This window comes from Oncorhynchus tshawytscha, linkage group LG09 (assembly GCF_018296145.1).
Source record: "Oncorhynchus tshawytscha isolate Ot180627B linkage group LG09, Otsh_v2.0, whole genome shotgun sequence".
Lineage (NCBI taxonomy): Eukaryota > Metazoa > Chordata > Actinopteri > Salmoniformes > Salmonidae > Oncorhynchus > Oncorhynchus tshawytscha.
Window position 1 is genome coordinate 31,151,631 of NC_056437.1, and position 56,557 is coordinate 31,208,187.

Below are 56,557 nucleotides of genomic sequence, written 5' to 3' on the forward strand. Positions count from 1 at the left end.
GACGTAGGCTGAGGCCAATTCACCACCGCTCTCACCTTATTGGGATCCCTGGACACTCTCAGCAGAGATGATGTAGCCCAAAAAGGGAATGGTGGAGCGATGGAACTCACACTTTTCCACCTTAACAAACAACTGCTTCTCCAAAAGGCACTGGAGAACCTGTCGGACATGGAGCACGTGTTCTTATGGGGAGCAGGAAAAGACGAGGATGTCATCAATGTAGACGAAGAGGAACCAGTTCAGCATGTCGCGGAGAACATCATTAACCAGAGCATGGAACACGGCAGGGGCATTGGTGAGGCCAAAGGGCATGACCAGATATTCGTAGTGGCCACTGGCCATGTTGGAGGCGGTCTTCCACTCGTCCCCCTCTCATATCCGCACCAGGTGGTAGGCATTTCGTAGATCCAGCTTGGAGAAAACAGTGGCACCCTGAAGTGGCTTGAAGGTCGAGGAAATGAGTGGTAGTGGATAACGGCTCTTCCCAGTATTGTCATTGAGTCCCCAGTAGTCAATGAATGGGCGCAGGGTCTTGTCCTTTTTCTCCATGAAGAAGAAACCTGTGCAAGCAGAAGAGGAAGAGGGACAGATAAATCCTGTAGCTAGGGAGTCCCCAATGTAGGTCTCCATAGCCTTGGTCTCTGGTCCCAACAGAGAGTACAGACGTCCCCGGGTCGGCGTGGTGCTCGGGAGAAGGTCAATCCTGTAGTAATAGGGGCAGTGCGGCGTAAGGGAAGTGGCCGGGACTTGCTGAACACCTCCTGGAGGTCCTGGTACTCAGAGGGAATGGCGGAGAGGCCCAGAATAACTTCCGAGCCCCCAGGAAGACGTCTTGGGGCAGGTTGTGCCGACTTCAGACAATGGGAGTGGCAGAACGGACTGCAGCCCATGATAGCACCCGTAGACCAGTTGATGAGGGAATTGTGTCGCTGGAGCCAAGAGAATCCCAACACCACCGAAATCTGGGGGGACTTGATGAGCACGAATTGAATAGTCTCTCTGTGATTCCCTGAAACATGTAGGTTGATGGGAGTGGTGTTATGGGAGACCCGATCTATAGAGCGCCCGTCCAGCGCTCTAACATCCATGGGAATGGACAGGGGCTGAGTAGCGATGTTCAGCTCGGAAGCCAGTGTGGCGTCCAAAAAGCTCTCATCGGCCCTAGAGTCAATGAGGACCAGGAGAGATTTGGACTGGTTTTCCCACAACATAATGACATGAAAAGGGGTGCGGGTAAGGAAAGGAGAAAAGTTCTCTATATGGCCCACCAGAGTACTCTCTCCTACCAGTGAGCCTGATCTTTTACTGGGCAAGTTTCATAGGCTCGTGTTACGCACGCCTCTTGGAGGAGGGAACGAGACACCCTGCTACATTTAACTCCCCATGGAGTGAAAGAGGTATGTGATTACAGGTGCGGGTAAGGATGACAAAGGCAGAGAATATTACCGTTTACAGGGAATTTATTCGTCCTTCACACAGTAATTTGAGGAAAAGGGGCTGGACGGAACCAAAGCAAAGAAAGTTAAAGTTAAAGATCCCCCCTCTCCTACCTTACCTGCCTTCCCACTTCTAACCTAACCTTTAGCACCACCTGGTGCGCTAACCAAAATACAGGGGGTGGTCCGCCCAGGTCTTACATAGTGTGCATAGACAGATTAAATACTACAGTTTTTATATGCCCTCAGGCCTCTTGCCTAAACACTCCCAAGGTGCGTTCCCCTTCCCACCCTGGGAACAAATGAAACACAGAATAATTTACCAATACTCTAAGTATGAAATTTCAATAACCACAAACACTAAGTCCTATTGTCATACACATACCTCTGAAGGAGCGGCTACAAAATAATATTTAAAAAACTTTCACTGACCACAACAATCCACATAGGACATAAAATGAAGCTCTCCTCTCTGACGAAGGAACACTGGCTTTTATCAAGCTGGAGAAGGAGTTGGTAATTGAAGAAACAACTGTATCCCCTGACGAGAGGGAGGGGTCAGAGCTCCAATCAGCGATGGGGCCGACCAATCAGCTGCTTTAGGAATCCAGGAAGCCATTTCCTGAAATAGACACACATACAAACCCACAACAACACAGAAACTGGGGAAAGTGACAGAGCAAAAATCGAATTTCCTCTCCATCCGTCATTCCCGCAGATGGTCAAAGCGATGAGGGAGTCAAGATCCGTGGGTAACTCCCGAGCAGCACGCTCATCCTTAACCACCTCCGAGACGCTGTGCAGGAACATGTCAAACAGTGCTTCCTGGTTCCACGCACTCAAATCCAACGCATAGTCGACCATTCTGTGGGTATCCTGCCGGAACTGGATTAGCTTCCAGGCAGCTTCATTCCCGGAGAATGAGGCATCAAAAACCTTCCTCACCTCTCCCAACAAACACCTCCAGATTCACACACATGGCCGACTGTAGTTCCCATACGGCGGTAGCCCAGGTGAGAGTCCTCCCAGACATCAGCGTGATGAGGTAGGCTATCTTGGAGTGATCCGAGGGGAAGGAGGAGGGCTGAAGTTCGAAAATGAGTGCACACTGAGCTAAAAATGCCTGACGGGTGCTCTGCTCTCCATTAAAGCGTTCCGGGGGAGGTAAACAGGGCCCCCGGGAAGGTGGAGTGGCCTGTGGGGCAGCGCTGCTAACCGCCAAGTTACTGAGGGGTGGTGGGGTTACCACCATGGTAGGCTGCCCCCCAGACAACCCACAGAATTGCTCCAGCAGCATGTCCAACGCCCATTCATGGCACTCAGCCAACATTCTGACCCCCTCCATAAGACCACGAAGCAATTCCTCGTGCCTACAGATGGAGGCTCCTTTGGAGGAGATGGCGTTGCATCATGGCCAGTTTGTACTATCAGGTTTGAAGGTAAGACCCAGATGCAGACAACGTCGATTTAACAATGATTTAATAATCCAACAGGGGCAGGCAATAGACAGGTCAAGGCAGGCAGGGGTCAGTAAACCAGATGTGGAGCAACTGTACCAGACGGCAGGCAGGTTCAGGGTAGGCAGAGGTCAATAATCCAGAGGTGGGGCAATGGTACAGGCCGGCAGGCAGGCTCAGGGTCAGGGGCAGGCAGGCAGGGTCAGGGTCAGGGGCAGGCAGAGAGGTCAGGCAAGCGGGCTCAGAGTCAGGACAGGCAGAGTCAAAACCAGGAGGGTGAGAAAAAGAGAGACTGGGAAAAGCAGGAGCTGAGATACAAAAACAGTGGTTGACTTGACAAACTGGCAACAGACAGAGACACAGGTATAAATACACAGGGGATAATGGGAAAGATGGGCGACACCTGGAGGGGGTGGAGACACTCACAAAGACAGGTGAAACATATCAGGGTGTGACAAGTGGTCTGTAATAACGCCTCTAAAAGTCTACAGATGGGTTCTACTAAGCTAACATATGGAATTGTTTTAAGATGGCCATACCATGGATCGTTTAGCTATTTGATTTTGAATTTTAGGTATAAAAAAAAAGAGTTGAATTTGGCATTTACTGCTACAGCCTGTAAAAACTTGTTGAATAACACATTAGTAAATGGCAAAAAAAAAGAGAGTCAAAAAATAAATCATATGGAATAAGATTTTGAAGTGTCTGTCCTATATCTAGTAGCTATAAGAAAGCCCATGATTTTTTCTTGTTTTTTTGGCCACATAAAGTATTCATATCCCTTGACTTATTCCACATTTTGTTATGTTACAGCCTGAATTCAACATTTATTAAATATAGACACAACACCCCATAATGACAAATTGAAAACATGTTTTTTTTGCAAATGTATTGAAAATGAAATACAGAGATCTCCTTTACATAAGTATTCACACCCGTGAGTCAATACATGTTAGAATTTGATTCAAGCTCTGTCAAATTGCTTGTTGATCATTGCTTGACAACCATTTTCAATTCTTGCCATAGATTTTCAATCAGATTTAAGTCAAAACTGTAACTCAGTCACTCAGGAAAATTCACTGTCTTCTTGGTAAGCAACTACAGTGTAGATTTAGCCATGTGTTTTAGGATATTGTCCTTCTGAAAGGTGAATTCATCACCAAGTATCTGGTGGAAAGCAGACTGAACCAGGTGTTCCTCTAGGATTTTACCCGTGCTTAGCTCCATTCCGTTGCTTCTTTATCCTGAAAAACTCCCCAGTCCTTAATGATTACAAGCATATCCATAACATGAAGCAGCCATCACTATGCTTAAAAATATGGAGAATGGTACTCAGTAATGTGTTGTATTGGATTTGCACCGAACACACTTTGTATTCAGGACAAAAAGTTAATTGCTTTGCCAAATTCTTTTGCAGAATTACTTTAGTGCCTTGTTGCAAACAGGATGCATGTTTTGGAATTGTTTGTATTCGTTACAGGCTTCCTTCTTTTCACTCTGTCAATTAGGTTAGTATTTTGGAGTGACTACAATGTTGAGTGGGTTCCTTCTTCTCCAGCAAGTGAGTTAGGAAGGATGCCTGTATCTTTTTAGTGACTAGGTGAATTAATACACCATACAAAGTGTAATTAATAACTTCCCCATACTCAAAGGGATATTCAATGTCTGCTTTTTTATTTTTACGCATATACCAATAGGTGCCCTTTGCGAGACATTGGAAAACCTCCCTGGTATTTTGTTTGTGTGGGGTATAAAGATGAGGTAGTCATTCAAAAATCATGTTAAACACTATTATTGCACAGTGAGTACATGCAACTTATTGTGTGTCTTGTTTAGAAATGTTTTACTTCTTAACTTATTAAGGCTTGCCATGACAAAGGGGTTGAATACTTATTGACTCAAGACATTTCAGCTTTTCATTTTGAATGAATTTGTAAACATTTCAAAAATCATGATTCCACTTTGACATTATGGGTATTGTGTGTAGGCCAGTGACAAAAGAAATCTAAATGTAATCCATTTTAAATTCAGGCTGTAACACAACAAAATGTGGAAAAAGTCAAAGGGTGTCAATACTTTCTGAAGCTACTGTATTTAACCCCTTATTTTTGTTGGTACAAATCTACCTCCATACTTCCATTCATTTATATGGGTTACCTTCAGACACTTGTGGGGGTCATAGAGCAAAACAGAGAACACCATCGTGTTCTTTCCATTGAGGGGTCATATTAATTAGTAGGCCACTGTTCGGACACTACAGACATTTTGTGAGAAGATCCATTTTCATCTCCTGGTCTGACAAACAGCGCTGTAGATCTGCAACTGTTGCCCTGATACAGAAGGGCAACAAATCAAATCAAAGTTTATTTGTCACGTGCGCCAAATACAACAGGTGTAAATCTTACAGTGAAATGCTTACTTACAGGCTCTAACCAATGGTGCGGGAAAAAAGAAGGTATGTGTGTGTGTGTGTAGGTAAGTAAAGAAATAAAACACTAAAAAGACATTTGAAAAAGGAGTAGCAAGGCTATATACAGACACCTGTTAGTCAGGCTTATTGAGGTATTATGTTCATGTAGGTATCGTTAAAGTGACTATGCATATATGATGAACAGAGAGTAGCAGAAGCGTAAAAAGAGGGGTTGGCGGGTGGTGGGACACAATGCAGATAGCCTGGTTAGCCAATGTGCGGGAGCACTGGTTGGTCGGGCCAATTGAGGTAGTATGTACATGAATGTATAGTTAAAGTGACTATGCATAAAAGATAAAAAGAGAGTAGCAGCAACGTAAAAGAGGGGTTGGGGGGTACACAATGCAAATAGTCCAGGTAACCATTTGGTTACCTGTTCAGGAGTCTTATTGCTTGGGGGTAAAAACTGTTGAGAAGCTTTTTTGTCCTAGACTTGGCACTCCGGTACCGCTTGCCATGCGGTAGTAGAGAGAACAGTCTATTACTGGGGTCTTTGACAATTTTTAGGGCCTTCCTCTGACACCGCGTGGTGTAGAGGTCCTGGATGGCAGGCAGCTTTGCCCCAGTGATATACTGGGCCGTACACACTACTCTCTGAAGTGCCTTGCGGTCGGAGGCCGAGCAATTGCCGTACCAGGCAGTGATGCAACCGGTCAGGATGCTCTCGGTGTTACAGCTGTAGAACCTTTTGAGGATCTCAGGACCCATGCCAAATCTTTTTAGGTTTCTGAGGGGGAATTGGCTTTGTCGTGCCCTCTTCACGACTGTCTTAGTGTGTTTGGACCAATCTAGTTTGTTGTTGATGTGGACACCAAGGAATGAAGTTCTCAACCTGCTCCACTACAGCCCCGTTGATGAGAATGGGGACGTGCTCGGTGCTCCTTTTCCTGTAGTCCACAATAATATCCTTAGTCTTGGTTACGTTGAGGGATAGATTGTTATTCTGGCACCACCCGGCCAGGTCTCTGACCTCCTCCCTAAAGGCTGTCTCGTCGTTGTCGGTGATCAGGCCTACCACTGTTGTGTCGTCAGCAAACTTAATGATGGTGTTGGAGTCGTGCCTGGCCATGCAGTCGTGGGTGAACAGGGAGTACAGGAAGGGACTGAGCACGCACCCCTGGGGAGCTCCAGTGTTGAGGATCAGTGTGGCAGATGTGTTGCTACCTACCCTCACCACCTGGGGGCAGCCTGTCAGGAAGTCCAGGATACAGTTGCAGAGGGAGGTGTTTAGTCCCAGGATCCTTACCTTGGTGATGAGCTTTGAGGGTACTATGGTGTTGAACGCTGAGCTGTAGTCAATGAACAGCATTCTCACATAGGTGTTCCTTTTGTCCAGGTGGGACAGGGCAGTGTGGAGTGCAATAGAGATTGCATCATCTGTGGATCTGTTTGGGCATTATGCAAATTGGAGTGGGTCTAGGGTTTCTGGGATAATGGTGTTGATGTGAGCCATGACCAGCCTTTCAAAGCACTTCATGGCTACGGACGTGAGTGCTACGGGTTTAAAGGTCTTACTCACGTCGGCTATGGAGAACGTGATCACACAGTCGTCCGGAACAGCTGATGCTCTTATGCATGCCTCAGTGTTGCTTGCCTCGAAGCGAGCATAGAAGTGATTTAGCTCGTCTGGTAGTCTCGTGTCACTGGGCAGCTCGTGGCTGTGCTTCCCTCTGTAGTCTGTAATAGTTTGCAAGCCCTGACACATCCGACGAGCGTCGGAGCCGGTGTAGTATGATTTAATCTTAGCCCTGTATTGACGCTTTGCCTGTTTGATGGTTCGTCGCAGGGCATAGCGGGATTTCTTGGAAGCTTCCGGGTTAGAGTCTCGCACCTTGAAAGCGGCAGCTCTCAAGGTTACCTGTTTGCTTATTTCCTTATACAGCTGACTGAGTGCGATCTAGTGCCAGCATCTGTCTGTGGTGGTAAATAAACAGCCACGAAAAGTATAGCTGAGAACTCTCTAGGCAAGTAGTGTGGCCTGCAGTTTATCACAATATACTCAACTTCCGGCGAGCAAAATCTAGAGACTTCCTTAGATTTTGTGCACCAGCTGTTGTTTACAAATATGCATAGACCACACCCCCCTCGTCTTACAGAGTGTGCTGTTCTATCCTGCCGGTGCAGCGTGTATCCCGCTAGCTGAATATCCATGTCGTCATTCAGCCACGATTCCGTGAAGCATAGAATATTACAGTTTTTGATGTCCCGTTGGTAGGATATTCGTGATCTTACCTCGTCTAGTTTATTGTCCAATGATTGCACGTTGGCGAGTAATATTGACGGTAACGGAAGCTTTCCTAGTTGTCTTCTGCGGGTCGGACGAGGCATCCGGCTCTTCGTCCTCTGCGTCGCTTCCTTTTGTTAATAATTGGGATGTCTGCCCTGTGGGGTGTTTGGAGAATATCGTGTGAGTCCTGCTTGCTGCTGTTGTTGAAGAAATCTTTGTCTAATCCGAGGTGAGTGATCGCTGTCCTGATATCCAGAAGCTCTTTTCTTCCGTAAAATACGGTTGCAGAAACATTATGTACAAAACAATTTACAAATATCGAGAGGAAAAAAACACATGATAGTACAATTGGTTAGGAGACCGTAAAACGGCGGCCATCTCGTCCGGCGCCATTTTGCTGCCAAGGCAGATGTGGTGGGTTGAGAAGCATCCCATTCAAAAAACTGATATCCCTATCTTAAATTGACAGATCTGATGGGGATTTTTGTATTATTTTCATTAGATTGATGCACAGGTGCATCAATAGACTAGTATTTTAAGCGGTCCGGTTCAGAGTCGCCATCTGAATTCAGCCTATGAAAACCCTGTTTTCAACCGTGTGTGTAGTTTGGGAGTGTTTGTGAACGGTTGTCATCGTAGGCAGGATTAGTGTCTAAAGGAGATTACCCAGGACTCTCTGAATGGTTTTAAAGTTGAGATTACATTTATTTTTCCAATTAATTCACAAAGCTCTAATGATGTTAAAGGGTTATTGGATTACACTACTACATGTCCTAATTTAGCTTCACGCTGGTTCTCTTTCATGTATCCTGTCCTATTCCTCACAACTGGAATGGATGAGTGTATAACAGTATTCCTTTCCCATTCATGGCTCACTGAAATGTTTATCTGGGCTTACAAAGTGGAAAAAGTCAGAGGTCTTTGAAAAGTATGAAATATATTTAATGGCGTGGTTGCACATATGCTGCTATGCATTTTGGATACTTCTATATGGTACAAGACAAGTGATAAACATCAGATACATTATTCTTAAACATGGCCCATACCTATTATTTTAGCATTGTCATACTATACTGTATTTACACATGAAGTCTTCAAAAGTGTCAAGTGAGCACTCAGAGAAAGTGTGCACTTATAAAGTGCTGTGATTCCCATGCAGTGACTGGCAGGCCTGAGAAGTACACTTAACACACAATTGTCCAATGACACAGTCCATATGGAGTGTACTGGATTTTTCACATATAGTAAAAGGACAGAGAGCGGTTATATTATATTAATACAAAAATAAGAGCGTGTGTGTGTGTGTGTGTGTGTGTGAACGTGTTTAACTATTCTTGTTAAAGAAGAATAGTAAACTAACCAAAATTTGACCAATTAGGGACATTTTGTTGGTCCCCACGAGGTCAAATGCTATTTCTAGGGGGTTTAGGGTTAAGGTTAGAATTAGTGTTAAGGTTAGGAGCTAGGGTTAGTTTTAGGGTTAGTGTAAAGGTTAGGATTTTGGGTTTAGGTTAAGGTTTAGGGAAAATAGGATTTAGAATGGGACTGAATTGTGTGTCGCTACAAGGTTAGCTGTACAAGACTGTGTGTGAAGAAGAGGAATGTACCCCTCTCGGTTTCTTCCTAGGTTCTTGCCTTTCTAGGTAGTTTTACCTAGACACCGTGCTTCTACATCTGCATTGCTTGCCCTTTGGGGTCTCAGGCTGGGTTTCTGTATGACCACTTTGTGACAAATGCTGATGTAAACAGGGCTTTATATATACATTTAATTGATTGATTGTTTGTATGTGTGTGTGTTGATAACAGTCTCAGGGTGGCAGAAGATTTGCTTTGGCTCCATTCCACAGATTAAGTGCGTTCCTGTCTCCTCTACAAATACTTTAGATCCACGTAGAAAACATATGTATGGTGGCGATACAGAGAAACTGCCAAGTTCCCCACCACTGTATCAAGAGATTATCCTCCAATTAATCCTCTTCATCACAGCCTTGGAACATAAAGAGCTAGTATACTAGGTACAAAAACACATTTCCACATACACTGTATCTCCTGTGGTAAACTTGTGAATGGTTTAGTTGGCCGCTACTGCCTCTCGGAGTAGGATAAAGTTGCCATTAGAAACTGAGCTAAGGTCTTTTTGGGATCCCCCTTAATGGTTAAGGTCAGTATTTGGGAAGGGTAGGATCTGATCCTAGATCTGTGCCTAAGGGTAACTTGTACCCGGAGCCTTCTCCCTTTTCTCTCTGCACGTGCTCAGACAGCCTTGCCCATGATGAGGAGGCTCATGAGGAAGACCATGATGAAGAAGAGCCACATGAAGAGTCGGTCCATAACCTTGGCCACTTTCCTCCACTCACCCGTACGTCTCTGGGTAGAGCGCTGGTCGTGGTAGCAGCTGGCGATGTACTCGATGTTCCTGCATAGCGCTTGGTGCTGACACACACACTGGGCCCTCACCACCACCTCTCTCCTAACCCTAGCCTCTGCGCCTCCTAATGATCCTTTCCTTCTTTCTACACCTCCTCCCACACAGCCTCTATCTCCTCCTCCACCTTTGCCTCTTTCTGCCGCCACTGCTCCTCCCATGTACCCACTTTCTACTCTGAAACCCTTCTCTCTTTCTGCCTCTCCTCCTCCTTCTTTCTCACCTCCTGCTGCTCCCTCCTCCTCCTCTCCAGCATCTATACTCACAAACAGGTCGTCTTTCCACCAACTGGGCTCAAACGTTTGGTATGAGCCTCTTTTCACATTCAGTCTATCCCCCTCCTCTTTCTCTTTCTGTGTTTTTACGCCCACCCCAACCCCTTCCTCTCCACCCCTCCCTCCCAAGGACTCCCCATTCACATCCCAGTTGGTACTTCTGGTTTGGGGGTTGATATTGTGGTCAGGTGGGAGCTCGGACGGGGCCCGTTTCTTGGGGATGCCGGTGAAGCAGTTCTCTCCCACCTCATAGACAAAGCAGATCCGTGCCAGGTAGTGCAGGATGAAGCGGCGGGCCCACTCAGGGACGGGACGCGCCTCCGGACCACAGTGATGGATGTTCATGATGAAGATGGTCAGGGCGGTCGACGCAGTGATCATCGTCATGGTAGCAATGTAGTACTTGCCTGTGGGGAAATAGTGATCAGCAATACAGTCAATTCCATGTATAACAACTCTCACACATTCAAACATAATCATCATTATTCAATGTAATGGTGTACATTGACTTACATAATATCAGTGCCTTCAGGATTCTAGACAGTGTTAAATAGACAGACAAGCATAATTGCTCCACAGAGGAAAGACAGAGTATAGGTTATCGAGTTGTGATTGCGGCACATTAAATTAGCTGGACAGCCACTATCGACTGGCCTCTGTACCATTACATTGACACAAACACCAACACAATTTATCACTTTGCTGATACCTTCTTTATTGAAAATGTAAAAAACAAATGTATTGAAATCCTATTGCAAAAGTTCCTACTTCACTTTTGTTTTACTCTGCCTGCATCTCACTGTTGATTCAAAATGCATAAGCACTTTTTGCTTGTCCCTATACTATTTCACAATAAGATATGGAATAATATACTGAATAAACATACAAAATATGCTTGTTCTGTATTCAAAAGGTCTCCCTGCTCTGTATCACATCTCATCTATACATTAGCTAGGCAATTCAATTTAGCAGCAGAGAGAGGCTGTATGAGGGTGTTGTGCTGAGTAAGACCCATTAAATATTTACTAAGCATCTCTGCCTGTGAGTTTATGGGAGAAGACCTACAAAAGTCTCTGAGGAGAGCTAGTCAGTCTCAGTTAGTGTTGGAGAAGGAGATAAAATGGCCTCAAAAGCCCAGAGGAGAGTATATATTCTCTGATTGCTATACTCATGGCACTCTTTCTCTGCCCATCTCTCGCCCCTTCTCTCACCTATGAGTGGTACGTTCTCCGAGGGTGGCATGCTCTCTGCCACTAGCAGCTGGAACACGGTCAGTGCCAGCAGCACGGTGACCCCCAGGGACACTTTCTCCCCAGAGTCAGCTGGCAGGTAGAAGCCCAGCGGGGCCAGGAAGGAGATCATCATACAGGGGATGAGCAGGTTAAAGATGTAGAAGGAGGCCCTGCGTTTCAGGTGCAGGGTGTAGGTGATGTCTGGGTAGGGGTCCGAGCAGCAGCCGTACAGGATCACGTTCTTCTTGGCTGGCATGCCCAGAACCTATAGTTAGGATAGCATGGAATAGAATATAAATGAATGGCCTGCGGTGATCTAGCGGTTTAAGAACACTGATACTTTGAACCTCTGCCAGCATGGGTTCAAATCCAATCCAATGCTCTTTCAGCACACTCCGCCTATCTCTCTCTATCCTATGCAATAAACAAATAAAATGCATGTATTGTGCATCGTTGAATAGAAACTATGGAAACAACTAGATAAGACAGTCTTATAAATGCAAAAGTGTTTTCAATCAATAAAGTGCAAATAGGGAATACATATCAGGCTTTGCCCATACAAATATCAGCAAAAGCACTGCTATAAATAAAGGATAAATATTTTTCTAAATAAACAAATAAATCTGACCTCCCACTCTACATTGGCCACGAAGTCAGCCAGGTCAGCACTGTCCAGAGCATTGACCAGGTCCATCTGGTTGCCGTTGTGTGTCCAGGAGCCAAAGGTTAGGCGACACTGCTGGGCATCGAACGGGAAGAAGGACACATCCACTGAACACGAGCTCTTAGTGATGGCCGGCTGGTCCCACATGATCTGTCCATCGTTACGGATCACCACATTGGTCTCCATGGAGCTGGCGAACTGGTCATCAGCACTGAGAGGAGGAGAGCAAGGCGAGAGGAAGGGAAAGTGTGTGAGTGAGAGAGAGGAGAGATTGAAGGGAAAAGGAGGAGTATGGAGGGAGGGAGGATAGAGAGGGGGAGAAGGAGGACAGGGATGTTGGGAGAAGGAGAGACGGAGGGAGGAAGGAAGAGAGGGAGAAGAGGCAGAGTGTGTGAGGAATTCATTGGTGAACAAAGAAGGCAATTAAAAGCATAGAAAATGTGTTCTTATCTACAATAGATACCGTCAAGTCACTAAAGACTCTTTACAGGAGTGACTGGGAAAGGACAGAAATGGAGGGAAGGAAGATGGGCATGGAGTGTCTCACAGAGAGACAAAGGATGTGATGATGGTCAGGCAGGATGATTGAAAGATGATTGCCGGGGCGCAAGGAGAGTGGGGAGAGCAGGGGTGGAGCCCACCTCTCAGAGCCCACTTCTACACTCAGAAATATCACTACACTTCTGACCTTCATCACAGGGACTGGACTGAACTTAGAACTTTAATAGTCATTACCCTAAAAGTTTGATTCTTCTCAGAAATCAAAGCTTAGGAACTGAATCTGCATTGCGTGGCATCCCCCTACTATCAATCGTCCTCCAACAGGGGTTTGGTAATTAAACATGTAAAGTGTTAGTTTAGGTATGGGATTATTGTGAGTCTCATGTAACACACAACATTCAGACTTGTCCAGATATTTCCAGGACAAATGATGTAGAAAGTCTAGCCTGTTGTAAAAGGATTACTGATTCAGTTGTAATAACAACAAAGGGAGATTAAAACATAACAAGACTGTGAAAGAATGAAGAGCTGGATTATTCCGCTAATAGTGTTTCCCGGTATATATATGAGAAAACCCTGTGCATCTAGGTCCGGGTGCTGGTTTAGGTAGGAACAACTAGTGTCCAAAAACAAGTTTAAAAACCGCATACTAGAAAAGACAGGCAACCAACCTTGTCTTTAGTTATATTTATTTTCCATTTAAGGTTAAAAAAATGAAAAAATAAACAGAAGTCAAGGTCAGTTGTCAGTATTTTCTAGTGTGCAGTTTCACAGTTGTTTTGGGAGAGTTTCCCAACTGTAGGCCAGGGTCCATTGGTGGGACAGGGCTGGTGTCTACTGCGTTATTGATTAAGACTTGATTCTGGCTAGAAACACTGTCAATGTTGAATTGGCACGTTGCAGCAATGAAAAACTTGAAAGGCTGTAGGTGGCCATAAATCATAACAAGTGCCAAGAGATTTTCCTGACCAGGTGGCCTAACCAAGACAAACCCTGGCACTAGTCATGGTGCAACAACAAGAAAGTCCTGCTCCAATACACTGTGATGAGCATCAGAAGTAGACTGGTTGCCTGGACACCCCGTGAGTAACGGGTTTTAGGGTGTCCAGCTTGTGTCCATGGCAACACAACAGAAATTTGACGATGAGGGTGAAGAAGAGGAGTATGAGGAAGAGGACAACAAACCCGTGCAGGGAGAACCGATATGTCTCAATACCAGCCAGACCTACTTGTTATATAGGACAATATCAGGCCTCCATACATAACTACTAGGTATACGGATGGTATCAAGACCATCGTAGTCCTCCTTCTTCCAAGTGAGGTAGGCGTCCGTCCACACCTGCCGGATCCACAGGTACGTGGTCAGGATCTGGTTACGCTCATCCTGCAGAACAAAACACACAGGTAAAGAGACAACAGGTACTGAAACACACAGGTCCAATGACTACAGGTACTGAAAGCATTCAGAAATGGTAGTATCAGAGGAGGCTGAGGTGTGCATGTGATGTGGGGTCATCATGGTGACCTTGTGCATGTGTTTGTGTGTTTACCATGTCGATTATCTGTGAGAGGGTGATCTGCAGTGTGACATTGATGATGTGGTCCGTGTCCTCCACTGGTCTCAGAGCGTTGGTGTAGTTAGCGAACAAATCAGTCAGCAACTTTTGAGCATACCTCCCATGAGCACCAAGACTCACTGCAACACAGAGAGAAAGACAGAGGGGGGGGTGATATTATTCAATATTTAAATCAAAGTCTCAGTTTCTCAAAGGAATGGGAAAAATTGGCTCTGCAGTATCCTAGCTCGATTAACCTTAGAGCGACCTTGGAATCCACTTAATGATGTCCAGTCATTTGATAAGCTGATCACAAAGCTAGCTCTACATGTCTGCCTGGTCCCCCATGCATGACTCACGACAGTCATTACATTTGATGTTACAGTGTCTTTTGGTTAGGCTTCTTTCTATATGTAGGCACATTTAAGGTATTGCCCTTTTGTGCGGTTGCCCTTTAACTGCAGGGTCACTGGCAGAAGCCCTGCTCCAGATGTTCTCCCTTAATCACTGCATTGATGGAACTGGTGGGATAGTCCTGCAGTCTCTCAAGCCTTTCTTGAAAGAGTTCCTGTAGGGGTTTGGGCCAGCTTCTTGAGGTCCCTTAATATTTGGATTTTGGTTTGGCAAGAAACACACAAACAATGGCAACACTCATGTTTCTAAACCTTATGTTAATTTTTTATTATTTAGAAATTCAATTTGACAGACCGAGGGTGAGAGAGAAAGTGACAAGGGAGATGGAGACAGAGAAAGGGGAAATGTTAGAGAGTTTAACAGGGAGAAGTAAACAGAGGTGAAAAGGACAAAACGATTAGGGGTGACTTTAGCGTGAGGGTAGGAAAGAGAGAACGGGTTGGAGGAATGGAGGGAAGGAGTTAATTACTCAACGCATGGAAGAGAAACGCTGGATATATGAGAGAGAAGGAAAGAGAGGGGGAACGGAGAAGGAGAGGGGGACAGAGGCAGATAAGCAGAAAGTTAATTACAAGCAGTAAATGAGATAGTGTGTCCATCTAGAACGGCTAAATCCCTGTCCATTCACTTCCTACTGTAGACAGCACAGCGCAGCACAGGCACAGGCACGCCCTGTGTGCCACTACAGCCACCACTGCAGAAAGTTAGACACAATCAGTGCCTCTACACTTACTACTGCCAAACATTATTGTCACTCAATCTCAAACAATGCATGTGTGTGTGTGTCTGTACATGTAACAAATCAGTGTATGTATGTGTGTGTGTGTGTGTGTGTGTGTGTGTGTGTGTGTGTGTGTGTGTGTGTGTGTGTGTGTGTGTGTGTGTCTGTGTGTGTGTGTGATAGAGAGAGAGATGGGGCAAACACCAAATTGAGACTCTGCAAGCAGAATTCTGCAAGAAAATCCTCCATGTAGAACATAAAACACCAAATAATGCAGAGCAGATCATGCAGAGCAGATCATGCAGAGCAGATCATGCAGAGCAGAATTAGGCCGATACCCGCTAATGATAAAAATCCATTAAAATCCACTAAATTCAACAACCACCTAAAAGGAAGTGATTTCCAAACTTTCCATAACAAAGCCATCCCCTACAGAGAGATTAACCTGGAGAAGAATTATCTAAGCAAGCTGGTCCTGGGGCTCTGTTCACAAGCACAGAGTCCCAGGACAGTAACACAATTAGACTCAACCAAATCATGAGAAAACAAAGATATAATTACTTGACACATTGGAAAGACTTAACAAAAATACAGAGCAAACTAGAATTGGGTGAAATACCACAGTGTGCCAGCACAGCAGCAATATTTGTGACCTGTTGCCACAAGAAAAGGGCAAACAGTGTAGAACATATGTTTATTTTCCCTTTTGTACTTCAACTATTTGCAGATTGTTACTACACTGTATATAGCCATAATATGACATTTTACATGTCTCTATCCCTTTGGAACTTTTGTGAGTGTAATGTTTACTGTTCATTTTTATTGTTCATTTCACTTTTGTTTATTATCTATTTCATTTGCTCTGGCAATGTAAACATATGTTTCCCATGCCAATAAAGCCCGTTGAATAGGAGGGAGGGAGGGAGGGAGGGAGGGAGGGAGGGAGGGAGAGATAATAGAGAAAGAGAATGTAGTTAGAATAAGACTTGGTGGCCTGATTACCCATCTGCAGTACTGTACATGTGTGAATGTCATAGAGCCTCTGTAATATCCTGTACATACACCATGGATTGCATGTCAACCAACAAGAGGACTTGGTTACAGCACCAACCACATCTGTGAACCAGGCCATCACTGTAAACCTACCCCCTCATCACATAGCATTCATCCCATAACCTCAACCCCTATCCCCGAGCCCATAATGACTAGGTTCCACAGTTTTCCCTGGTCACGTCACACAGTAAATAAGCAGCAGTGTTAAGGATTGGAGGTTGGCTCTGGGTAGAGCTACGTTGCATGTAAAGCTGACCAGATGCGTCTGTTTGCCTTAAATGAAAGAGACAGTTCACCACTAAATCAATGTTTGTCAGGTGTTGTCATACTTCAAAAGTGATCTAAAGTCCACTCATTATTCCATACCATCTTCTGTGTAAATCACACATTCAGAAAAATCTCTATACCTCAAATCCAAATTAATGGGAACGATGAGACCAATCTAATTGCAGCGATATTGGGGTTGAACTACAACCTTTTGTCTGTACAGTTGGTGCAGCGTTATACAGGGAACTTGCTGTCCTTGATCAAGTTCCTGAACGTTACCCCAACTGATGCATCATCAGTGACACAGAGGGGGAATTCTTTTTTTGGTACCATGGGGTGCCTATACATGTACTCTAAAAGAGTACAGGAGGGGCATTATGGCTCCTTCGCAGTGCTCTTAAGGACTTGAGTAGCTACTCCATCATTTTCTAATCCATATAGTGTGGTGTGTGTTGCCACAAGTCATCATACATCTGTGAGTAGCTTCTTCAGTCTGCTGATTCATGGCATTTTATTTATATTCATAGATAGTATTTACTTGTCCTGCCTTGGGAGCCTGTAAACTCAGCATAAGAATGTGAAAGTTACCTTGACTGTGTCACCTATAAAAGTGAAACATTGTTCTAGCCTCTCATACAGAAAACTCTGTATCTGTCTCAGTGTGACTGAGTGCACGTGTTCGTGCTTAATGGTTGGATGCTCTTCATCATCTCACACATTGTGCAAAATGGCTTGCTGCTCTAATACTGTGTGTGTGTGTGTGTGTGTGTGTGTGTGTGTGTGTAATAATGTACTAGTAAAACTTACTTTGAGATTCTATAATTATGTCCACCTGTGTGTGGCCTGTATTGTTGCCGTGACATTGATTGCCATTGCCTCCTACGCACACTGAAGAAGGTCTTATACCCTAAATGTTTGGCGACAATACAAATAAGTTCTGTCCTATTTTTGTTCTGTGTAATAATGTGTATGGCACACAGTGGTCCATTAACATGTTTATCTGCTTCTGAGATCAGTCAGCACCCCATCAGCAGCTCACTGGCTGTCATAGCCCCATTCTTTCTCAGTCCAGCTCAGCATCCATCTCTGTGCCAGTATAAAGTGCTGCAGCCACACTGCAGAGGGCTGCTGTCCCACTACTACATTCACTGGGCCACAGCACGCTCTCTCTCTCAGCTCCTAATGGAACAGCAGGTTTACTCATCTGTTCTTTAGTTCCTCGTTCTCCTCATTGTTTCTTTCCCTTTTGTGTTCTCTCTCTCAGCTCCTAATGGAACAGCAGGTTTACTCATTTGTTCTTTAGTTCCTCGCTCTCCTCATTGTTTCTTTCCCTTTTGTGTTCTCTCTCTCAGCTCCTAATGGAACAGCAGGTTTACTCATCTGTTCTTTAGTTCCTCGTTCTCCTCATTGTTTCTTTCCTCTTTTGTGTTCTCTCTCAGCTCCTAATGGAACAGCAGGTTTAGTCATCTGTTCTTTAGTTCCTCGTTCTCCTCATTGTTTCTTTCCCTTTTGTGTTCTCTCTCTCAGCTCCTAATGGAACAGCAGGTTTACTCATCTGTTCTTTAGTTCCTCGTTCTCCTCATTGTTTCTTTCCCTTTTGTGTTCTCTCTCTCAGCTCCTAATGGAACAGCAGGTTTACTCATCTGTTCTTTAGTTCCTCGTTCTCCTCATTGTTTCTTTCCCTTTTGTGTTCTCTCTCTCAGCTCCTAATGGAACAGCAGGTTTAGTCATCTGTTCTTTAGTTCCTCGTTCTCCTCATTGTTTCTTTCCCTTTTGTGTTCTCTCTCTCAGCTCCTAATGGAACAGCAGGTTTACTCATCTGTTCTTTAGTTCCTCGTTCTCCTCATTGTTTCTTTCCCTTTTGTGTTCTCTCTCTCAGCTCCTAATGGAACAGCAGGTTTACTCATCTGTTCTTTAGTTCCTCGTTCTCCTCATTGTTTCTTTCCCTCTTATGTGTTCTCTCTCTCTGCCACTGTACTCACCTTTCCTTCTCATTCTCTCCTTCGCTCTTTCTCTCTCTTTATCTCAGTTACACACTCTCCACCTCTCTCTATTTCTCCCTCCTCTCTCTCTCCCTCCCTCCCTCCCTCTCTCCACCTCTCTCTATTTCTCCCTCCCCTCTCTCTCTCCACCTCTCCATTTCTCCCTCCCTCTCTCCATTTCACCTCCTCCTCTCTCTCCCTCCCACTCTCCACCTCTCTCTATTTCTCCCTCCTCTCTCTCTCCACCTCTCTCTATTTCTTCCTCTCTCTCTCTCTCTCTCTCTCTCTCCCTCTCCACCTCTCTCTATTTCTTCTTCCTCCTCTCTCTCTCTCTCTCTCTCTCCCTCTCCACCTCTCTCTATTTCTCCCTCCTCTCTCTCTCTCTAGAAAAGCAGGTTCAGTTGTTTGGTGGGTTCATGAGGTGTGAGTTTAGTCAGCGTTTTTCTCCAGCATTAATCTAAGGGCCCTGGTGCTAACGGACCATCACATGCCAGCTGGCAGACACTTGTCTAACTACCTACTGTATTGCCCAAAGTGCACACAACACACGGACATGAGAGGGAACATACACATGGAGAAACCCAGATGCATGTACCAACTAGCACACACATGCACAAACACATGTAGGCCTACTGTAGAGCCTAACAAAACATACATAAGAGTAGACATTACACTGTATTGGCTGGTTTCCCAGATATAGATTAAGACTAGTCCTGGAATAAGAAGAACTGTCTGAGTGTGTATTGTCAGACTGACAGGGCCGGGTTGTATTATCTGTCCCATCATGCCATGAGGCAGTGAAGCGTCAAAGCCTGTACTCCTACCCTGCCAGAGGCATTGTGGGATTATTTGCTATAATCCCGCTCATGCCCTTCACTGTACCCTCTCTCCTCTAGCATCTGGACACACACACACACACCAGCCACTCCTTGAAGGCAGGGAGCACTCTGGCATCAACTCAAACGGTAGTTTCAGAAGTCCGGACCTCATCTACACTAACTCTGGGTCATCACCATCTGGTCATAGAATTTAAACGATTTCTAACCACAATTTTTTTTTCTTCATTTTTTAAATCACTAACCCTAATTTTAAACCTAACCTTAATCCTAGGTCACATACATCTTATCATTAAAGTGATACTGCCAATTTTTACATTTTATTTTGTTTAACTTTTTACTGAATTTGACCCCGACCCTAATATCTCTATTCTATCCTCTGACTGTGTGAAGTGATTGAAAATGCACAACATAATCAGAACAAGATGCCAACTATTTAGGATCCATACTGTGGGTGTGTCAGTGCGCGCGTGAGCCCAGGGACGTCCTGATGATTCATTATTAATGAACAAGGGTGTCCCTGTAGCCTCTCTCTGGGTGTACGCTGTAGGGAATAGTAAACACTCATTATTTACACACAAGAAGGTCAGAGGAAAGGTCTCTCACGTAAACACAACATTATTTTTCTCTCTCTCTCTCCTCTCCCCCTCTACATCTACCTCATCCTCTTCGACTCGCTCCCTCTCCTTTCCCTTTACCACTCCTTGTCCCCTCCCTCCCTTTACCACTCCTTGTCCCCTCTCTCCCTCCCTTTACCACTCCTTGTCCCCTCCCTCTCTCCCTCTCCTCTCCATTTACCACTCCTTGTCCCCTCCCTCTCCTCCTTTACATCTACCTCGTCCTATTCGACTCGCTCCCTCTCCTTTCCCTTTACCACTCCTTGTCCCCTCCCTCCCTCTCTCCCTCCCTCCTTTCCCTCTCCTCCTCTACCTTTCCCCTCCCTCGCTCCCTCTCCTTTCCCTTTACCACTCCTTGTCCCCTCCCTCTCTCCCTCTCCTTTCCCTTTACCACTCCTTTTCCCCTCCCTCTCTCCCTCTCCTCTCCCTTTACCACTCCTTGTCCCCTCCCTCTCTCCCTCTCCTCTCCCTTTACTCTCCTTGTCCCCTCCCTCTCTCCCTCTCCTCTCCCCTCCTTGTCCCCTCCCTCTCTCCCTCTACCCTCATTGTCCCCTCCTTGTCCCCTCCCTCGTCCTATTCTTCCTCTCCTTTCCCTTTACCACTCCTTGTCCCCTCCCTCTCTCCCTCTCCTTTCCCTTTACCACTCCTTTTCCCCTCCCTCTCTCCCTCTCCTCTCCCTTTACCACTCCTTGTCCCCTCCCTCTCTCCCTCTCCTCTCCCTTTACCACTCCTTGTCCCCTCCCTCTCCTCCTCTACATCTACCTCGTCCTATTCGACTCGCTCCCTCTCCTTTCCCTTTACCACTCCTTGTCCCCTCCCTCCCTCTCCTCTCCTCTCCCTTTACCACTCCTTGTCCCCTCCCTCTCCTCCTCTACCTCGTCCCCTCCCTCTCTCCTCTCCCTTTACCACTCCTTGTCCCCTCCCTCTCCTCCTCTACATCTACCTCATCCTATTTGACTCGCTCCCTCTCCTTTCCCTTTACCACTCCTTGTCCCCTTCCTCTCTCCCTCTCCTCTCCCACTCCTTGTCCCCTCTCCTTCCCTCTCCTCTCCCTTTACCACTCCTTATCCCCTCAATCTCTCCTCTCCTTTTACCACTCCTTGTCCCCTCAATCTCTCCTCTCCCTTTACCACTCCTTGTCCCCTCCCTCTCTCCCTCCCTCTCCTCTCCTCGCCTCTCACTACTCCTTGTCCCCTCAATCACTCCTCTCCTTTTACCACTCCTTGTCCCCTCCCTCTCCTCTCCTCTCCTCTCACCACTCCTTGTCCCCTCCCTCTCCTCTCCTCTCACCACTCCTTGTCCCCTCAATCTCTCCTCTCCTTTTACCACTCCTTGTCCCCTCAATCTCTCCTTTCCTTTTACCACTCCTTGTCCCCTCAATCTCTCCTCTCCTTTTACCACTCCTTGTCCCCTCAATCTCTCCTCTCCTTTTACCACTCCTTGTCCCCTCAATCTCTCCTCTCCTTTTACCACTCCTTGTCCCCTCAATCTCTCCTCTCCTTTTACCACTCCTTGTCCCCTCAATCTCTCCTCTCCTTTTACCACTCCTTGTCCCCTCAATCTCTCCTCTCCTTTTACCACTCCTTGTCCCCTCAATCTCTCCTCTCCTTATACCACTCCTTGTCCCCTCAATCTCTCCTCTCCTTTTACCACTCCTTGTCCCCTCAATCTCTCCTCTCCTTTCACTTTACCTCCATGTCCACTCCCTCTTCTTTCCTGGAAAGAAACATTAGTGATTGATTCTTACAAATTGAGGCTACCAATTAAAAAAAAAAAAAACATTTAAAAAGAAACAGGAAGAGCAACTATCAAAGTCCTTGAGACTATTTTTTAAAATTTCTTATGGGCAATGTATTGATACAGAAGTCTTTGACCATAGAGTCCAGACCCTGTCATCTTCTCGGTTCTCCTCTTCCTCTCTTTTTTCCCCTTAATTCTTATCTTCTCTTGTCTCCTGTCACTATGTGCATGACCAGGCATGAGTCTGGGTCAGAGGTCACTGGGATGATAGCATTAACCTGTTGATAGTGGCAGATATCACGTGTCCGGACAACAGTGTAATTCTCTCATCTGATCTGATCTCTTTGTGTGTGTGTGTGTGTGTGTGTGTCTTCTCTTTCAGCCCAGTGGTCACGTCAGAACACACTCTCACTGCAGGTTTAAGCACCAGATGGTTAAGATTAACAGGGGATGATATGGAAAAGAGAGAGCGATAGATAAATAAATGATGAGGAACAGCTTGCAACGAGTACAGCAATCAGGTATTAATTAAGAAACACACCATAATCTCCACAGCTTTGTGAAGAGTGAAACCAGCAATAACACCAAAAGAGTCAGGCACTATGACATGGTAGCCCATCAAGTAATATCAGGTTAACTCCATATTTCCATTCCAGTGGGATAAAACACCAAATTCTCATCCTGAAATCACCAACCCAGAGTGTGTAGTCCATGCATGCCATTATATCCTGTCCACCTTTGCCTGTAAATAAATCTGTGAGGGATAGTTTATACATGAATTCATCATCCAATGTGACCATAGCTCGTCTGCCACATTTTCAACGTGAGGTCAGTTAGGTCACTATACTGTAGGTGGCATTTTATAACACTGGGAAAACATGAAATAGCCTACTTACTGTAAATTAGTCTACTGACTGACTAAAGTGAGGAAATTTGCCCTCAAAGTCTATTCCGTATTTGAAACTGATTTAAGCCATGGATAAGCAATCAGAACCTTCTCTGTAATGCAATTCATGTTGTCAGTTTGTTGAGCAACAAAGAGCACGTACCTGGAAGAAAACTTACACCGATGAAGAACAGCAACATAGGAAATAAGCTCCATAGATGCATGGCTTTGAACTGGCACAATGTGCCGCTTTTTGCTTGATCCAGCAGGCAGAAGAGGAGCAAAATAGTTACCTACGTCTGAGATACCGTCCTAAAGCGATTGAAAGATTATTTGCCGTATCTATCGATTTTAGCGCACTACTGAAACGCGCCGCGAAGAGACAGCTGCGCACACAGAACTGATTACGGATGGACTGCTGCTGTGTCCAGTTGCATCGGTTTTTTCCCTCCCGCGCTGTGGTGAGCGACAAACATTTTGCAACATAACACGTGGTTGTATATAATGTGCACACTTAAAGGTACATGCAATACTAGGTTTGAAACCTCTTGAGGTGCTGACTGTTAACCCTTTATAATTACTGTGATTATTATTTGACCCTGCTGGTTATCTATGGACGTTTCAACATCTTGGGTGAACGATCTAGCCTTAATGACCATGCAGGCTACTCTTATAATCTCCACTGACAGTCGGAAGAGGACTGGCCACCCCTCAGAGCCTGGTTCCGATCTAGGTTCCTGCCTTTCGAGGGAGTTTTCCCTAGCCACCGTGCTTCTACATCTGCATTGCTTGCTCTTAGGGGCTTTAGACTGGGTTTCTGTATAAGCACTTTGTGACATCAGCTGATGTAAAAAAAAGTGCTTAATAAATACATTTAATTGATTCATTACATGTGAATGGCACTGACTCCGTGACTCCTGTAACAAATCAAATCAAATTTTATTTGTCACATACACATGGTTAGCAGATGTTAATACGAGTGTAGCGAAATGCTTGTGCTTCTAGTTCCGACAATGCAGTAATAACAAACAAGTAATCTAACAATTCCAAAACTACTGTCTTATACACAGTGTAAGGGGATAAAGAATATGTACATAAGGATATATGAATGAGTGATGGTACAGAGCAGCATAGGCAAGATACAGTAGCTGATATCCAGTACAGTATATACATATGAGATGAGTATGTAAACAAAGTGGCATAGTTAAAGTGGCTAGTGATACATGTATTACATAAGGATGCAGTCGATGATATAGAGTACAGTATATACGTATGCATATGAGATGAATAATGTAGGGTAAGTAACATTATATAAGGTAGCATTGTTTATATATTTACATCATTTCCCATCAATTCCCATTATTAAAGTGGCTGGAGTTGAGTCAGTGTCATTGTCAGTGCGTTGGCAGCAGCCACTCAATGTTAGTGGTGGCTGTTTAACAGTCTGATGGCCTTGAGATAGAAGCTGTTTTTCAGTCTCTCGGTCCCAGCTTTGATGCACCTGTACTGACCTCGCCTTCTGGATGATAGCGGGGTGAACAGGCAGTGGCTCGGGTGGTTGATGTCCTTGATGATCTTTATGGCCTTCCTGTAACATCGGGTGGTGTAGGTGTCCTGGAGGGCAGGTAGTTTGCCCCCGGTGATGCGTTGTGCAGACCTCACTACCCTCTGGAGAGCCTTACGGTTGAGGGCGGAGCAGTTGCCGTACCAGGCGGTGATACAGCCCGCCAGGATGCTCTCGATTGTGCATCTGTAGAAGTTTGTGAGTGCTTTTGGTGACAAGCCGAATTTCTTCAGCCTCCTGAGGTTGAAGAGGCACTGCTGCGCCTTCTTCACGATGCTGTCTGTGTGAGTGGACCAATTCAGTTTGTCTGTGATGTGTATGCCGAGGAACTTAAAACTTGCTACCCTCTCCACTATTGTTCCATCGATGTGGATAGGGGGGTGTTCCCTCTGCTGTTTCCTGAAGTCCACAATCATCTCCTTAGTTTTGTTGACGTTGAGTGTAAGGTTATTTTCCTGACACCACACTCCGAGGGCCCTCACCTCCTCCCTGTAGGCCGTCTCGTCGTTGTTGGTAATCAAGCCTACCACTGTTGTGTCGTCCGCAAACTTGATGATTGAGTTGGAGGCGTGCGTGGCCACGCAGTCGTGGGTGAACAGGGAGTACAGGAGAGGGCTCAGAACGCACCCTTGTGGGGCCCCAGTGTTGAGGATCAGCGGGGAGATGTTGTTGCCTACCCTCACCACCTGGGGGCGGCCCGTCAGGAAGTCCAGTACCCAGTTGCACAGGGCGGGGTCAACATAAGAGTGCCATCAAGGAAAGTGGCCATTGCCCAATTGACCTCCATTCATTTGAAGCAACTCTGAAGAGCAAGGTGATGGTGCTTAGCCTACCCTGAGGAGTTGGCAACATCATTTTTTAAATGCATCAGTGATGAAGGGCAGGTGATGTGAATAATTGAACCGAAGATGGGCCACTTGCCAGATTTCAATGTAATGGTAGCCAAAAGCTGCTTGTACTGTGGACACGCAGCAAGTAGCCTAATTAACACATCCGATTCAGTCTATTAACACGCATGGTTCCACTCAGCAACCTGGCTCATTGTTATAATGTATGCAAGGAACATTTCTTAAATCAAGCATTAGAAAAATGCATTAAACCTCTTTAAAAACAAAAGTAAATGCTGATGCTGCCGTATGCAGAATAATAGACATGACATACTGTACTATAGCCTAAAGGAGAACAGATGCATTAATTCAGGACAAACATTTTATTCAGACTTTAATAAAAACGTTATCACCGTCATCACAATCATGCACAGTAACGGCGGTAACAGAAGTCCAGAGACCCTCCTCATGAAAGGCACTGTGCGCGCGGGGAGCGGTCTCCCGCCCAACATACTGCGGCAGCACACACCAAACAATAACTACATACATCAGTTTCACTTTAAACATCAAAAAACAGAAAAACCGGGGGTAAGGGGGAATGGAGGTTGAGAAAATGGAGGGTGTGTGAGTGAAGGTGAGACCAAGGACCCCAAGGTATTGTAAATTATATTTGAAATATTATATTTTTAATCAAACTCCTTGCAAGGACCACAGAGAAACTGTCCCGACTGGCTGATTACAAGAAGAAATAAAAAACATAGCAACACCAAGGAACAAACATAGCTCTGGTAGTCCCCCATACAATAGAAATATGAAACCATATATTTGAGATAGAGAATGGAATCTAACCATCTCCACTCCAATAGACTCACACTCTGGTTCAGCCCCCAAAAATAAAATACAAAAATAGAAGTTTATCCAATCTCATTTTACATTCTCTTTAGGTACGCAAAAACAAGTTGTTCACTTCAAGCAGGCTGTTTGTACAAGATTACATCACTAAATAGATCTTCCCTATGTATACACATATTGAGAGTGCATCGGGTGAGTGCAATTCCGCTCACTAACAAAATCCTGGTAAACAATCTTCACTAATTAAACTTTCCGTTTCCATGGGGGATGTAGGAGTCAAACAAACATGTAGTTTGCATATAGTATTTATACTGGAAATATGAATTGCAGGATGACGGCGTTAACACCAGCCAGTGAGTGAGTGTCCCTTTAAACAGGGTCAAAGGTTGGGAGAAGAGAGCTCTTATCAGGATGGTTCAGCAGTTTAATATTTAAATGCACATCATACACAAACACACATCTCAGGCCTCCTAAGTACAAAAAAGCTATACAAAAACATAATGAAAGAAAACAACTTGCAAGTCATTCATTTCCAAACACACACACACACACACACACACACACGGAGGAATGCTTCATCCAATTATCTTGTGCCATTTTCTTCAGGAGAAACCAAAGCCCCAAAGGAGCATGGGATACACCGCAAGTCCATCGCTGCCTTCTCAACCAAACTTCCCCTCCTATCTCAATCAACCCCAGTAGTCCTACTAAACAGTGCCAGATAGTCCCCTCCTACCCCCACTGTTCTCATTGGCTCCCAACAAACTACCTCAGTTCCTATTGGGCGGGGGGCTGAAGGTTCGGGGGAAGATCATTAGCTGACAATGAGCTGTCTCAGGTATGATTGGGTGAGGCTGCGGAGCTCCTCGAGGGCATAGTCCTCAGGCATGGGCAGACGGCCGATGTGGGGCGCTAGCTGGGACAAGGGGATCTCGCCACCCTCACCACCCTGCTGCAGACTCAACACCACACGCAGGATGTTAGCCACGCGCTTGGCCATCTCTGGAGACAAGAGAGAGGAGAAGTTTAGGTAGGTCTCGGAACACACCTATAGTCCAGCTTCTCTAGACCGAGATTGTATCTCAGTCTAGCAGTAGCCCACATTCAACTTATTTACCGACACTTTTCCCACTAGAGGGTATATCCGTGATTAGTGGACTGCTCGGATAAATGTGTTGTTTGTGCCGCTGAGCGGTGCCCTGTAAAGAATGTCGATGTCAATGTCTGCGCCCACACGCTCCATTTTACTTCCTATCTGTGGCAGCATGGTGCCCATATTACAAAGCTGATTAGCTAGGACAAACAGGTGTAAAACAGACAGGTGTGTACACAAAGCTAGAACACAACATGGAATCCATGTTTGGTTTTGATTTGTATTTAATTCATTCTTGGGAACCGCAAACAATTACTTCCTAATCAGAACTGTCTACTGATAGCAGTTATAGGCTTGGACGTGGGAAAAGTGACAAACAGGTGCAGGCCGACAAATAACTCGTAAGGTATATGTTATAAGACCAGAGTTCCATTCAGGTCTAGAAACTGGGCTAGGGCAGACAGGACAACGCAGAACATTAAAATTAACGTTACGTATATAGATCTGTCCTAGGAAAGATCAGCTACCCTCTGATTGGAGCAGACGGCTCCATCTCACCTGATTGGGCGAGGCGGTCCTTGGCAGTGGAGCAGGGGAGGAGCTCTATCCTGCTGCAGAGTGATGTCACCTCGGTGTGTAGACGTTCCAGCTTATAACCAGCACTGTCCATCTGAACACACACGGAGAGAGAGTGAGACCGAGAACGACAGAGACCCATTACATACAAACATCACGCATCAATATGAAGCATTCCAGCACTTTCTATCCATGCAGCGCCAACACACGCACCCTCCCACCCACAAACACACATCCTTCCATTTAAAAAACCCATACAGCCTCAATGTGTTCCAGATCATAGTCATATACTGATGGACAATGGTGGCTAAGACTGACAGATAGATAATCAGAAGATCAGCAGCATAGCTAATTGGCTAACATAATCAACTGTAATGGAGTCAACATAACGCCAGACAGATGTACCTGTTGTATGGCGTGTAAGGTCTGTATGACTCTGATGTAGTCCAGGTAGACTCTGCCTGCCGTGTCCCAGTCCTGGATCACAGCACAGCGCTCTGGAACAGCCAGCCCCTCCAAGAACTCCAACAGGTACTCATGGTTATCATTGATGATACAATCTACAGGGGAAATACACAGGTTGAATAGGGTTAGAGGTGTGTGTGTGTGTGTGTGTGCGCGTGCATGTGCGTGCGCATGCGTATACACACCTGAGGCTAGGTGTTGTATGACCAGCCTGTGGCAGAGGTTCCAGTGGCCTGCTCTGTACAGGTGCAGGGCCTCTCTGTGTCTGTCTGTCTCTCTTCTGGCTCTAGTAGCTTTGGCCAGGTGGAGCCACTGTTCTGGGATCAGTAGTCTTTCTGTGAGGAAGCGCTCTTTCTGGGCAGACTCCTCAGTCTCCAGCAAAGGGCAGTGCAGCTGGAGCATCTCCCTCACCGCACGCTCACGGAGCCTGGAGAGGAGGACATGTTAGCAGGTTTAACTTAATTCAACTTTCCATGTTATAAGTATCCCAACAGGACTTGCTCACGTAATGTGTAAGCTTGCCTGAGATTATTACAGCCGTTAGCTCCCAGAGCACAGAGATAACACATTACAGACAATTCACAGTTGGAATTGGAACCCAGCTGGTCACAGTAGCCCTTGTGTGAGATTATGATAAACCGTGTTCAGCCTATCGGTCCATCCTGGGCATCTGCTGAGGGCACTGACCCTAAAATCCTCCTGTGACTAATCAATTTAAACTTCGTCATGATTCATGTTAAAGTTGAGTGTGAAGTCTCTTCCTGTGTGTATGTTGTAAGGTGTGTGTTGCAGTACGTACATATCCTCAGATATGTGCAGCAGTACATAGATGGCCATGTCCCAGAGGCCAGCACTCTCCAGCTGGGCAGCGTAGCTGGTGTGTATGAGGCCCTGTCGCGCGGGGCTCAGGTGTGTGTAGTGCAGCGCCTGCAGGACCGACCACAGGTGCCAGCTCAGACGGTAGTCCAGACGCTCCCACGTCACCGTCAGCGGGTCCAACAACTCCTGCAGGCTGTAGTGTCTGGGAGGGAGAGGCGTCACTTATCATTTAAACCCCACTCTAGTGGTACTTCACTTTTATTCTGTTAAATCTGCTTGAGAATGGAAATGTAGGATTAATTCTAATCTATTTTGAGAAACCTATGCAGTGTGTTGTGGGAAATGTAGTACCTGTCGCTGTATAGTTTGAGCAGATGGAAACAGATGTCGTAGAGTGGACGTTTAGACTCTTCTTCATCCATGTCCAGCGGGACTGATTGGTCAAGGTAGGGGGGAAGGGGGGCACAGGCGTACTTCTGACCCTCTGCAGAGCCCTGGAAGGCGGCTTCGTACTTGGCCAGGGCGTCAGCGATGGAGGCGGTGGGAGGAAGCATGTACCACAGGTGAACCGCCACGCAACGCTTCCAGTCCAGCTCTGAACACACGTTCACCACACAGTCTGTAGACTGCCACACCTAGAGAGACAAGTATATACAGCTCAGAAAACATTTAGTACTAATGTACAGTACTAGTCAAACGTTTAGACACCTAATCACTCAAGGGTTTTTATTTTTTACTATTATCTACATTGTAAATTAATAGCGAAGATATCAAAACTATGAAATAATACATATGGAATCATGTAGTAACCCAATATATATTTGAGATTCTTCAAAGTAGCCACCCTTTTTCCTTTGCACACTCCTGGCATTCTCTCAACCAGCTTCATGAGGTAGTCACCTGGAATGCATTTCAATTAACAGGTGTGCCTTGTTAAAAATGTATTTGCAGAATTGCTCAAATAACCAAAGAGAAACAAGTCCATCATTACTAAGACATCAATCCAGAACATTTCAAGAACTTCAAGAAGTTTCAACAAGTGCAGTCTCAAAAACCATCCAGCACTAAGATGAAACTGGCTCTCATGAGGAATGTCACAGGAAAGGAAGTCCCAGAGTTAACTCTGCTACAGAGGATAAATTCATTAGAGTTAACTGCACCTCAGATTGCAGCCCAACTAAATGCTTCAGTGTTCAGAGGAGACAGTGTGAACCAGGCCTTCATGGTCGAATTGTTGCAAAGAAACCACTACTAAAGGACATCAATAAGAAGAGACTTGCTCGGGCCAAGAAACACGAGCAATGGACATTAGACTGGTGGAAAGCTGTCATTTGGTCTGATGAGTTCAAATTTGAGATCTTTGGTTCCAACCGCCGTGTCTTTGAGACGCAGAGTAGGTGAACGGAGGATCTCTGCATGTGTGGTTCTCACCGTGAAGCATGGAGGTGGTGTGATGGTGAGGGGGATGCGTCGCTGATGACACTGATTTATTTAAAATTCAAGGCACACTTAACCAGCATGGCTACCAGAGCATTCTGCAGCGATACACCATCCCATCTGGTTTGCGCTTAGTGGGATTGTCATTTGTTTTTCAACAGGACAATGACCCAACACACCTACAGGCTGTGTAGGGGCTATTTGACCAAGAAGGAGAGTGATGGAGTGCTGCATCAGATGACCTGGCCTCCACAATCACCCGACCTCAACCCAATTGAGATGGTGTGGGATGAGTTAGGCCGCAGAGTGAAGGAAAAGCAGCCAGCAAGTGCTCAGCATATGTGGGAACTCCTTCAAGACTTAGAAAATAATTCCAGGTGAAGATGGTAGAGAAAATGCCAAGAGTGTGCAAAGCTGTCATCAAGGCAAAGGGTGGTTATTTGAAGAATCTCAAATATATATATATATATATATTGATTTATTTTACACTTTTTTGGTTACTACATGATTCCATATGTGTTATTTCATAGTTGTGATGTCTTCACTATTATTATACAATGTAGAAAATAGTAGAAATAAAGAAAAACCCTTGAATGAGTAGGTGTGTCCAAACCTGTAACTGGTACTGTATATTACAACAAATATGTGTATTGCAAAACCTACACACATAAACGTAGCAAAGGATAACCCAGTTAATGGTGGTCTGAACACAACGGTAACAGCTGCATGCGCACACGTGGTTACTTACAGGTTTCCCGGCGAGCAGGGCGAAGATGCGTAGCCTCTCCTCCTGCAGAAATGAGTCTGTCTGCATTCTGTTCCAATCTCCAAGTTGCAGCGCCAGCAGCTCCCGGCCGTACTGAGAGCCCACCGCCTGGGACAGCAGCAGGGAGAGGCGGTGGTCCCCTACACACACAGGTTAAAGACTTCTTAATGAGATCCTACAGCCTGGCCAAACTCATTTGTGAGATGCCCCTGGGGCCTTATTATAGCCGCTGCGTAAATTTCACACTAAATATCTGCGTGTGCCATTTCTGAAAAGAGAATGCACACTCACAAAAAAAAAAGAGATTTCTGAAGTCAGAGCACGTCATCCATACGCATGTTTCCAGTTATAAATCAGATCAGTTTTAAAACGGTGCATGTTTGAACGAGCATTATAACTGCGCTTGAATAATGCCCATCATTCACCTTTTATGGTAAAGACAACACCCATATTTGCTGTATACTTTGAAAGTACTGGAATTAGGTCAAGACAGTAAATATACACTGCGCAAAAAAATAAAGGGAACACTAAAATAACATCCTAGATCTGAATGAAATATTCTTATTAAATACTTTTTTCTTTACATAGTTGAATGTGCTGACAACAAAATCACACAAATGATCAATGGAAATCAAATTTATCAACCCATGGAGGTCTGGATTTGGAGTCACACTCAAAATTAAAGTGGAAAACCACACTACAGGCAGATCCAACTTTGATGTAATGTCCTTAAAACAAGTCTCAGTAGTGTGTGTGGCCTCCACGTGCCTGCATGACCTCCCTACAACACCTGGGCATGCTCCTGATGATGTGGCGGATGGTCTCCAGAGGGACCTCCTCCCAGACCTGGGCTAAAGCATCCCCCAACTCCTGGACAGTCTGTGGTGCAACGTGGCGTTGGTGGGTGGAGCGAGACATGATGTCCCAGATGTGCTCAATTGGATTCAGGTCTGGGGAACGGGCGGGCCAGTCCATAGCATCAATGCCTTCCTCTTGCAGGAACTGCTGACACACTCTAGCCACATGAGGTCTAGCATTGTCTTGCATTAGGAGGAACCCAGGGCCAACCGCACCAGCATATGGTCTCACAAGGGGTCTGAGGATCTCATCTCGGTACCTAATGGCAGTCAGGCTACCTCTGGCGAGCACATGGAGGGCTGTGCGCCCCCCCCCAAAGAAATACCACCCCACACCATGACTGACCCACCGCCAAACCGGTCATGCTGGAGGATGTTGCAGGCAGCAGAGAGTTCTCCACGGCGTCTCCAGACTCTGTCACGTCTGTCACATGTGCTCAGTGTGAACCTGCTTTCATCTGTGAAGAGCACAGGGCGCCAGTGGCGAATTTGCCAATCTTGGTGTTCTCTAGCAAATGCCAAACGTCCTGCACGGTGTTGGGCTGTAAGCACAACCCCCAGCTGTGGACGTCGGGCCCTCATACCACCCTCATGGAGTCTGTTTCTGACCGTTTGAGCAGACACAAGCACATTTGTGGCCTGCTGGAGGTCATTTTGCAGGGCTCTGGCAGTGCTCCTCCTGCTCCTCCTTGCACAAAGGCGGAGGTAGCGGTCCTGCTGCTGGGTTGTTGCCCTCCTACGGCCTCCTCCACGACTCCTGATGTACTGGCCTGTCTCCTGGTAGCGCCTCTATGCTCTGGACACTACGCTGACAGACACAGCAAACCTTGTCACAGATCGCATTGATGTGCCATCCTGGATGAGCTGCACTACCTGAGCCACTTGTGTGGGTTGTAGACTCTGTCTCATGCTACCACTAGAGTGAAAGCACCGCCAGCATTCAAAAGTGACTAAAACATCAGCCAGGATGCATAGGAACTGAGAAGTGGTCTGTGGTCACCACCTGCAGAACCACTCCTTTATTGGGAGTGTCTTGCTAATTGCCTATAATTTCCACCTGTTGTCTATTCCATTTGCACAACAGCATGTGAAATGTATTGTCAATCAGTGTTGCTTCCTAAGTGGACAGTTTGATTTCACAGAAGTGTGATTGACTTAGAGTTACATTGTGTTGTTTAAGTGTTACCTTTATTTTTTTGAGCAGTGTATATAAAAGGAAATATCAATGGCAAACATGATCAAATGTCTTGAGGTATTGGCAGAGTTCTCCCCCCACCATTAACGTTTGCTGTATCTGACATTTTCTGATACACAAAAACTGCACATTTTTGCAGACCTGTAAACAGAAGTAAATACGTTTTTTTTAATGTAAAACATTAAACAAATATATATTTATTAAATAGGAGTAGGCCCACTTACAGTGATTGTCTTCAAAAGATCAACTGTCTGTTCATATGTATGTTATGCATAAAGCAAAAACTTGAAATTATAATAGCCTATCTAATAGGCCAATTAAATGAGAGATGCTCATGGTCATTTGCTGTATGGCTTCTTCGGGAATATGAACTCATGGCCAGAAAAGGTTATGATATGTCTTGTTTACTGGAGAAATTTGACATTACAGAATTCAGACGTAGCCTACAAATGTTATTGGAAAAGGTGAACTGTCTGTTAAACTGCTCTTCAGATCAGACCACAATACTTGAAATAGTGGTAGTTTATCTGTTTACCACTGAAGTGGGTGGAATTAAATGAGAGATTAGATAGGCTACAATTTGTCCTAACTTGTTGGATGCCTATAGACTATTTCGCAAGTATGAAACCATCACAGTCCAAAAAGCTGCGGAATTTATTCTGCAATGATCATGGGAATGAAAGAAATCGGAAATAGATTTCAAATTATTTTAGAATGCAAAGAAAATAAATAGATTCTAGAACCACTAGAAACAGTGTACAGTGTGCGGGAGGGTAACATAACGCCAGTTTGGGGCATATTCTGTGTGTAGGCAACATTTCTAAATGAGGCCCCAGGTCTGCAGCAGGCTTTACCTTCCCACCCCTCATCCATCCATCCCCTTTCTTCCTGATCTCTGTTCCCCTTCCTCTCTTACCAATCCCCTCAAACTCCGATCTCCCCCACCTCTCACCCCTCCAATCCCCCCTCTCCTCACCACTCTTCTGAGCCAGCCTGCAGGCGTCACTGATGCGGTGTCCAGTGAGGTAGCTGAAGATGGCCTCCACATGTCCTCCCCCATGGCTCAGGCCCACCTCCTGCTCGATCCTCTGGGTGGCGCTGTGGGACAGCCAGGCTGAGAAGCTCCTCCTCCTCTCCAGCTGCTGCAGGTAGCTGCTGGTACCAGGCTCTGGCGTACCCAGCCGACCCCACAGGGCCTCACACAGAGTCCACACCAGAGCCCAGTGAGCCAGGACCCCTACAGGGAGAGAGAGATAAAGTTATATCTGAACTCATTCAGACAGCAATGGGAGAGAGAATTAAAACAGGAGGTAGCAGCGGTGATGTTAGAATCATAGGGAAGTTTTGGAATTGGACCAATAAAGTGCGAGCCATCTACCATTGTGTGTGTGTGTGTGTATGAGAGTGTTGCATCGCTTACCGTCTCCGGCACCAGCCTCCTGGTTGAGGTCAGTGATCCACTCCACATACTCGTGCAAGGCGGCCACCCCACTCTGGGGCTGGATGAAGGGGCAGGCCCCCTCTGTACTGATGGTGCTGTGCTTCAGGCCAATCTCCAGGGGCCGCTGGTACACCGCCTGGCTCTCCTCACTGTCCCGCGGCTCCAGACCAACCACCTGCTCGATCACTACCTTGAACGGACTGTCTGAGAGTCTGTATGGGGAGGGGAAAGAGGGGAGTTTAGGGTTCAGTTTCTACCACCCATAACCACTGCTCTGATACAGTAAGTCTGGATCCCATTCTGACACTCTTACAGCATTGTGTAAATGAGTGGTCTGGTGTTCGTTACCGTTTGCTCTTGGCATGTTTAGGCAAAAATCCAAAACTTCCAGCTCCTGCGTCTCCCTGGTCCTGCTCCTTGTCCCCAGCCCCACTCAGCCTGTCTCCACAGTGGACAAGAGTCCAGCCTGGACCCCAGCCAACCCGGAACGACCGGCCCGTGAACAGAGCTGCATCCATCAGCAGACGGCCCTAGGTGGAGGGAATGTGTTGATTACGTTGTCTAGATGATTTAAAACTGCCCGTACAGCTATGTTCACACATACGAAAACCACAGTGGATTCATTGAAATGATCCAACAAATGTCCATGTTCTCTCCATGTCCCTCATGTATCCCTGTGTGTTCAGTCTACTGTACTGTCACATATTTAAACTCTTAACAATCATGATGTAGGATGAAGTGTCTAGAAAGACACCTGAAAAATACTAATTAAATACTAGTAGTATAGTTATCATTACCTTCCCCAGTGTGACTGAGTTCTCTGGGGCTACAGGGCCCCCCAGGCGTCGAGCCCCCACCGTCCGTACAGTGGCCTCTGCCGCTGGGGCTGGCAGCAGGAAAGAGGGCCCCAGCGAGGGCCAGGGGGAGAGTCGCGAGGGCTCAGGAACCACCGCTGACGGCCGAGACATGGACAGCCTCCCGGGAAGGCCCCCTCCAAAGGGCACGTCAGGGAGCTGAGGGAAGAGACCTGCCCCGCTGAAACGAGTCTGCAAGAGACCACCGACTGGAGAGAGAAAGAGAGCAAGAGAGATCGATGAGCATTTATAATAGCAATAAGGTACCTCGGGGTTTGTGGTATATGGCTAATATACCACGGCTAAGGGCTGGTCTTAGGCACGACGCATTAAATGTTTTATCATACCTGTGGTATACGGTCTGATATACCACGGCTGTCAGCCAATCAGCATTCAGGGCTCGAACCAGCCAGTTTATAATAGCATTTAAGACATGTTAGGGTCTCCGAGTGAAGGATGGGTGACTGTGTGTGAGGGTAGAAATCAATGTTAGGGCTGTGTGTGACACTTACTGGAGGGCCTGCCCTGAGTGCCAGGCAGGAGGATGCGAGGGGAGGCCCTGTCTAGAGAGCTCTTCATCCCTCCCTGCTCAAGGAACATGTCACCATCATCATCCTCAGCAAACAGAGATGCCTTCATGATCTGAGAGCAGAGAAACACACATCACAAACACATTGTCTTCATGATGTGATTGAGGGCTCCATTAGCCTCAACAAAAAAGGTAGAATGTGAGGGTGTACAGTAGTATTTTACCTGGAGTGTGTGTGGGTTGATTCCCATCGAGGAGGCAATCTGACTGGATGCAGAGACAGGGTTATGTTCTGTGGGGGTCACAGTACCCAGCCGACTGCCCTTATCCTCCCCCATGCTGCTCTCCCCAACCTCCTCCAACATGCTCTCCCCTGGGGCATCCTGGGTAATGTCGGCCATGTCACTGTCCACCTCAGACATGCGGCTCAGCAGCTCCAGCACAGCCGTGGACTGGACACAGAGCGAATGGACACAGGATACACACAGCAGGGAAAGTGCAACCAAACACACATAGTAAGGTGACACACACCAAGAAGAGAGACACACACAGACAAAATCAGTTTAGTGTAAATAAATGAAAATGGTCAGCACAAGTCAGACAGACCAGCAAAGTGTGATCTTTAATCCGTTTATTTCTTAGCTTTATCAGATCAAATACAAGATATCACAGATGTATATAGGAGCATGTTTTACATAATAAAATAATTAATAGCTTGACTCAATATTACCCCAAGAGTAGATGTTGTAGCTTCTTAAACCCTCAACCAGAAAAAAGACCTAACCCTTAATATATTCTGCAGGACTGGCAGCTTATCACACATCACTCATTATCTTTGGTCATCATCTCAAAGCTCGTTTCAAAGAGAAACTAATATTCATAACAAATAATCAAAAATACATTGTGTAGATTTTTACGAGATACAACCATAATAATGTGAGGTTCTGAAGTTACCATAATCAGTACTACACATGGGCAAATTATATTGGCTTTTAAAACATAACAATGGAAGGAACAGTTGGCAAAATACAAACATTTTACAATATAATACAGATTTAATTTAAGAAATCTTAAAACCTTACAAACAAACTATTTCTGAGTTAAGACTTCACTTCAAACATTTCCTTAAAAAGGGGAAATCTGCAGTTGGTACATCCATTTTTAGACTTTGAAAGTAATGATATAAACACATTGATTCTTGAAAAATATAACAGATGCCTCATGAGCATAGTTGTCATACACCATCACCACCCAAAATATAAGCTTGTGTTACTCCTTTGTTTGAACAATGTCAAATTTTACAATGTAAATTTAAACAAACTGTATAGCCTCAAAACATGGTTAAAACTACAATTTCAATATCATGGATGGTCAAGTCCCTGTATCCATAGCACTACCCATGTGTTTGGGAGTGGTTACATTTTTCCCGCCCCATCCCTTAGCTGTTTACCAAATCAGTGGCGGGGTAGCGCTTTGTTATTGTTCGAACTGCAGATTGACAGTTAGATTCTCTGATCTAAAAAACGATTTAACACAGCCTTTAAAGGGATACTTCTGGATTTTGGCAATGAGGCCCTTTATCTACTTCTCCAAATTCAGGTGAACTAGTGGATACAATTTTTATGTCTTTGCATGCAGACAGAAATTCCAGAAGTATCCCTTTAAAACACCGTATTTTCAATCCACGGATTACTTCATGCCATAGCTATTGATCCAGGGTGATGTTTAGCTAAGGACCGTTTATATTTAGAGCACAGATGAAGTTGATGTTCCTGAATCAGTTGTGAGGGGCAGAACGTAACCACTAACCAGAACTGACAAGACTTTTGACAAACTACCCTGCCCACCTGTCTGTGGGTGGGTTGTGGCCTCCACCACCTCAGGTACAGCTGAACCTGGGAGAGGAGAACCCAGCCTTCCCCACACCTCCACTGATAAACAGATAATGTGGGGTGTCCCATCTGATCAGTCACTATACTCAACAGCCCATCCAACTGATGTCAGATCAATGTTTAGCAACCTTATTTGGGGTGCAGAGATCACCAAGACCATCTGCATCAAGGGCTACCAAACTTAAAACCTTTCCATAGAAACCCATTGAATACAACCTATTATAGAAGTGGTGAAACAGCTGAGATCTAGGCAGAGAACCCCACACACTGCATGTGGCTGTAATGGTAGTGGAAAGGAAAATGGCTTCAATTCAGATCATGTATATTTAGGTTGTATATTGACTAAGGCCTTCCAGGTGATGTAGAGAGCAGTGGGTGTGACTGTCAGTGTGGGTGGGCGCGCTGTGCTGCTCCGTCTACCTGAGCCTGTGGCGCCACCTGCTGCTGGGAGGGAGGAAGCTGCTGCAGCCCTGGGGGAAGTGTTGTGGCCGTCTTCAGCTTCTTGGGGTCCACTTTGAGAGGCACTTCCTCATCCTCATCAGAGTCCTGCAGGCCATACTTAGAGAAGTGGGCCACCTGCAGACACAGAGAGATGAGTTACAGACATTGGAAGGGAGATATGGAGACACACCTTTCGTATGCGTCTAGGCATGCTTACTTCAAACACCCAGGAGCCGGTCTCGGGGCGGTACTCAAGGAAGCGGGCGCCCTGTTTGCGTGAGGCGTTCTCCAGACGGCCCTCGTAGTTCATCTCAGACAGACGCTCAGGGTTCTTTATCTGAGTACAAGTGGTCTTATCATTAGGCCACACCCCATCCAGAGTCACCTCCGCTCGCCTGGCAGAGGAGAGGAGTGAGGGAAAGGAGGGGAGGGAGAAAAAGGTATAAAATAACATGGTGTAGTAAAGAGGTGAGAGGTAAAGGATGAGAAATAGAATATCAATTTGAGTTACGTCTCAGCTGTGATCACTATCAGAATATGTTGAATCAGTTTATGACTTTGTGATGAAATTACAAGGAAACTGATAACGACATTTTCCCCAGTGTGAAGGGTAGTAAGTTTCCCTGTCACTGACCTGTTGAGCCCCTCCCCCTCAGCAGGCTTGTTCTTGTCGTCGGGGTAGACGATAACCTCTTTGCGTCTGAAGTGAACAATCTCATCCAGGTTCAGCCCAGTCACATTCACCTCGCCATGGAAAACACTGAGCCGTAACCTGAGAGCCAATCAGAGAGCAGAGCAGTGAGCTACGGACCAATTATTTCCCCAGAGCTGTTTCCACCCGACCAATCAAGAGAACCGTTGACCTTTTCTGCCCACGGTGAAGTTCTCCACCACACACACGCCGTTCTCGTCCACCATCTTGGCCAGCTCGTCCATGGCGGGGATGGTATAGTAGCCCACACGGCACAGAACGATACCTGCAGGGTGTGGGGGAACCTCCTGCACCTCCTCCTCTCGCTCCTCCTGTATAGAGTCCTCTCCCAGCGATATGTCCTCGCTGCTCACCTGGAATCAGAACACTCATGTCAAACCTCAAAAGTAGAGCACTATATGAGAAGCATGGCCAAAAGAAGTGCCCTTAATGGGAATAGGGTGTCACTTGAGACGACCATATTCATCATCGGTCTACTCTGTTCTATCACCTCACCTCCAGGCCATTCCTGCCCCTGGCCCCCACCCTATGGGCATTGAGCTCTGAGATGGTGTCCTGCAGGCTGGGCTTGGTGTAAAACTTGTTGATCTCCAGGTCATCCTCGGCCCCTCCCTCCACCACCTCCCTCACATAATCATCCTCGTCCACACTGGCACTGTAGGGGGGGGGAAGACATGGTTCAGCAACAAACATCACACAGATCAATATCACTGACGGTGTGTGTGGGCGCGTGACTGACCTGAGTCCGTTGAGGGGGTACTCCGGTGGAGATGCCAGGTCATCTGTGTCTCTGTTGATTGGGCTGCTGTACAGGCTGCTGCCATTCAGGTTCTTCAGCACCAGCTTCTTAATGCTCTTCCTGGTTTACAACACCAGAGAAACACACAGATCAGATACCATACACCAACATCACTGTCAGAATACAGACAGAAGCATATAGCAAAAAAGCTACCGAAAACCAAGTTGTAGTATTCGATAAGAAAAACATACCAGAAAAAAAGAAAAGAAAAAAAAAACGGTAAATCAGTTGAAACAGAAACATGTCAACTATCTACAAGCGAATTTCCACAGACGGCCACCTACCTGGGCATGAAGGCTCCATTGGTGAGAGAAGGCTCGTCATCATCCAGCCCGTCAAATAGCTGAGACTTGGAGGAGCCCGAAGATGTCAGAGCTTTGGGCCGCACACGTGTCGCAGGCCGCGGCGTCAGCTTGTAGTGAGTGGGCGTGGTCAACGCCTTCTGGGCTGCCGGATTGGTGGGCTTTAGACGCTCCTCCTTCTTTTTGGGGTCAGAGAGGGGGTTTCTGAAGAGGGGGGAGTCACCAAAGGGGGAGTAGGCCAGAGCATTGATCTGCTGCTGCAGCACTGCCTGCTGGGCCGCCGCCGCGTTAGGGTCCGTCAGCGCTGGGAGGAGAGAGAGACAATTATAGCTTCACCTAGCCTTCAAGGGCTACTGGAAGTTTCCACCACAGTGTAATGTTATCCAGCCAGTTTCTTCAGTACACTGAAAGAGTAATACGACTAGGTACTAAAGGAAAGTGCTAGAGAATGTGCTTTCACAATCAGCTTGAGACTGGGCAGAGGAGATAAAGGTGGTAGATGGAAGTGGTATTTACCAACAGGCTGTTGTTGTGCTCCGAAGCCCAGAGTGCTGGTTCCTGTGCTGAATCCCTGCGGTCCAAACGCTCCTATTGTTCCCAGAGTGGAACCCAGTGTCTTGTTATTCCCAAACAGAGACATCTGCCCAGTGCCCACCGCTAACAAACACAGAACACACTTAGAGAAACATCCACAGGGGACTACTAATGACTGACAATACAGACTCCGGTAAAACACCCAAATGGGCAGGTGTTTGTTTTTGCTTTTCTTTACACGATGGATATTTCATGTATTTTTGGTTTCTTTATTATTGTATCCCAGACCTATGGCGCTCTTCCTGTTCATACCTGCTCCAAAGCCGGCTCCCAGTCCAGTCCCCAGTCCTCCTGCTGTAGTCTTGTTCCCAAAGAGGCTTCCGCCAGCAGCAGTGGGTCCAAAACCTTCACACAACAGAGAGAACACGATCATTTAAATAGCCAATACGATTATCGATAGACGATTTATTTGCAAGTACTAGCCTTTATCACACAAGTGCACTCCAATAAGGGCAGATGATCAACTCACCAAAGTTAGATGGGTTGGTGCCTGTTCCGAGGGTGAGGGCGGATTTGTTACCAAAGAGGCCGGTGCCTGTGCCAAACGACGAGGCGCTGGTGGTGGTGGCGCCAAACCCTGCCGTCTTATTACCAAACAAGCTCTGCTAGGGACAGAGAGCAGATTAATACACACCCATCCCACCATGCCTGCACCTAACAACTGTGTAAAAGCCTGCGCAGTCGAGTCGATTAATACCTGTGTGCCGACGTTCCCGAAGGCGGTGTTGGTTTGTCCGAAGAGACCGGTGCCTGTCCCAAAGCCTGTGGCTGGTGTGGTCTGAGCTGTGTTTCCAAACAACCCCCCTGCCTGGGACGCCGCGGTGCTCCCAAACAGACCCCCCTGGGATGGAGAGAGAGTTACTCTAGTGGAACGGTACAATGTTAGGCATGTGAGGGTATTAACATGTACGTGTGAGCTCTCACCATGGTGCTGGTTTGTTGGGGCTGGCCCATGGTGCTGGTGTTGCCGAAGGAGAATCCTGTGTTGGGTGTGGTTGTGGCCTGACCGAAGGGCTTGAACAGGCTGGCTGCCTGCTGGGCCTGCTGGGGCTGTTGCTGCTGGCCAAACAGACTGCCTGTGGCTGTACCAAACCCACCAGTACCTGGGGACAGGGAGTTAAAACTAATATATAATACATTTGTATTTATATTTTCTATTGAGCTTTGTCTATGGGCCTATGTGACTTACTGGCGCCAAAGTTGGTTTTGGCCTGGCCGAAGGAGAAGCCTGTGTTGGTGGCCGAGGAGCCAAACAGCCCTGCAGCCCCCGTACTGGGGGTGGCTGCGGCCGCAGTCCCAAAGAGACCCCCCGTTGGTGCAGCCATGGGGTTAGTGGGGCCCTTCCTTCCTGCCTGGTAGTCCTCCAACCTCAGCTCCTACACATAGCAAACACCACACAGGAGAGAGGGTGAGTGAGGCCTGGGCTGCACTGATCCCATCTTGCACTGGCTCCAAACACACCCTACACTGACACTCACAAAAACAAAACTCACCACATACGCATACAGACAACAAAAACACACTTTTACACTCATATGCTGCGGCTACTCGGTTCTATATTTGACTCCTATTATTATCATCGATCCTGATGCCTAGTCACGTTACCCTGCATTAATGTTCATATCTACCCGAAATACCTCGTACCCCTGCACAGTGATCTGGTACCGGTACTCCCTGTACATAGCTTAATTCTGGTGTATTTTATTCCTCGTTACACATTATATATATATATAGTGGGGCAAAAAAGTATTTAGCCAGCCACCAATTGTGCAAGTTCTCCCACTTAAAAAGATGAAGCCTGTAATTTTCATCATAGGTACACTTCAACTATGACAGACAAAATGAGAAAAAAAAATCCAGAAATCACATTGTAGGATTTTTTATGAATTTATTTGCAAATTATGGTGGAAAATAAGTATTTGGTCAATAACAAAAGTTTCTCATTACTTTGTTATATACCCTTTGTTGGCAATGACAGAGGTCAAACGTTTTCTGTAAGTCTTCACAAGGTTTTCACACAATGTTGCTGGTATTTTGGCCCATTCCTCCATGCAGATCTCCTCTGGAGCAGTGATGTTTTGGGGCTGTTGCTGGGCAACACGGACTTTCAACTCCCTCCAAAGATTTTCTATGGGGTTGAGATCTGGAGACTGGCTAGGCCACTCCAGGACCTTGAAATGCTTCTTATGAAGCCACTCCTTCGTTGCCCGGGCGGTGTGTTTGGGATCATTGTCATGCTGAAAGACCCAGCCACGTTTCAACTTCAATGCCCTTGCTGATGGAAGGAGGTTTTCACTCAAAATCTCACGATACATGGCCCCATTCATTCTTTCCTTTACACGGATCAGTCGTCCTGATCCCTTTGCAGAAAAACTGCCCAAAAGCATGATGTTTCCACCCCCATGCTTCACAGTAGGTATGGTGTTCTTTGGATACAACTCAGCAATATTTTTCCTCCAAACATGACGAGTTGAGTTTTTACCAAAAAGTTATATTTTGGTTTCATCTGACCATATGACATTCTCCCAATCTTCTTCTGGATCATCCAAATGCTCTCTAGCAAACTTCAGACGGGCCTGGACATGTACTGGCTTAAGCAGGTGGACACGTCTGGCACTGCAGGATTTGAGTCCCAGGCGGCGTAGTGTGTAACTGATGGTAGACTTTGTTACTTTGGTCCCAGCTCTCTACAGGTCATTCACTAGGTCCCCCCGTGTGGTTCTGGGATTTTTGCTCACCGTTTTTGTGATCATTTTGACCCCATGGGGTGAGATCTTGCGTGGAGCCCCAGATCGAGGGAGATTATCAGTGGTCTTGTATGTCTTCCATTTCCTAATATTTGCTCCCACAGTTGATTTCTTCAAACCAAGCTGCTTACCTATTGCAGATTCAGTCTTCCCAGCCTGGTACAGGTCTACAATTTTGTTTCTGGTGTACTTTCACAGCCCTTTGGTCTTGGCCATAGTGGAGTTTGGAGTGTGACTGTTTGAGGTGGTGGACAGGTGTCTTTTATACTGATAACAAGTTCAAACAGGTGCCATTAATACAGGTAACGAGTGGAGGACAGAGGAGCCTCTTAAAGAATAAGTTACAGGTCTGTGAGAGCCAGAAATCTTGCTTGTTTGTAGGTGACCAAATACTTATTTTCCACCATAATTTGCAAATAAATTCATTAAATATCCTACAATGTGATTTTCTGGATATTTTTTTCTCATATTGTCTGTCATAGTTGAAGTGTACCTATGAAGAAAATTACAGGCCTCTCTCATCTTTTTAAGTGGGAGAATTTGCACAATTGGTGGCTGACTAAATACTTTTTTGCCCCACTGTATACATATATTATTTAAACTGCATTGTTGGGAAGGGCTTGTAAGCAAGCATTTCATAGTAAAATCTACACCTGTTGTATTCTGCGCATGTGACAAATTGATGTGACAAAACTTGATTTTGATTCAATACTTTAAAGTGGATTCCTCTCCTCATCTCTTTCCCTTTCATTTGAACTATTCTAAAAGACAGAGGGCAGCTGAAAGTAACTGCATAATAATGACCCACCTCCAGTGACTTGTTCTCGTACTCCTTCATGGCCGTGATGCACTGGTGCTTGGTGTTAATGCTCGTGGTCACACCCCCTTTCACCATGGTGTCACTTCCTGTTGCAGGCTGAGGACGACAGAAGAGGACATTAATTGGAATACAAACTCCTTTACTGTATTGTAGCAGGATAAACTGATTACTCGTACACATTGCAGAGAAAGCTGACCTATGATTTTCTTGAGGATTACAGTAAAGAGTTGCATGACATACAGCAGTAAGTACAGACCTTTCTAGATAAAATAACATTCCATACACGACACTAGACAGAGACCTAGTACAGTAGTTTGGCCCAGGTGTAATGGGCTAGCCTAGGTCAGGCCAAACTTACGTTGAACTTGACAGTGGTGCCTGGCTGAGCGGCTTGCTGGGTGAACCCTGAAGCCCCGAACAGGGAGGCAGACGCCCCTCCGAAGGGGTTGGAGTTGGTCGCCCCAAACAGCCCCCCGGTGTTGGCCGTGCTCGTGCCAAATGCTAGACAAAAAAAAACATCTTAACGATCTAGCCAGACATCGACAATGACGTAGGACCATGTGCCTGACCAAGATAACTCCTGCCCCTCATGAGTGATCTAAAAATCGTCTGAAATATGAGCAATATACAACATCAAATGCATCTAATCAAAAGATAAACAAATATTCAAAGAAAATAAATGTAAGGTATTACACATCATGATCTCATTGTATTTCATTTAACACCAGCTGTCACACAATTACTACAACGGACCAGAACCCTCTATCTACTACAATTTTACAGGCTAAATAGAAGGCACTGGAGTAGCCATAGGAGTGCCACCACAAAATAATAAATTTTCTAAACCAGTTCTATTTGCCATTGTTGCATGTATGGAACTCTGAGAAGGCACAGAATTCTAAGCTTACACTCCATAGACCCAGTCGGTATTAGATAGAACGTCGCGACCCTGCCCACCAGCGGGGAAAACAACCTGTGGTTATGGACTCGCAGCAAAAACGTGCCCTTTTTCAAACGCAATTTCATTGTGTCTGCTTGTTTTAGTAAATTACTTTTCAAAAGTGCCTGGTCCCTAGTGTTAAAAAAACAAAACAATAGTGGGGGTTCACTCATGCCCCTTTTCATTACGATGCCAGCAGCCAATTGAGCGAGTGAGCGCTAGCTCACTACCGACCGGAACATGAAGCCTGCCCCAACCAACAACACAAACGGCCTATACAGCTACAAGTAGTGAGTGGAGTTAAATCGAACTGTACTAAACAAGTTAAATATCTTACATGTGATGAAATGTTTTCCACATATAGCTACGCCTTATCTCAGCTCACTGGTCACCATAGCAGCACCCACCCGTAGCACGCGCTCCAGCAGGTATATCTCATTGGTCACCCCAAAGCCAATTCCTCCTTTGGTCACCTCTCCTTCCAGTTCTCTGCTGCCAATGAATGGAACGAACTGCAAACATGTCTGAAGCTGGAGACTGCTGGAGATCTCCCTCACTAGCTTTAAGCACCAGTTGTCAGAGCAGCTCACAGATCACTGCACCTGTACATATACTTTTTCTTTTGTTCTACGGTCTTATTGATTGTAATTTGTTTATTCCATGTGTAACTGTTGTTGTATGTGTCGAATTGCTATGCTTCATCTTGGCCAGGTCGCAGTTGCAAATGAGAACTTGTTCTCAACTAGCCTACCTGGTTAAATAAAGGTGAAATACGTGTAGCCTACTTGAACACAGCGTCCCCACATTTTCCACTCTCCCACACCGAATAGCCTGAAGCCACAGGGCTCTTCTTGCAGGCTCCATTTCCCTATGTGGGAGCATTGCGAACTACAGGTCTAGATTTTTGGCCTGGTTACATGTACATGGAACAACACAGTAGCCAGTGGTGTAGAGTACATAACTTGTTTGGGATAAGGGCCAGCATTTTCACTTTTGGATGAATAGCGTGCCCGAAGTGAACTGCCTCCAACTCAGTCCCAGATGCTAATATATGCATATTAATATCAGTATTGGATAGAAAACACTCTGAAGTTTCTAAAACTGTTTGAATGATATATGTGAGTATAACAGAACTCATATGGCAGGCAAAACCCTGAGAAGAAATCCAAACAGGAAGTGGGACATCTGAGGTTTGTCGTTTTGAACTCACCCCTATCGATACACAGTGGGATATGGGTTATTTTGCACTTCCTAAGGATGCCACTAGATGTCAACCATCTTCAGAACGTTGTTTCAGGCTGCTCATGTGGGGGGCCGGATAAGAGCTGTTTGACTAAGGGGTCTGCCTACAGCCTCGTTCTCAGTCACACGCTTTCACTTGAGGTAGCTCTCGTTCCATTGCTTTTCTACAGACAATGCAATTCTCCAGTTGGAGCATTATTGAAATTGTATGATAAAAACATCCTAAAGATTGATTCTATACTTAGTTTGACAAGTTTCTTCGACCTGTAATATAACTTTTTGAACGTTTCGTCCGAATGGACCAGATTGCGCTTTTGGATTTGTTTACCAAACGCCCTAACAAAAGAAGCTATTGGACATAAATGGACATTATCGAATTAAACAAGCATTTATTGAAAAACTGCGATTCCTGGGAGTGCATTCTGATGAAGATCAAAGCAAAGTGAATATTTATACTGCTATTTATGAATAATGTTGACTACCCAACATGGCGGATATTTCTCTGGCTGGTTTGGGCTCTGAGCGCCGTTCTCAAATTATGCTTTTTCCGTAAAGTTTTTTTTTTATATTTTTTAAATCTGACACAGCGGTTGCATTGAGGAGAAATGTATCTAAAGTTCCATGTAGAATAGTTGTATTTTCATCAACATTTATTATGAGTATTTCTGTGAATTCATGTGGCTCTCTGCAATATCACTGCATGTTTTGGAACCACTGAACATAACATGCCAATGTAAAATAAGATTTTTGGATATAAATATAAACTTTACCGATCAAAACATGGGGTAACATGAAGTTCTATTAGTGTCATCTGAAGAAGATCATCAAAGGTTAGTGATTCATTTTATCTCTATTTGTGCTTTTTGTGACTCCTCTCTTTGGCTGGAAAAATGGCTGGGTTTTTCTGTGAGTGACCTAATATGAGTGACCTAACAATTTGTGGAGCTTTCGCTGAAAAGCATTTTTGAAATCAGACACTGTGGCTGGATCAAGGAGAATTTTATATTTAAAATGGTGCCTAATACTTGTACGTTTGATAAGATTTCAGTTGATGTGTATTTTATTTGCAATTTCATTGGCTGTTGGCGAGGGGTTCCGCTAGCAGAACAGGGTTCCAGGTTAAGGTTAAGTAAAAAATACTTTAAAGTACTAAAGTAATTTTTTGGGGTTCTGACTTTATATTTTTGCCAACTTTTACTTCACTACATTCCCAAAGAAAATGTACTTTTTACTCCATACATTTTCCCTGACACCCAAAAGTACTCGGGCCATTTTCCTGTCAAAATGTAACAATTCACATACTTATCAAGAGAACATCCCTGGTCATCCCTACTGCCTCTAATCTGGCAGATTCCATAAACACAAATGCTTCATTTGTCAATTATGTCTGAGTGATGGAATATGCCCCTGGCTATCCGCAATAAGAAAATTGTGCCACCTGGTTTGCAAAATACAAGGAAATAATTTAAAATGGTTTATACTTTTACTTTTGATAAAGTACATTTTATCAATTCCATTTACTTTTGATACTTAAGTATATTTAAAACCCAATACTTTTACTCAAGTAGTATTTTACTGAGTGACTCACTTTTACTTGAGTAATTTTCTTTTAAAAAGGCATCTTTACTTTTACTCAAGTATGACAATTGAGTACTTTTTCCACCACTGACAGCAGCTTTTCGTCATTTGATATTTCTGTATAACAAACCAATTTTTTTTAAACGAAGTTTCCTCTTTTACAATGAGGCTCAATAGGAAAGAAAGTTGGTTTCCCCCAATTTGTGGGTGTGGTCGAGGAGAATTCCTTATTAATACGTGAATACCGACTGGGACTACATAGTACACCCAATACGACCACTGTCCCACTGGTCACAGAACAGTCATTTGAATGGGAATGCATTATAGTACAACTAATTCTATGGTAAACCTGTTTGAACAACCTCAATGCTAGACAGTAAAAATAGACACTGACTGCCAAAGGAGGCTGGTTTGGCGGCTCCGAAAGCATTGCTCTGCTGGGAGAAGAGTCCTCCGCCGCCGCCCGTGTTGGTGCTGCCGAACAGGCTAGTGGACGTGCCGCTGGCCGTGCCAAACCCAAAGCCGCTACTGGTGGACGACGTTACGGGCTGGCTGAACGTACTGGAACCAAACAGGCCACCTGGGGAGGGACACACACCACCTCAAACCAGCTCACACACAGGTCCCTATGGCCAGCTGTAGGAGTGCTCAACTCAAATTCTTGTAGGACCCGGGCTAATGGTTTGGTTTCATGTTCACTGAGGATCCTCTAGAACTGGAGTTGTGCATCCATGATCTGACTAAGCCAGCCAGATGGGCCTTTAGGTCCATCTGAACTAGTTTATGGGAGCCCCTAATCATTTCACTCATTACAAGGAGAGGTTGTCTCAAATAACATGCAGCCTTCATCCCCCTTGTCCCACCTTTTTCTTTCCTCTCACTCAGCACAAATAACCCACAAACTCACATATATTACAGACAATAGGGCCATACACAGTGCCACCTGTCTACATGATCACACTCCCTTTAAGAGCAGAATGCAGACTGTGGCTTTGCTCCAAACCAAATACTACATATTGTATATACTTTGTATGTACGGAAAACCCTTTCAAGAGTATAACAGGACTGTGGGTGCGCAGCCTTTTTGTGTGTGCACATCCGCCTGTTTAACAGCGGGCCGTGTGTGTGCGCGCGCGTCAACCCATGCTTACCTCCTCTACCTGCACCAGTGTGGATTTGTTGAGGATTGGCTGTCACCACTTTTGAGAGAGTAAAGCATTACAGGGTGGGGTTAGACACACATATTCAACCACCACATGTCAGTAGCAGCATCACGGTGGGCACAAAAAACACTCACCATTGTATATTGAATAATAGATAAATGTATAGAGCACATAGTCAGCTCTCTGTCTACTGCGAGTGGCAGTGTGATCATGCAGGTTCACTGTTCAGGCATACGTCACAGTACAAAAGCTAGTCTTAAACATGTTCAACGTCATACTTTATCAGTGCTATCATATTGACACATGGAAATCCCCATGAAGCTTTGTGGTTAAAATTCCAGTGGGAAATTTCATTATGTAATCTGTAGGTTATGCAAAAGTTATACAAAAGACCTTATGCCACAGACACCTTTCTTATGTGGCTATTCATTCAAATGAAGAACACGGTCACCCTGAACTGTCAGCAGAGTTAACCACTTATACCACTGCAATGGAGAACTGGCCTGATCCTAAACCCAGAAGATAGCTGCAGAAACCATACTGCTATAGGGCCTCAGCAGATTATAGTGAAAAAAAGTATTCAGGAAAGCAGCTTTGGCCGCTGTACGTTAATTAGAAGAACAGATCTGATATTCGACAGGATTAGGCAGGTACTGAGTTATTAACATGTGTTATAGTCAGGATCAGGGAGATGTGGCAAACCTGGTTTATTCTGCGTCGCACCAAAGAGTCCTCCAGTGTTGTTGGTCGCCCCAAATGCTGAGGCCCCGAAGCCACCTGTTGTCGCCCCAAAGCCAGTGTCTGCAAACACAGGGTCAACACCACCCCTTTTATAATCCGGAACAATTTAACTTTACTTGAGAGTGAATGCTGAGGCAAAGACATTGATGAGACAAGCTGGAAACCAAAGGTACTCAACTTGTCAGGGATACATTAAAAATTACACTTGCGCACATTGTTGTTACTTACTTTGTTGTCCAAACGTGGATGAAGTTCCAAATCCTCCGGTCCCTCCCCCGAAAGGAGCACCAAATGACTTGTTGAACATCTTCTCCTGCTAGCAGGACTGCATATGTCTGCTCAGCATTTCACAAAATGACAAACTTCAGCTTATATCAGCAGACAAAAATAACTGACAAACATACTTGACAGTAACTGAATACAATTATAGTAATCACATAAATGTTCTAAGTTACCAGATCTAGCTCGATACAGCTGGCTATGTATGATTTTGGGGCATGGGTATTCCCTTAGCCAAGAAGAGAGCAGTAGATGGCTCTGGCTGAACACAGTACCTGATTTATATCAGTGCGTGAATGACGTTGACATTACAAAAGGATTTCCACTAGAAGCTAAGGTTTTCTATGAGACAGCCGATTGGCATGTAAAATGTTTTGTTAGATGTTAACCTGGTTTTTAGCATAACCTGGCCTATATGGCAGTTATAATAACACACATAGCAACACAAAAACGAATTAAAGTTAGTTGAGAGAAGCAGTGTATAGTTAATTAGTTCTGGCGGTGCGAAGTTCCAGAAGACAGGACTAACGTTAGTTCCAATATAATTCCTGTCATGAGAACCTAGTTAGCGAGCTAGCTTACTCAGCTACTGTAACGTTAGTTAACCACCGTCCACACATTCACTACCTGCCAGTCCCTCAGTTCATTGATATATATTTTTTTAGAGCAAAGGCCAAGAGTCCATGTAGAAATAGTTTGACTACTTTAGCTAGATTTCGCTAACAAATAGCGCTCACCGCTCCGTTGGCTAGTAAACTAAAGATTACGTTTGAAAGCCAGATAGGCGCCAGAATGTGTTCTCATCACGCTAAACCAAGGCCTGGCAGACGTCGTTAGTTAACTAGCTGCTAGCGCACTACTTACAGACTGATATTAAAACAGTCTTTAGCCAGTTAATTTCCCACCTCAAAACATTAAGAAAATGATCACACCAACGTCGCACAAGATAAAACCAGATATGACCAGTTTAATCTGCTAGCTAACGTTAGTTATACACATCCGCAAATGTCGCTGGTGAGTCAGAACCGCAAATCTGTTGACGGTGGCTAACAGTTAGCTAGCTGACTAATTAGCTAGCTCCTGTTAGCAAACCCTCTGACATGATAACAATCTTTGATATCCAACAAATGTATCTAGGTCGTTCAAGTCAACACTATAGTTAGATATATTGACAACTTTAACCGACCAAAATAGCTAGCTAACGTTAGCTGTTAAAGAACTCATTGCTAGCTAGTTGTGATGTTGTGCTAACTAGCTTGATATGTAACCCAGTTGAAAAAGGGATGGAAGGACAATGTTAAAACTCACCGTAAATAAGATTATGTTCAATACAATACGTGTATTTTGATCCAGTCACAATATGGGTGTAAATTGGGTCGACGTCTCTAAACTGGATTAGATTGTAATGTTCTTTTTCCGAAACTGCGGCTTTTCGTTGCACAACGAGGAGGGAAACTGCGGTAACGAGGCCAAAATGCGTCACGACGCACGGCGGCTACGTTCGGAGTGTGTCGACGCGAACCAACGTTTTATCGGTCCTAGACTTGAATCATTTAGAAAATAATAATGGGCAAATATTGTACCATCTAGGTGTGCAAAAGCTCTTAGAGACTAACCCAGAAAGACTCACAGATGTAATCGTTGCCAAAGGTGATTCTAATATGTATTGGCTCGTGTGTAAATACTGATGTAAATGAGATATTTCTGATATTTCTTCACTTCCAAAACATTTGCAAACATTTCTAAAAACACATGTTTTCACTTTGTCATTATGGGATATAATGTGTAGATGGCTGAGAAAACAAATCTATTTAATCAATTTTGAATTCCGGTTGTAACATAACATGTGTAACAAGTCAGGGGTATGAATACTTTCCGAAGGCAGTTGATGTACACTATATGACCAAAAGTATGTGGACACCTGCCAGTCGAACATTTCATTCCAAAATCATGGGCATTAATATGGAGTTTGTCCCCCCTTTACTGCTATAACAGCCTCAACTCTTCTGGGAAGGCTTTCTACTAGATGTTGGAACATTGCACACCGATCTCGACAAAACATTTATGGATGGACCTCGCTTTGTGCACAGGTGCATTGTCATGCTGAAACAGGAAAGGGCCTTCTCCAAACTGTTGCCACAAAGTTGGAAGCACAGACTTGCCTAGTATGTCATTGTATGGTGTAGCGTTAAGATTTCCCTTCACTGGAACTAAGAGCCCTAGTCCGAACCATTAAAAACAACCCCAGCCCATTATTCCTTCTCCACCAAACATTACAGTTGGCACTATGCATTCGGGCAGGTAGTGTTCTCCTGGCATCCGCCAAACTAAGATTCGTCCGTCGGACTGCCAGATGGTGAAGCGTGATTCATCACTCCAGAGAACGTGTTTCCACTGCTCCAGAGTCCAATGGCGACAAGCTTTACACCACTCCAGCCAACACTTGGCATTGTGCATGGTGATATCTTAGGCTTATGTGTGGCTGCTCGGCCATGGAAACCCATTTCATGAATCTCCCAACAAACAGTTCTTGTGATGACGTTGCTTCCAGAGGCAGTTTGGAACTCGGTAGTGAGTGTTGCAAACAAGGACAGAAGATTGTCACTCGCTTCGAGCACTCGGCGCTCCCATTCTGGGAGCTTGGGTGGCCTACCACTTCGCGGTTAAGCTGTTGTTGCTCCTAGATGTTTCCACATCACAATAACAGCACTTACAGTTGACCGGGGCAGCTCTAGCAGGGCAGAAATGTAACAAACTGGTGGCATCCTATGACTGTGCCACCATGAAAGTCACTGGGCTCTTCAGTAAGGCCATTCTACTGCCGATGTTTGTCTATGGAGATTGCATGGCTGTGTGCTCAATTTATACACCTGGCAGCAACTGGTGTGGCTGAAATAGCCAAATCCACTCATTTGAAAGGGAGTCCACATACTTTTGTATATATAGTGCATATATATTTATAGTCCGGACTCTGACATTGCTTGCCCAAATATTTCTCTATTTCTTAATTCCATTATTTTTCTTTTAGATTTATGTGTATCGTTCTGTATTGTTAGATACTGTTGGAGGTAGGATCACAAGTATTTTGCTACACCCGTATGCATCCAATAAAACTGGATTTGAAAATAGTTATTGGTTAAATATCTAACTATCTATTTAGCAGTCTTGTGGTTTGGGGGTAGAAGCTGTTCAGGGTCCTGTTGGTTCCAGACTTGCTGGGAGAACCGTTTATAACTTGGATGGCTGGAGTCTTAAGCATCCGACCGCATGGCGCTACAGCGGCTTTTTGCACTAACTTTGTTTTAACTCTCATCACTTACACTGTTGCTACTGTTTATTATCTATCCTGTTGCCTAGTCACTGTATTCCTAGTTATATGTACATATCTAACTCAATTACCTCGTACCCCTGCACATCGACTCAGGACTGGTACCCTGTGTATGTAGCCACGTTATTGTTAGTTATTATAGTTTATTTATTATTACTTTTATTGTTACGTGTTATTACTTTTCTATTATTACTCTATTTTCTTTATCTCTGCATTGTTATTTTCTTTCTCTCTGCATTGTTGGGAAGTGCCTGTAAGTAAGCATTTCACTGTTAGTCTACACCTGTTGTTTACAAAGCATGTGAGAAATGTTATTTTATTTGATAATGGCTGACCCTGGCCATAACCCCACTCAGAGGGTGTCACCAGTTACAACAGCCACAAAGTCAAAATGTCTATTGTAAAAATTCATAAAAACTCAAATGAGCTTTTTGGTCTGAAATTGAAGGTTAGGGTTAGGCATACATTTATCAGTGTGCTTAATGTTAGGATTAAGATTTAGCCATAATTATTACTTTGCGGATGTGGTAACTAGTGACGAGCGTGGGATATGCAAAAAACACATTTCCAAATAGGACAAATATTAGCACCCACCATATTATTATTATTAATACTAGATTTATTATCATGATAGCCATCTGCAGTCGTCAGCAGTGTCTTTAGAAGCAGAGATAGAGCAGGGCAGCCGTGGGACCAGCCAAAAGACCAACCAGGACAGATACTTTTTTAAGGGGACTTTCTGACCAGCAGCATGCCTATGACAGCCTAACTAGTGATCAAGACAAAGGAGAAAGGAGATGATTGTGGACGGCAGGAAAAAGAGGACCGAGAACACCCCCATTCTCATCGAAGGGATGCAGTGGAGTAGGGTGAGAGCTTCAAGTTCCTTGGTGTCCATATCATCAACAATCTAACATGGTCCAAGCACAGCAAGACAGTCATGAAGAGGGCACGCCAAAACCTATTCACCCTCAGGAGACTGAAAAGATTTGGCATGGGTCCTCAGATCCTCAAAAGGTTCTACTGCTGTACCATCGAGAGACTGGTTGCATCACTGCCTGGTATGGCAACTGCTCTGCCTCCGACCGCAAGGCACTACAGTGGGTCATCAAAAAGAAAGGAGGACCAAAGCACTCTTCATATAATTAATTTAAATGCCTTTATTAGTATGGCATGTGCAATAGAAACAACGTTTTTTTTTAAACCAACGCGTTTTGGCAGCATGGCCTTCACCACTACATTGGGTGGTGCGAACGGCCCAGTACGTCACTGGGGTCAAGCTTCCTGCCATCCAGGACCTCTATATCAGGCTGTGTCAGAGGAAGGCCCTAAAAATGATCAAAGACTACAGCCACCCTAGTCATAGACTGTTCTCTCTGCTACTGCACGGCAAGCGGTACCAGAGCACCAAGTCTAAGTCCAAGAGGCTTCTAAACAGCTTCTACCCCCAAGCCATAAGACTCCTGAACATCTAGTCAAATGGCTCCATTGTTGGTTAGGGGCTCATATGTAAGCATTTCACTGTAAGGTCTACTACACGCATGTGACTAATGCAATTTGATTTGATTTAATTTCTAAAAGTGATTAATTGATTAATTTAACCAAACCCTTAACCCTAACCTTAACCCGGGCCTAACCCTTCCCTAACCCTAAACCTAATTTTAACCAATTTGGAATTTAAATATCGTTTTGCAGTTTGCTCGCCAGACACGGTCCCCTTAGTTTTTCCCGATCAGGACAGAGCAGTTATAGGCCTGAGGATAGTGTGAGGAGAGCAGGGCCAGTTAAAAAATAATTGTGTTTTTAAGTGATTGTTTTGATAGAGACATGGTGGAGAGGCCCCTTGTCTCTCTTGCCTTCTGGGTTTCTGATGGGCAAATGGAGAGTTTTCCCTCCAGTAGATGATCTATAAGAAATGAATAACTTAATGTATGACTTTTTGTTTTCTGATGCAATTTAAACTTTCTAAATCAATTCTGGCCTCTTGTCAAATAGTCCTACTCCAGTCTCCTTTTAACTTAATTTATCGCCTGATTTACAAAAAGCACATCTCAATAGGTGGTCCAGGTATCCTCATGATGACATGGCGTCTCTTGCTTCTCTTTTGTTCCTTTTTTATTTTTTATTAACAACAAATCGATACATAAAGCACATGAGGGAACACAAGCACACATAGATTACAAACAATGGACAATCGAGCTAGGGGGTACAATATCACATTACAATTACACAAGGACCTTAAGGGACATGCATATACTTACAATTCTAACAGCTTTTTTTTGACAGTAGAGCATTTAACCATCTTAAAATACAGTTCAATTTCTTTTTGTAGGCTACGAAAATGTGGTTTTCTGTTTGTAAATGTACAATTTGTGTATATGAAATTTGGCCAAAAGAATAATGAAATTAATTACATAAAAATGTTTCAGCTTATTTCTATTGTATGTAAAGAATCCAAACAGTACATCTCTCCACAATAGTGTAACATCTTCATAAATGTGTTCAATTATAAACCTACTGATGTCTTGCCACAGTTTGCTTACATGCATGCAATGCCAAAAAAGATGCAACACTGTTTCTGGGTGGTCATTACAAAAGGAGCAATTTGAGTTGATGTTTTCCTTAAACTTCTTCATATAGTGGTTGGCAGGATAATATTTATGAATAATTTTAACGGAAACTTCCTTAATTTTGTTAACAAGTAGGTATGTGTGTGTGTAACAGTATAACTTTAGACCGTACCCTCGCGCGAACCAGGGACCCTCTGCACACATCAACAACAGTCACCCACGAAGCATCGTTACCCATCGCTCCACAAAAACCGCGGTTCTTGCAGAGCAAGGGGAACTACTACTTCAAGGTCTCAGAGCAAGTGACGTCACTGATTGAAACGCTATTTAGCGCGCACCGCTAACTAAGCTAGCCGTTTCACATCCGTTGCATGT

At 45.0% G+C, this 56,557-nt stretch overlaps 2 protein-coding genes across 2 annotated transcripts; both read right to left on the minus strand.

Moving 5' to 3' along the window:
• Positions 1-8,516: 8,516 nt before the first annotated feature.
• LOC112259115 (neuronal acetylcholine receptor subunit alpha-9-like) lies at positions 8,517-23,374 on the minus strand. The gene is made up of 6 exons (XM_024433869.2): positions 22,923-23,374; positions 14,238-14,383; positions 13,917-14,071; positions 12,151-12,397; positions 11,502-11,787; positions 8,517-10,697 (listed from the first exon to the last, which is right to left on the minus strand). The coding sequence occupies exons 1-6, from the start codon at positions 22,981-22,983 to the stop codon at positions 9,844-9,846; spliced, it is 1,749 nt and encodes a 582-aa protein (XP_024289637.2). The 5' UTR covers positions 22,984-23,374; the 3' UTR covers positions 8,517-9,843.
• Positions 23,375-25,518: 2,144 nt separating this feature from the next.
• LOC112257798 (nuclear pore complex protein Nup98-Nup96) lies at positions 25,519-51,779 on the minus strand. The gene is given in 33 exon segments (XM_024431647.2): positions 25,519-27,004; positions 27,654-27,765; positions 28,077-28,231; positions 28,322-28,563; positions 28,936-29,157; positions 29,307-29,590; positions 31,141-31,298; positions 34,187-34,447; positions 34,631-34,863; positions 35,000-35,181; positions 35,449-35,714; positions 36,018-36,147; positions 36,259-36,486; positions 38,347-38,502; positions 38,585-38,762; positions 39,002-39,125; positions 39,128-39,139; positions 39,231-39,432; positions 39,575-39,734; positions 39,819-39,938; positions 40,163-40,484; positions 40,697-40,837; positions 41,027-41,119; positions 41,244-41,379; positions 41,472-41,615; positions 41,699-41,877; positions 41,964-42,150; positions 44,330-44,437; positions 44,700-44,842; positions 48,496-48,681; positions 49,967-50,065; positions 50,234-50,340; positions 51,593-51,779. Coding segments are annotated over 32 exon segments (5,430 nt in total). The 5' UTR covers positions 50,313-50,340; positions 51,593-51,779; the 3' UTR covers positions 25,519-26,816.
• Positions 51,780-56,557: the final 4,778 nt, after the last annotated feature.

Excerpts from the sequence above, each read along its gene's own strand:
- LOC112259115 (XM_024433869.2), bottom strand. The coding sequence starts at position 22,983 with ATGCATCTATGGAGCTTATTTCCTATGTTGCTGTTCTTCATCGGTGTA. Across the intron at positions 12,398-13,916 it reads GATATTGTCCTATATAACAA|TGCTGATGACCAGTTCGCCA; the intron begins GTAGGTCTGGCT and ends TCCTCCTCTCAG. Across the intron at positions 10,698-11,501 it reads GGAGAACGTACCACTCATAG|GCAAGTACTACATTGCTACC; the intron begins GTGAGAGAAGGG and ends ATTTCCCCACAG.